Here is a 72,089-nt window from a genome sequence, read left to right on the forward strand (position 1 = left end):
TGTCAAACAACAGAACACCCCCAAAACAAAATATTTCTGTTCAGAAAAGCCACTGTGGAACTTCATGGGAGTTGTGGTTTGGCTGCCTCATAGCCCCCTATGGGCTGGATTGTTCCAGGATGCACCACAGCCAAGGACTCCCACAATGCACTGTAGCAACTCAGCGAGATCTGAGACCATGGTGCATCATGGGAGATGTAGTCTGACCAGGAAGCCCAACCCAGGGAGGAGTAGGGGACATAAGGTAACTAGACTATAAGTCCCATAGTTTACCTATGGCAGAATTCAATTTTTATTTTTTATAATTGTGATGGATGATATCTATGTTTTATTTTTAAGCATTTTTAAGATTTTTATCCATTTTAATTTTCACAGGTGTGGGTAATTATTTAGGGAGCAGACAACGGGTGGCAGAAAATAATTATTTAATGACAGTAGACAAGATTCAAACATTTAAAGGGTTATCACCATTAAAACACAAATTATCAACATCACATCAAACGTTACAAAGTCGATATCCTTAAATCAAACTCTAAGTTCTCAGAGAGCATTTTTCTTACTTTGCCTGTCTGTAAATTTCTGTTATCGTTGATGAAAATATTTTTCCGACGATTTGTGTGTGTTTGGTGAAATTGACGTTTATCGACATTTACCAATAAAAATCTAATCCTTCCAAGCCTAGCCATGAGGCAATGCGACAGCATTGCTGAATTGAACTTTTGCTTTACAGCTGAAAAATCTTCCATTGAATATTTTCAGTTTTCAACCTTTTGCTGAAAAATCAACATTTTCTGTGGATTTTTTTTCTGACCAGCTGTAATTAGATACAGTGGAGCTTCACCATGTGTATTCCCCTCATTCTGTCATACAACCCAGCCCACCCCCAGCATGTCCCCTTCTCACCCTTACAGGGTGCAAGGAGAAATTAGCAGATGAGAGAATCTGCCTCTGAGATTCTGAGTGCTCTTTGTAAACATTAAAGATCCCATGGGACTTTAGATAAAGGCAGGAATTGACCCCGCTCTTCTGGCCCTCCCACCACTATGTGCTGTGCTCTAGTTAGCCACCTGACTGCCATCCTCCACCCCAGAAGTGGCTGCATGTCACTGGTGGTTGAAGTGATATCTGTAAAATATATATGTAAGGCCAAATCCATCACTTCTGATAGTTTTCCTGAGTAAGGATGGCAGGATTTGGCTCACTGTTTGTCTGACCTTTGCAAAATTACTTCATAGGCTCTCTGCAGTTTATCCACATATAAAACAGGGATAATGATACCTATCTACTTTTCAGAGTAGCAGCCGTGTTAGTCTGTATCCGCAAAAAGAAAAGGAGTACTTATGGCACCTTAAAGACTAACAAATTTATTTGAGCATAAGCAAGTGAGCTGTAGCTCACGAAGGCTTATGCTCAAATACATTTGTTAGTCTCTAAGGTGCCACAAGTACTCCTTTTCTTTTTGCTATCTACTTTTGTGAGGTGCTATGAAATGCTTGCTATATGGGAGTTAGGTTTAATTATAACTCCTATGATTTTGTTTATTTTTGGGGGATATTTTATGTATATCTTAAAGCCCCGGCTCTTGGAGTCATGTGAAAATATGAGATGCTCAGCTTTCATGTTTAAAATATCACAAATTTCTAGCCCTCATGAATGCAGAGAAAAGCTTAAAATGTGGCCCAAATGAGATGTAAAGGTTCAGAAGCTAAGAGGATAATGAAACCAAAATGGGTTATTTTTAGAAATACTTAAGGTTTCGGGGTTGATTCATTATTTTTGAAGGCTTGGTGTTGCAATACTTGTGTTGTCATTATTAGTTATTATTATCCACAGCTTATGAGCTTGCAGATGTATGTCTGACTAAGCACTGCTGCTGTTATGGATGTTAACACACTTCACCTTTTTATACAGAATCCAGACAGTTTCCAATCTCTTCCTGAAATCTTCTTGATACTTTATTTCTGGATGAAAACTGTTACAACCCTGGGGGTGAAATAATGCTATCGCTGTTCACCATGCAGAAAGGGACACCATCACTGTCAAGGGATCATAAGGAAGTAGATGCCATCAGTGTCATGGGATCATAGGGAAGAGCCATCCCTGTCTCACACAAAAGGAGGCTACATTGCTGAAGGGAATGGAAATTAGCACATCAGATGAGCCAGTATTGGAGGACTGAAGCTGCAAACCCATATGTCACACACCTCCCCCTGCAGAAGGGGCCATGGGTCCAGTCTGCCTCTGTTATAATGTCTCTTCCTTCCTGGGGAAAGAAATCTGCATATCCATTTATACTTGGTCCTGCAGTGGGCTGGACTTGATGACTTATCCAGTTCCCTGCCAGCCCAACATTTCTATGATGCTGTGACCCGGCCGGCCGGTGTCTGAATTTATAGGGCTGTAGTGCCAGATACCACCTTGTGGTCCTCATTGCCTGCATCTGCTGTAGGAGGGCATGGTCTGTTACCAGACAGAGCAGGTCTCCTCAGCGATAACATAGTGCCATTATGGCCCTTCTTATAGCCAGAAATTGTTTTTCTCTGGTGAAATTCTTGGTCTCCTCTTGTTGGTATTTCCAGCTCAAATAAACTATGGGATGCTCCACCTCTTGGAAGTTTTGGGCCAATCATAGCTCCTGATGCATCGGTTTGCATGTAACAGTAGTGTAGTCTCCAGGTCCTAGAGCACTGGTTGCTGATGTACTGGGTAAGGTGCTGAGACAATATTATATGTGATTACTTCCATTTTCCTGCAGTTCAGCCTTTTCTTCTGCTCAAGGACATGTCAAAGCTCACAGGACAGAGATTTAACATTATACAGTGTTACACTTCTGAGAGAGAAGTAATTAAAAACAGTCAATAAGTAGAAACAATCTACAATCAATACTCGAACTAGTTGTGAATATTTCTCATAAACCATTATTATGTGAGAGACCTTTGGCATTTCTTGCCCAGACTTTCACACTTGCTGCTATTAAACTACTGAGAAAGTGGACACCTTACACCTACACGTTTTCCTCCAGCAGTCTCATGTGCTGAGTTCTCAGCCCTTCTTCCAATGTGTGCATCACCTGAAGGCTGAGCCACCTGGTTCTCAGTGAGGAGGAGGTTATAAACAGGGGACGTTGGAGATGGCCTGGGAGAATTGAACATATCCCTTGAGTTTCTGACAGCTAGAGACGGTGGAAGATCCAGAGCCTCCTCCTAACACTTCTATATCTCTTCAGATAACAGTCAAACTCTCACAATCAGTGGTACCTTCTAGACTCTCTCTGGCTCCTAATGAGATAGCGAGTACACTATCTGAATCCAAATGGATTGGCACAGACACAGACCTCAGAGCAGACACCACCTATCTCCTCATGCTTGCGCTGCTGAGTTCCCTCAAGCTGTCTCCAACTTCCCCTATTTATAACCTCCCCCTCACTGAGTTCAAGTTGTCTCAACCCTCAAATGATGACTATGGGTGTGTCCTGTCAGGCAATTTCCCCACAATGCAGCTTCCTCTATAGCTTCAAAATGGCCACTGAGCTCGTTTAGTGAGTGCCACAGTCCCGATTCTGGATGTTTCTGGGTCCTTCAGTGGACTCACCCCACTCAGCTCTGACAAGTCTGTAGGGGCAGAGATCCAGATATTTCAAAGTATTTAGGCATTGCTACACTCAGCGCTGTAAAACCTAACTGATTTAGGAGCCAAAGTCTTATTTAAAAATGAGATTTAGACACTGGGGAGCCAAAACCTCATTGAGAGTCAGCAACACTAAGTGCAGCAATGCATAAATCCCTTAAAAAATTTAACCCAAAACCAAGGAGTTATGTATTCTCCCCCCCTGTTTCTTCCCTTATTTACACCATGTGCTACAATGCTACAATGGGGGTTATAGTGGATACAAAATGTCCTTTTCTTATCAAAGGCTTCCTCACATTCCTTGGTGCACTATCCCACCCACGGTGTTGATGCTTTTTTAGGGTCTGTCAAAAGATGCAGCCGGGGTTACAAAGTGGACTACAAAGCAATGGAAGTATCTTGCTAATCCTAGAAAAGCCCATCCTTGCTTATGGGTCTTGGGGACTGTTTTTACATGCCTCTGTCTTGTCCTGCCATGGTTGGATTCAGCCATTTCTCTATTCTTGTGCATGCCAAACTTGCACTTCATTAGGTTTGCTGTGAGCCTAGCCGACGGAAGCCAGGTGGACTAAGTGTCACTGCCAGTCTGTGCTGAGAATAACCACCTTGTTGAGAGATACTGCTGCTGCTGGTGCACCATAAGGGTCACGAGCCACTGGAAGGTGGATGGGACCCCCTGCAAACTGAAGGGCATGGTGGTGATTGAGAAAGTCCTAATAGGATGGCAAATGCTGTTTTTCCCCTTGTGTCAGGCATCAGGGTTATTTTCCAGCAGCCTTTCTTCAAGTTTAAGGTTGTGCTATACTTCATCAGATGGTCCAAGAGCTCAGCTACCAGAGCATTGGGTAGGCATCAGGCTGGGGCACAGCATTGAGCTATAGAAAACCGGACAGTGCCATCTGACTCAGGTACTAACACAACAGGACTGCGCCAGTGGCTCGCCGGGCTGCTAGGGCGCCTGGTCTTCCAGGGTCCATGAGCCCAAAGCAGGCAGCCATGCCAGGGTTCCCATGGAGCCTGAAAGCCATCGGAGCCCTGGTTCCAATCAGGGCTCAGCTCCCAGCTTCACAGCAGGGAGCCTGGAAGCCCTGAGAACCCTAGATCAAGCCGGGCTCTCAGGCCTTCTAAGCTCCCTGCCATGGAGCCGTACACCCATCACACCTTGTTAAAGAGGGCCCACATAAGTTTTGTAAGAGTAATAAGACCAAACACTCCAAAATACTAAATTCTCTCTAAAGATGAAGATATGTGCCTAAGCCCAAATTATTTATGGTGTGTGTATGTACTGGTATCTATCCACTGCTAAGCTGTATATACAGAGCCAAGCAAAGGGAACTACTTTTTGTGGCACAGTCAACCTGTGGAATTCACTGCTGCAGGTTTTCATTGAGACAAATGCCATGGCTGGGTGTTTGAAAGGTCTGAATAAGATTTTTGATCATTCTTATTACTAGTATCTATTCATGCTGAAATCATCTGGTTAATGAAATCTTTTTGCTTTAAATCAGAAGCTGACTACCTGCTGAGGACAGGGAGGGATTGATCACTGCACAGGTTTCCAGCTATTTGTGCAGCAGGAGGTTTCCTCCTTCTGAAGCACCAGCTTCAGGGAAGCCGCATAATGAACCAGGTGGTAGCAATGGGTGAACATGGAGCTGTTCAGACCTGGGGTTGTATCCAAAACTGGATGGTTGGTTTAAATTTGCCTGAAGTGTAGGCGCTCTCATGTATCAGAGTAGCAGCCGTGTTAGTCTGTATTCGCAAAAAGAAAAGGAGTACTTGTGGCACCTTAGAGACTAACAAATTTATTAGAGCATAAGCTTTCGTGAGCTACACCTCACTTCATCGGATGCATTTGGTGGAAATTTTTTTTCCACCAAATGCATCCGATTAAGTGAGCTGTAGCTCACGAAAGCTTATGCTCTAATAAATTTGTTAGTCTCTAAGGTGCCACAAGTACTCCTTTTCTTTTTGCGCTCTCATGTAGATACTGAAGTTTCCTGCTTCAGGTCAGGCCAAAAATACTGCATAAGCACAGCTTCACTTGCTGTTTTGGTGGATGTGTTGGTCCTGATCCAAAGCCCATTGGGTGAGATTTTGAAAGTAACCTAAAATAGCTGAACGTGCAAATCCTTTGAAAGTTGATGGGTGCCCAACTCCCTTGGGCTCCACTGAAAATCCACGCATTGAAGTCAACTCCCATTGATTACAAATAGGCTCCTACTCTTGTCTGGAACAGGGAACTGTAGAGATGGGTTTGTTCCATGTGCAGAGGGTAGCGTTGAGGAAGGTATATGTGTGGGAGTGGAAGGAGGAGACAAAGATGATGGCGCGGCTGGCTTTGTTGGGAGTACAGGGTAAGAAACCACATCCATAGGTTCAGTGACATTGCTGTGCAGGGCTTCAAGCTGAGGATAAGAATCCTGCATAAATTGTAAGCTGTCTGGGGGTAGACACCTATCTTCCTAAGGTATGCAAAGGGCACAGCTAGTTGAAGACCCATATGACAACAGAAATGGTCTGATTGATGGGCAAAGAACACAGACCAAATTTTCAAAAGTGACTAGTGACTAAGGGATGTGCTTTAGATTTTTGATGCCCAACTTGCGAAGCCTTAAAGAGCGTTGAGCATCCCCTCTAAGGCCACATCTACACTATTAACTAGGGCTGTGATTCCCAGCTTTCATAGACAGATTTGTGTTAGCTCTTATCTGAGCTAGCACACTAAAAATAGCAGTGTAGTCCTGGTAACACGGGCAGTAGCAAGCGGTGGGAGGGACTGGCAGCCCCGAATACAAACCAACCTGAATCTCATGGGTATGTCATTGGGGCTGCTAGCACAAGTATGTCTACACGAGCTGGGAATCACACCCCTAACTTGTAGCATAGACATAGCCTCTCTGACATGTCTCTTGAAGGCACCTCATAAATTGGACATACCCAAATTGGAGGCATCCCAAAACCATTAGTCACTTTTGAAACTCTTGGCCATAATTTAGCAGCTGATTTTAGATGGCTTTAGTTGTAATGTGAAGAAAACCAAAAGAGGCGAGACGTAGGCTTGTGCTTCTAGAGATAAGCTTATTGACACAAAAATCACAAAAAGGCAAAACTTGTATAAAAAAAGAACATGATGTAAAGAGGGTGAAAGTGGCATGCTTCGCTATTTCAATCAGTCTGTTTGACACCTACTCATTTTGAAATAATGCATCACAACTGAAATATGAGGCAGAATAGTATGGCTGTGAAAAATCTGGTAAAATACATTCCATTGTGCGGTTCAATGATTTTTACAAGCCTAAATATTATAAAAATATCAAATATACATATATCCTTATTCCTGGGCGCATGGAGATAATTCTCAGCTTCCAGCTGGAACTTAAGGGTGAACAAGGCAAAATCAAGATATTTTTTAGTACTCTTCTGATAAAAATAGGAATCTGAGTTTTGCTCTGGCATTTTTTGGCATGGAATGGAGATGTCTGCAAGAGCTGGGAAAGCTTCTGGGGCTTCTGATTGTTGCTGGATCTAAGAACTACATGACTGTTGTTTAATATTTGTATTTCAGTCGGGTTTAGATGCTGTCAGTCAGGTTCAGGCTCCATTGAGCTATGCCCCTGCACAAGCATGTATGAAACCATAGGCCCCACCCTGGAGAGCTAAGAAGTTATTTCTGTACTTACAGAAATAAGGCACAGACAGTAAACTCAGCTGCACTAGTATCAAGACACAGAGCTGTTGCTCTATGATTCAACTAGGTGCAACTCCTCATAACAGCTTTTAGACCAGTGATATTCACACTGTGACCTGCGAGCCTCAAGTGGCTTTTTAATGCATCTCCTGCATCTGTTTGTAGCACATGATATTAAAACGCTGTGTGATTTAATTATTAACCCATCTAAGTTATTAACCAGTCAGGATGCTTTTACTATGAAACAATTAATTCACACTTCTGTGGCTCTTTTGGGTAATGCTGACCGCTAATTGGGCTCCTGAACCACTGAGGTCTGAGTATCACGGTTGTAGACCATCTAACTAGCTGGAGGGTGAAAGACTCATTAAGGCCCTGGTCCAGCACTTTTGGACATACTTAAGTCAGAGGTTTGCTGGATCAGAGTCCAATGGCAGGTGTAGTTTAAGCTGGAAAAAAAGCAACCTGTTATAGCTTCTTATCAAACCCAAATCACGCTTTCTCTCTCCTGCTGTGAAAGGGTGCCTATATGATGTGTCTTGGTTTGGCTTTAACTAATGATAGGCAAATCCATTTATCTCTAGTTAAAGCCACCTTTGCCTCCTCCCCCTCTTCCCACCCCCATTCCCAAGGCTGCACCTTTTGTGCTGTGTGGAAGCACAAGATGATGAACATTTGACAAGACGATAAAACATAATTGGACGTGATTTTTATTTTCCTTCTTCTCATGTCAGGCATGTAAAAATGAAAGCAGATAAAATGAAACAACAGGTTCCAGTTGCCCTAATTCAAATAATGGCTAAGTGCTTAGCCTGTGAAGACCGGTCAGGAAGAAAACAAATCTAACTGCTTGTAAATATTAAATCTAGGCAAATAATTTGTAACAAAAAATCTATTTGACAGATTTTACCCTTTTTCTGTGTCACAACAGACTGTGCTTTCTCTTGAATTTATTTATTGTTCACAATTATTTGCCAAAACATTGTAGATTGTTGAAGAGCAATTTGTCTCAAGTATTCAATATTCAAAATTTGAAATTGGAGCTGTTTCCATTGGGTACATACATCTCATGGTATTTTTGCTGTTCCCTGAGTGAATTGGCATATGGTAACATTGCGAATCAGGTTTCTGGTGTGAATACTCAGAATTATGAATTAAAACTTCACTTTCCACAAATGTCATTCAGTATCAGCTTTCAAAGTCACTGGTTCTGTGAACGTGCCATCCAGGTAACTCAGTGGCAGAAAGCAAACACAAAAGTGGCATGGATGCATTCAGAGTGAATTTCTTGCAAAATATGAGTGTTGAGATTTTTTGGCTGATGAATTGTCAAAGATTGCTACGTGCAGAAAGCAAGATGATGTATCACAGGCCAGGTTTTTCACTTCCATGTGAAAATGTTTAGATGAAAAGCAGTAGGCCACAGTAGAAGACCTAGGTCAGTATTTTAGGTAGAGCCCTGTAGTTTGCTTGTGTGTGCCAGGGCACCGTTGAAGGTCTCCATCCAATCTGGGCTGTGGTTACTGAGCCGTTCAGTGTAGTCCTGCTGCACACATGTCCAGGAATTAAAGGCAGTTTTGAAAGTCTTCTGCTTCAGCTAGCAGGGCTGGTCGATGAAGGAATGCTGCGTTGGAGCCTCTGGACCAAATCTGGGAGCAGCTATTCCACGTGGATCTTTCCTCTTTTACTCTCTCAACATCTGAGTGGCACATAGGGTTGGAAGGCAGGTGAAATTATTTTACTTAGGGAAATAGTCAATCTTCAGAGGGGGGTAGTAGCCAGCTGCCCCAGGGGCAAGTTCCCCCTCTGGCAGCTCTTACTCAGCCTGTCCTCATAGGGCAGTGAGTTCCCATTACTATTGCTGTGTGATACATGTTCTGAATCATGTCCCTTTGCACATCTTGTCTCTGCTCTGCAATGGGACTGTTTGCCCAGGTCCCGTCTTTCCAGACGAAGCCATGCTTTGTGCAATCCTGCCACGTGGACATAGCCATGTTTTCTTGTCGATCATGCACACTTTAGCCTTATCTGAGCCTATTTGACCACACCTGTTAGTCTCTCCCTGGGGTATATCAGCAGTCAGGACTCAGGCAGAACAATTGTGGCTTGCAGAAACGTGCAGTTTTATTTTTTCCCCTACATGTGCCCCTTCCGAGCCACAATCTGGCCTTCATAATTCTGTTGTGACGTCACCGGTCCTTGCTGTCAAAAAGATTAGGATGGCCCATGGAGAATATCAGAGCTTCAGGTGGGGAATAAATAGCAGATGCAGGTGAAATCTTGAGACAGCAGGATCTCTGACAGAAGATGAGTGAAATTAAACCAACACGAAAATAGAAGAACCATAGAAGCATGACTGTTTTCAAACAGAATGTTTATTAAAAGTTTTCTCTGAGTCATCAGCTGCCACTAAAGCAGCACTGCTCAGCGTTCCCATCTCAACCACAGTAACTCCCATTGTTGAGGCAGCTAGCCCGTCCATGGAGAATGGTAAATGATGTTTACAGATAGATAATTCAATAGTTAATAACGTTGAAACAAGAGCTCTGCATAGTTGTTGTGATTGATGTGCAATAATTTACCAGCTGCATCTCTCAAAACAACTCAGTGTTGCACATAGTCGCCAGCAACTTGTGGGAAAGTGCCACGATTATTCTTTTGTTTTATGTAACAATGGAAAACTACTAATATATACGCTTGGTCGATAGCCAGTGATTTAAATAATAAAAATATCGAGAAGCAAAGTGCTGATTGTTGTGAACAGAAAAATGGAATGGATTTTCCGGTCAGTTGCTATCAGAGGACTATTTTAAAACCATTCTCAGTATAGCAACATAAAAGAAAGGGAGATTTTATTTTTTCCAAATACCTCCTTTGCATTGCATGGCATAGGAGTTCAGGACAATGGCACTCTTATGCATTGAGGAATTGACTGTTTTGCTAAGTGAATAGCTCTTTCAGAAGCATATAGCCCTCTTTTCTCAGTGGAATATACTATTGAGGGAACTGAGGCTGGTGTGCTAAATGACAGGTTTCAGAGTAGCAGCCGTGTTAGTCTGTATTCGCAAAAAGAAAAGGAGTACTTGTGGCACCTTAGAGACTAACAAATTTATTAGAGCATAAGCTTTCGTGAGCTACGTCCGATGCATCCGATGAAGTGAGCTGTAGCTCACGAAAGCTTATGCTCTAATAAATTTATTAGTCTCTAAGGTGCCACAAGTACTCCTTTTCTTTTTGGTGTGCTAAAGGTAGAGATGGCTTGGGGCTGGCAGTAGTGAGTTATTATCCACAGCTTCTTAGCTTGCAAGTATATAACTCGGTGAGAAGTACAGCTGCTGTCCACACCAACAGACTTCACTCTTTTACTCAGAATGTGGCCAGTTTCCAATCCCTTTCTGAAATCTTCCTGGTGCTTTATTTCTATGTTTTCCGGATGAAAACGGTTACAGTTATGGATTGAAATAATGCAATCAGAGCTCACACCAGTGTCCATGCTGAAACAGACTCCTTCGGTTCCTTTTCTCAGACCATAGGGAAGAATTGTAAAGGAACGAAAAAATGAAAGAATACAACTGACTTCCTCTTTAGTTGCTATTAGAAAAATATTTTTAAATTAATTCTTAATGTAGAAGCATAAAAGAAATTTTCTCCAGCGACTTCCCTTGGGTTGCATTCGGTGTCTGTGACAAATATGATGTGCCTTGTAACAATTTAATGCTGTATGTTGGCCTGGTTATTAGGATGGTGTTTTCTGTATGAATATTGTGGTTCAAACTGCCTCCCCATGGGCCATCAGGAATGAACAGGCAGGAAGGAGAAGATGGTTCCAGTCGGTCCCCTGATCAGTTTCTACTTGAGAGTGGTTAAGGGACGATGCCAGAACCATTCGCTCTGATGACATTGGCCTACAGAACTAGTTCGGCCAGGCGGGGCCCAAGCCTGCCAAGATTGGGAGAAGCCTCCTGGAGAGCAAAGAATACTGGGAATACTTCTAACATTTCTAACCACAGAAATAGTTCGGTTCAAGCTTAGGGTGAAGGTCCAGCTCAGTATTTCTTTTTCCCTGAACAGATTTACCAAGACCTTAATATGAACCCATCTATTTTGTATCTAAAATCTACCCCTATTTCTTCTCTTCTTTTTTTATACTAGTCTTTTGTCTAGCTGCATCCTGTGCAAAAACTCCTTTTCCGTTGATTCTGTTTTGCTGATCTTGAAAGACTCTTTTTTAAAGACCTTTTAATTTATTTAATCCAAGCCATTATCAAATGGTTCAGAATTTTTCATTTATCAGGTTTTCAGACAATGAAAAATGTCAAACAGTTTCAATAAAATTTTGCATTAAATGTTGAAAATGGATCTGTGCCAAACCCTGTGAAACAGAAATAGCTTTGAAATTTTCTTTGAAGTTAAAAAAATGTTGGCTGACTCGAGTAATTATGAATAGTGAATATTTTAAAAGATAGTCACAGCAATAGCATGCAGACAATCCAGACGCTGAAGTTGATTTGCATAAAACATACTCTAGTTGAGAAAGCAAAGGATGAAAATCAAAGGTGTAAGGTCAAATAGGCTGACAATGCTGTTAAACAAAAGCAGTACTCCTAGTAATCTTTTCCCCATAATAAACCATATTGTGTTGTGTTTTTTCCTAGTAAGCTGTAAAATCTCTGTTTTCAGTGCACTGAATGTTCTGATCTGCTGAGCCTAATGTATTGAAGAAGAAAAAGGTTATAAGAACATAAGAACGGCCATATTGGATCAGACCAAAGGTCCATCTAGCCCAGTATCCTGTCTTCTGACAGTGACCAATGCCAGGTAATCATCAAGTGATCCATCCCCATTGCCCATTCCCAGCTTCTGGCAAACAGAGGCTAGGGACACCATCCCTGCCCATCCTGGCTAATAGCCATTGAATGACCTATCCTCTGTGAATTTATCTAGTTCTTTTTTGAAGCCTGTTAATAGTCTTGGCCTGCACAACATCCTCCAGCAAAGACTTGACTGTGTGTTGTGTGAAGAAATACTTACTTTTGTTTGTTTTAAACCTGCTGCCTATGGATTTCATTTGGTGACCTCCAGTTCTTGTGTTATGAGGAGTAAATTACATGTCCTTATTTACTTTCTCCGCACCCGCCATGATTTTATAGACCTCTGTCATCTCCCTCCTTAGTTGTCTCTTTTCCAAGCTGAAAAGTCCCAGCCTTATTAATCTCTCCTCATACAGAAGCTGTTCCATACCCCTCATCATTTTTGTTGCCCTTTTCTGACCCTTTTCCAACTCGAATATATCTTTTTTTGAGATGGGGTGACTAAATCTGCACACAGTATTCACAATGTGGGTGTATAATGGATTTATATAGAGGCAGCAGGATATTTTCTGTCTTATTATCTATCCCTTTCTTAATGGTAACCAACATTCTGTTCGCTTTTCTGATTGCCGCTGAGTGGATGTTTTCAGAGAACTCTCCACAATGAATCCAAGATCTCTCTCTTGAGTGGTAACAGTTAATTTAGACCCCATCATTTTATAGCGTTTCCAACAGCTCAATAAGTCTCCTTTGAATGTGGTTATTAAGGTCTAAAGTGAAAATAACACATTTCCTGGAATGTGAGTTAAAGATGGAAAGTGCCAGGCCTCTAGTGACCCTGGAGAGGGCCACACTAATACCCTGACTTCACTGAATACTATCTTTAAGAAAAGGAGTACTTGTGGCACCTTAGAGACTAACAAATTTATCTGAGCATAAGCTTTCATGAGCTACAGCTCACTTCATCGGATGCATCCAATGAAGTGAGCTGTAGCTCACGAAAGCTTATGCTCAAATAAATTTGTTGGTCTCTAAGGTGCCACTAGTACTCTTTTCTTTTTGCGAATACAGACTAACACGGCTGCTACTCTGAAACCTATCTTTAAGAACTAGCACCTCAAAGGTATTGATTTCAATGGGAGTTAGTCTCCTAAATACCTTTGAGTCCCTGGTCCTTCCTTACCAAGTAGCCCCATCCCCAGGAGGAAGGGCAAGCAGGAAGGGAATTGTGACTTTCCTCTGTTATTGTCTTTAAATACCTAATTCCATTGAATTCCCCTGGACATTCTCACACAGTGCTATCACAAAGCAAAGAGACACTATTTGCATTGAATGACTCTGTATATTTATTTGTGTGATTTCTAATATGGACCATAAGTCCAGGCAATTTTTGAACACCCAGCACTTGAAAGACCTTGTAGAGGCTTTTTTCTCTCCATGTGACGGTTGAATTATACAATAAAAGAAAGATCATAAAATTATAATCTTCCATTTCACATTTAGCTCTTTTCTATTTCCATCACCCATGCCTGCACTGTTAAAAGCCCAGGGCTAGGAGAATTGGTTTCATGCTGTCATTATGTTTTTTGTTACAAACCTTCTTTCAAGTTGTAACTTTAAACTACCTGTGGCGAAGTTGCCTCCCCAACGTGGCTTCTCCTGGCCAGCTTCTTTCGGTCTACTCCCCCTGTAGGAGTGTCCTGACCCTCTGACCAGACCCCTTTACAGCATTCTGCCCTTTCCAGGGCCATAGTATCCTTTATCAAAGGATCCCGAAGATGTACACAAGTCAAACCCAGCTCCTCTCGGCTCAGCCGACCGTCCCCTTGATACAAACATCAGTCTGCTGCTGCTGCTCCCCCAGAGGCTGGCACACTTCTCCCCTCACTCAGGGTTTCCGGCAGGCTCCAGTTCATTCAGGGCCTGGTCTTAATCAAGCTTCCAGCTGAAGCCTGGAGAAGCCTATCTGGCCTCTTCCCCTTTCTCCCTTCTTTTCAGGCTGCCTCCCAGAAAGAAGTCACTTCCCACCTCCACTCCTCTGGGACTTCTTCCCTCTTGAAAAAAGAAAAGGAGTGGTTGTCGCACCTTAGAGACTAACAAATTTATTTGAGCATAAGCTTTCGTAGGCTACAGCTCACTTCGAAAGCTTATGCTCAGATAAATTTGTTAGTCTCTAAGGTGCGACGACCACTCCTTTTCTTTTTGCAGATACAGACTAACACAGCTGCTACTCTGAAACCTTCCCTCTTGAGTTCTCTTAACTTCTTTATAAGGCCCAGGTACCTAATGATCCTTATCTCACTCCATGCCCCAGGCCAGGAGGAATCAATCCATCACAAGTGCACTCATTGGCTTTTCACTTCTTGTCTAACAGGTGATAGGCGTAAGCCCCATCCATCCTCAAACTTTACTACAGTTTCATTGTCATTTTTATATGTTAGGCTCTCATAAGAGGAAGGTAATTAATACAAGCCCTGAGCTAAGTTACTCTCATCTTCCTGGCAAGGTGGCATGGCGTACTCTCGTGGCGAGATATTTTGGTGATATGACAACTCAAGATGCCTGGTTATGAATACCTTAACTGGCAGCATAGCCTAGAGGTACAAGCAGAGGCCCTAGATTCAGAAGCCTCAGGAGTCACTGATGTCTGTGGACAAGTCACAGGACCTCCCTTCTTTAGTCTCCCCATCTATAAGATGAGGCTAATATAATAGGGTGAAGTTCATTCCCAAAGTAGAAGATCTTTGTGAGGCTTATCCACCACTTAAATGGTGCTCTAGAGGACACATAGCTGGCCCAGGATCAGGGAAAGGCAAAGGTCTCTTGTAGTCACAGCTGTGTACGGTTCCACCTGAGTTGCACTCTGTGTGCCGTTGCTGCAGCTAAGGCTTTAGGCCATAAAGTTTATAAGAGTTAAGGACGATCATCATTCATCTGGGGCTAGTAATGGGTGAACATCCACAGATTCAGATAATCAGACTATCTTTGGGGTGAGCGCTTGCGATATTGCATCGCATTCCCAATATTTGCAATGCTTCATAGTCTTTGGCATGCTTGGAAATACCAGTGTCTGGCATAAGAACCATCGTTCTTTGTGGCTCTTCCATCTTTACATTTCTGAATGAAGCCAGAAAACACGGAGATGCCCATAAAAACTGTAAGAGAACAAACAGCGAAAGTGAATTGAACTTTTTTGAAGCTCCAAAAGCATTCAGCTTTGTGTCTCCTTGATTTGTGTATGTATGTTTGTGTCAGTTCTAGTGTCATCTGAACACGTTCACCCATCCATAACTGAAATATCACCAGCTTCCTCCACAATGATTCACCAGATGAGGTCAATTTAATAATTACAGCTTTTATGCACATTCTGCTTGCCAATTTCAACTAACAAAATCGGAATTTCTTTGCTGTAAAACTCCACTGATTATACCTGACATTCAGCAGCCAGGGTACAGTTGCAATTCTATGGGCTATGACAAAGCCAAAGCGATGGTTTCTAAAGAGTTTCTAGTCAGTGTATCGTATGTGTCAGAAAAATGTCATTCAGGCACATTGTTCCAAGCAGATATCATAGGCATGAACCCCACTAGAGGAAAAGAACAAACCACTTGAACTAACTAATAATTCTACACCAGTGCATCACAGAGGGGCTGTGAACTCCAATGTTAGCTATTGTTAGAAGCAAATTTACATCAGTGTGATCATGAGTAACAGAAAAGGGGTGAAAGCAAATGTTTCATATAAAACTTTTAGTTCATCTCAGTGTGATACTCAGTGGTATGAAAGCATAACAATAATCAGAGCTGGCAACACACTCCGAAAAACATACTTGTATGAGCTTTGATTACACTGTCAGCTGGAATGTAAATATAGGTTGTTTGGTAGCAGGAGACTTTTCTTTCTTTAAAACTATTCTTTACTTTTAGGATAAAAACTGTGGCATATATTTACTTTTCAATACACCCTCAGCTTGCGCAGTGACATAAACAGATCATTAAGAGATCTTTGTGTCTATAATCATATAAGCATTAAAGTTTATGCTTCCAAACGATTTCCCCCATGTTTGTTAAAAAGGGATTTCCTGTTTGGAAAATGGGTATATTGCCAGCTAAGGCTGAGCAAAGTTTTTGTAGTGGAGCAAACCCATCCTTTGGTTCACTCAAGTCATGCTTTTTGTGAACTTTTTGACCAATCTGGTCCAAGTTTCGACTAGACATGAACAGTGTTTCGAGTGAATTTGGAATGATGTTTTGGCTTTGGTTAGAAAACAGGGGGAAAATTGGTGGTTTTGCCAAGCCCAAATTAGGCAAATTTGGAGGGTTCAGAAGTTAAGGGAAGCGAGCTCATAGGGTTACATAATCAATGAAAGGTTAGTATGAATCCATGTGAATGAAAGGTGGCAAAGTTTGCACACCCTGTTACAAAAATATTTCTATTTTTAATATCTTCCTGACTGTCTTTTATTTGCACTATTTCATCTGATGCATACATCCCATCGTTCTGGTCACCCATGCACAGGACTGGTTGATCTACTGACTCTCTAAAAGCAATACTTGGAAAACAGGCATCATCTAAACTTTTCCTTTCTTCTCCAAGCACACTGTGTGAAAACTGAGCATGCAGATATTTTTCATGACTTTTAGTTGAAGTGGAAGCCTTATAAGCAGGTCTTTGAAATTGGTCCATGTGGCTATAAAAAGCACAATGTTCCACAGGTCATAAATGCTCCTTGCGCTCCCCTAATTGCTTTCCTTGCCTCAGAAAAAAATATTGACGAAGAGGTGATCACAGCCATGTAGGTGTAGCTATTGCAGCGCAGCTGAGCGATGACCCCAAAAGCAGGTCTCCTGCTTGAACTCACTGTGTGGACTGCTGGGAAGCGTGGCAGAGGGGAGCAGATTCACCTCCTAAAAGGAGAAGGGGCCTCATGTTACATTCGCAGTGATCTCCCCTAAAGGATCATCAGGTGATTTTGCTGGACATGCAAAATAACCTACAATAAAATATACACCAACCAACCAAAAGTTACCCAAAGTATTTCAGAGGTTCCATTTACGTTTTGAGCTAAGGGCTGGTCCCAGTTCTTATTTTATTACAACCAGTTGGCCTATCCCCAGTGCTCCCAACAATTGGAACAGGAGGGGAGGCCGCAAACTACAGTTCAAACAGCATGTATGCCAAAGATGCCCGTAGCTGTGCCTTGGTATCACTGGGAAGAGGCCCAGGACTAGAATACTTGCCAGCAGCCTTCAGTTCTGGTCACTCCATCTTACAGAGGATGTAGTATAACTAGAAGGGGTCAAGAGATGGGTGACAGAGTGATTAGAGACCTGAAGAGACGTCTGTACATGAAATGGCACAGAGTGACACTGGCCCTTTAAGAGGAAGCTGGACCAGTGCACCTGTGACTCATTCGCTGCCTCCCAAATGGCCATAAAAGAAGGCGCCTGAGAAGATACCCAATGATGCAGGGTTGTCTTAGAGCACAGATTGAGTCAGTTAGGGAGAGGGCAGGTGAGAGCTGCCAGAGACCAGAGGGACTGGGAAAAGGCTGAAGGCAGAGGAGCAGCAACAGCAGGAGTTTGCAGGCTGACTTCCCCTAATCCAGAGAGCCCGGCCTGGAGAGGACTGATGACTGGAGGAGCAGCAGAAGGAGTTTCCTGCCAATGTCGAAGCCAGAGCCAAGGGCTGGAGAGGACGGTAGGCAGGGGAGCAGCTGAAGACCTAAACCCCTGACACCTCCACACCGGAGACCTGGACTCAGGGGAATAGGGAGAGGGCCAGGGGGAGTGAGGGATGCTCCCCGAGTGAGGCTGATCTTCCAACAGGAGAGATGGACCATATCTGGGACTCTCTGTTGGGGATTAATTGAGCTATATTTTGGTAATAAACCAGCCCCAAGGAGGGGCAGCATTAAGACAAGAGAGCTGCTGTGGAGTTACTGCGGAAACTGAGGCTGGCAGGCATACCCATTCTGTGGCAGGAAGCCACTCCAGGAGAGGCTGCCCTATCCCAGAAAGATTGAAAAGATTGGGAGGATATTGTGTAGAGAGGAGACGAATGGGAGGTGACACGATAAAGGTATGTCAATTCAGAAATGGCTTAGAGGAGGTCAGTTGGGCACTCCTGTTTCCTAGAGCTGCTTGGAAAATGGGTTTTCTTCTGCTGAAAATGTCAATGGAAATGGGACCAACACAACTACAGCAACAATGCATCCAAAAAGAATGTGTCAGTTTTCCATAGAGAAGTTAACTTTTACCAAAAACATTTTTTTAAATTCAGAAATAGTGCTGTGATGCCTCCTGGGAGCTGTAATTTTGGTGCTTCTTGCTCTTTCTCCTCTATAGGTTGGGGTTCCTGGTTGGATACATCCCCGTGGGCTCGGCAGTACTAAAAACAATGACTAAATATTTATGACCCTGACTCAGGAAAGTGCTTAAGTCTGAGTGACTTCAATGGGACTTCAGCACATGCTTAAAATTGATCATATGCTGAAAAGCTCTCCTGAATTGGCATGACTTTGAATTGGGGTCCATATGAATAACAAAGAACATCCATACTTACATTAACTAGAACAAACATTTTAAAGGGGATATAAATCCTCATGCTTCAGGGCATAAACCAAGCTCTAATTGACAGGGATCAGGAAGAAATGTCTCCTATGGGCAACAATAGCTGCACATGGAGGGGTTACTAGAAGTTTCTTCTGAAGCAGCTGGGAATAGCTACTTTTGGATACTGGACTGGATGGATCACTGGTCTGAGCCACCTGGGGAATACCTATGTTCCTAATGACAGTGGGGGTGCCCAAACAGTCAAGCTGATTCCAAGAGTGGAATTGCAAGTGGTGCTACAGATCCGGAATGAGATACATTGTCAAAGATCTGTGGGAACTCAAAACTGGTCTGGAATAATAGAGTCAGGGGTATCACTGGTTAGGACCATGGTGCTCTGTTTGTGGAAGCTGCCAGAGTACCTGCGTGGACTGGTCCTCACTCCAGCTAGTGCTATATTTTGCACTGCAAAAATATCAGATTCACTCCCTTTTTAAACCAGGAGACATCTTGGGGCAGTTTTACACCACAAGCTCCAGAGACACAGAGCCCTCTTTCAAAAATCAGACCTGGCTGTAAAGCAAACTAAGCCTAGAATCGCAACAAATATTGCTGCAGGAGCCAAAGCAGCTGAGTATGGAGCAGCAGCCTCAGGAGAAAAACGAGACCTAATGTCTGTCAGAATAGGTTGCTAGAGAAGGTATTGCCATGCATTCCTCTCTGTTTTAGAGCGATCGCTCTCACGAATAGGTAAGTGATTATCTGAAATTAATCAACTCCCTCCCTGCCTCTTTAGACCTTCCCTTTTCAACCTTTCAACCATATTGTCCTTATGATTTATAATTAGGGAAGCTGACAAGGACAGTGTTTGTGGTGATGGTGATATATGCATGTGCATTAGTGGAGTATTCCTTGAAGGGAACTTTAATATTTTAACATCACTCCCTGTCACTGATCTTTCCTCTGGGAAGCCAACCTCCAAGGCCACAGGCATTGGCCACCCCTCAGCAGAGGGGCATCAGTCAGTGGCATCCGAACAGGATGCTGATGCCAGGAGAAGGGGCAACAAAAAACTCTTTACTGAAGTTGTACACTGGACTAATGATGCCTGCTCTGTTCAGTGAGCTTCACTAGAGCTTTCTTGTCAACAGGAAGAGATACACTTGACTTAAGGCAGTCAGTTCTTAAAGGCCCAATACAGGTAATGGTTACCGTAGCATATTACAGGGCGAGTTCCAAAAATCAGCTGTATGTCTCTTACAGTTGTCAGGGTGGATGTTGGCAGTCTGGGTCAATGGTGAGAACCAGACTGAGGGGGTCAGGAACTGAACAGGGGGCCAAGGGTCAGAGCTCGAGTCAGGAACCAGAGCCAAGGGTCAGAGCTAGCAAAGGGGACCGGAGCCAGGGGTCAGAGATGGAGCCAGGATAAGGGAACACAGGGCTGAAACAGGACAGGAACAAGGCCAGGCCTGGAGCAGAGCTGGAGCCGGACAGGACCAAGGCAGGGGAAAGACTGGAGAAGGACAGGAGCAAGGAATAAGGAAGAGCAATTGCAGCTGCCTACAGAAGCATTGAGCTGCTGGTGAGCAGCTACTGCTGCTATGCTGAAAAGCAGGTCTGCTGGCTCCCTTCAGCCAATCTGGCAGACCTACCAGTCAGGTGATCCCACCACAGCCCAGTTGAGCTCATTAATCAGCCTGGAGATTGTTCAGGTTCCTCTCTAGGTGCTCAGTCCTGAAAACAGGCCGAACAGGCCTTTATAGCCAACCATTTAAACATAAAGCAGACAAATAGAGCAAAGTCACCAGTGCTTTCCATCCAAGGGCAGCAAAGAACAGCCTTCCCTGCCTTCAGGTACAGAAGTGTCATTGCCACTTAACTAATGGGCAAACTGAGGCAGACACTTGTCCGGGGTCACACAGTCAATCAGTGGCACAGTCAAGTGAGAACCTACTGTTGATAGATGTTTGGCGGCGTGTGGGTGTTCTCTGTGTGCTGTCCTAGATCTGTGCAGAAAGTTGGCACAGCAAACCTCATCCGAACTGCCCAATGACCACAAGATCCGATAAGGTATGAAGGCCCCAGCCAGGTTTATTGTCGAAGAAGCATGGTAATGGCACCTGGAAGACTCTACGAGGATACTAAGACATGTATGCCCCTGACAATGGACACAGCTCAGTCAGTGGTGTGACTTTCCACTGCCCCCTAGGCTGGCCAGAGACATTCCCTCTGTGACGCCATTTTATACATCAATATGAACAAGTTACATATTGCCCCTCTGATGTAGTTAGTTGATACCCTCTGACGTAGCTGGTTACCACCCATCACCTTGTACATCTCTATCCATTACACTGTTATCCTGACCTTATCTTTAGGAGGGGTCAGTGTGTTCCTGTTATCTTTGGGGAATGTGTTTGTACCATTCTTGGTATGGGATGTTCTAGTACCACCCTTCTGAAATGTGTTTGCATGTGTGTTTTGTGCCTAGCACTTTTTAGGAATGTGTGTTTCGGCACTATCAGCCCTGTTCTTGCCAGATTCTGTGAGCGAGGCTGGCCTCTTGCTAACTTTGCTTTATATCAGCAAAACTTTGACCACTACTTTAGGCCAGGCCTCAGGCCTCATACCAGGCCTCTGATACAAGGGCTTATGTCTCAGGCTCTCTTCCTACTACACCTACTATGTTATCTACTAGACAACTCTGCCTCTTTGGAAGCAGAGTGGCAGTTTGCCCTCTGGTTCCCAGACAAAAGTTTTAAAGATGACACAGGAGTTCTGCAATCATTCAGGCAGGATCAGAGGCTGACAAATCAAAAGGCCCAATAAATCCCTGGTAGAAGTTCATTGTCTTCTGCAAAAGTACACCAGGGATGAATTTGGCCTAATGTGTGCAGTGCACTGAGCCGTACAATTTAGGCTTCTTTTTGATCATCAGAGTCTGGCTAGAAAAAAAAAAGAAGCAGTGACCCACTAAATGAGAGCTTTTAGGCCTCTTTTCAAGGCGAGTGCCATGATTAGTGGTGGTGGGAAAACCCCTAGGAAAGAGCCTTGGTTACCATAGACATTAATAACACAATCAGTGTGTTATGAGCTATCATTTCCCAGCTCACAAGAAACACCTTATTTCCTTCTTCATTGGTCCTTGAACACTGATTGTATGCAGTTTGTCCTCTCCCTTCTTCAGCTGTTAGAAAACAGAAAGAAAAGAAAAAACCCACCAGTAGCATTTTTCTCAGTTCCCCTAAGATTACATGATGTATGAAAAATAACGCCTGACTCAAAGGCTGTACGTGCAACAGAGGATCTCATCATTCCTATTTTTGCTTCTCACTCTTGTGATTAGTTCAAAATCCTGAATATAAGTAGGTGATAATTACTAAATAAGAATGCCCAAGCTGATGTAATGCAGAGATTACACATGAGCCCAGCGAATAGAGCGCAACGCTGGGCATCAGAAAGCCAAAGGTGCTGTCCCTGACTCTGACTCGATCTCAGTTTGGGCAAGTCAATGCCTCATGTCCCATCCATAAAATGGGGACAGTGTGATTGCAAAGCTCTTTGGCCCAGATCCTCAAAAGTGTAAGGTAACTAACTCCCATTAAAATAAATGCCTGATGACCTAGGAAGTCTGGGGCTTTGCGCTTATATGTGTTTAAACGCAGAGTATTGCATGTTATTCCTTTTTGTAAAGCATTGACCACTGGGGTTGTCACAGAGTGTGCTGGCCCTTTAAGAGGGGTTGGGCTGAGCTGCACCTGTGCCAGGCTTTGTCCACCTCCCCAGGGGATGGGAATGAGACCTGGGATCACCCAAAGGAAGTATGTGACTCAGAACCGAGCCTGCTGGGAGTTGTAACGGTAACAGGCAGTATGTGTTCAGGGAGCAGGCATTTGAGGAGGGAAGCTGCTGGGAGGAAAGGCAGGGCGAGCAACTTGCAAGGACCAGGAGCCTGTTGAGGGATAAGCCTCAGCTGAGGTCCCTGCAACGAGTAGGAAGAGAGCTGGAAAGGACTGCGCAACTGGAGAGAAGGCTGTAAGACAGGGGAAGGCCTAATTAAAGGATTGCAAAGACTTTTGAGCTGGAGGGAAACTGAGGCAGTGGCGGGCCCCAAAGCCAGACTGGGTATGCTCTGCTACAATGGTGCTCAATGCTGCCTGTACCCATAATAGAGTAACACTCAGTCTCTCCCTATAGGAGTTGACTGCAGCACCCTTTCTGCTGTTACACATGCAGTGGGTGAGGATTTCAAAAGTGTCTGAGAGTCCAAATCCCACTGACTTCAAAGGGGGCAGGGGGTACAAACTGCTTTGGGAGCATTTGAAAATCCCACTCCGTCACTTTAATTAGTGGAAGGAAGATGAGAATGTGTGTTCTGGAAATGGTGTGGGTGGGTTTTCCTATATACTTGTCATTAGCAGACATGGGCCTGGAATGCGCCTTGTACACACGTATCAGAGGTTTCAGGTGTCTTTTGATGTGGCCCTTGGGTGCAAGCTCCTCTCTAAGTCCGTGTGAAAGGAAGGTCATCACGGGTTAACGACTCTCCATTGTTAGCTCTTTGCTGGGTGTGAGGATGTCTCCTGATGCCCACTGTGTGTTTCAGAGCATTGTGGATGCTACAGAGCCAAGGTGAAGGCACAGGACAGTTTTACAATCAAAGTAGCCTTCTCAGAAGAAAATGGAGATTGCAGATTGTACAGAAACATGCAGACATCTGCTAAAGCACCACGACTGTGATCGTTTGTGGGATGTGTGTGTGAGATGGAATTATCCAGAGACGTCTGTGAATTTCAATGTATTCAATGTACAATCCTGCTATTCAGTTAGCCAGGTCACAGAGCAGGCAATGCTTTCCCATGTCAATGTGCTAGAACAGGTAACTCTGTGCACCGCTTTGCATAATAGAACTGTGAAGGCTATTGCACCACGCTCTGACGGGAAGTTAAATACTCCCATTCAAGCAATATTTTGCTGATGACCACCACAAAAACATCCTCCTAGGGGGTTGGGTCAGGGCCCAAGCCCTGCTGTGACTCAAGTCCAAGCCCTGTCATTTTGAGGTATGGAAACAGGGCAAGCCACAGATCTGAGTCAGTTTAGTCTCTAAGGTGCCACAAGAACTCCTTGTTGTTTTAGATCTGCATAGTGCAGTATGGACGTGTTAGCATGACTGTGAGACTTGGGTCCAGCAGTTAGAAACCCAGGTTTACAATGCAGTGTGGACACTCAAGCATAGGCTTGAAAATACCGAGTCCTACAGACCCAGACTTATTGTGCACTACAGACATACTGGTTTATATCGCTATTTTACAACACCTAACACGTCATTTCGGAGAGTAAGTGGGTATAAAAGCATTTGTGTGTAAGACCATTTGGTCAACTCTCAGTGGTAGCTGTTAGTTTCCATTGTGGAACAAGCTGGGAATTCACACCCAAAATCAGTGGATTCCGGCGAATTCGTAAAGCTTGTGCACTTCTAGCTCTTCTGGCATATTGACCATATTCCTCATGGGGGAACCACACTACCGTAGTTTGAATTCCTGATCACCTGTTATCACTAGAACCACCCCAGCGGTCAGAAACAGACCTGCTGAATTTCAGTCATCGGAGCCTAGGAATTGCCACACTGGATCAGACCCATGGTCCATATTGTCCAGTATCCTGTCTCTGATGGAAGCCAGCACCAAATTCCTCAAAGGAAGGTGCAAGAAAGCAGTAGCAGATGTAGGGTAACCTGCTGCCCGTGAAAGTTTCATCCTAATCCCTGACAGAGATTCTTTTAAATCCTGAGGCATGGAAATGCAAAGGACAATATGGCTTTTCATGTTTGTCAAGTGCTTTGTGGAGGAAAAACACTGCAGGAGAAGGGCTGTGTAGTGACACAATTAAAGGTTTGCACACAACGCTGTGTACTAAAAACACTTAAACAGTTTGCCAGAACCTTTCTACCTTAGAGTTAAAAAAGACCATGATCTTGACAGACAAGAGACTGCTGTGTTTGTAATTCCCTGCTCAAATTATCCAGGCAAATAGGTTTTCAAAAGCTGCTACTTAAAGGGAAAATACAAACATTCTCATCTGAAGAAAATATCATGGAGAGTACAGACGATTGTATTCAGGTATCAGCATCTGCTGCAGTTCGGGACTGCAAATATAGCTTGAAAACATATGGTAGACAATGACCTCATTGTGACAAGTCAAACCTAGTTATTGAAGCACAGAGTGTAAGTTGACTCAACTGCACAATATATGATAAAAAACCATCAGGCAAGAGCCCAGGGCATCTTCCTAAATCTGAGAGGTTCAATACGCATGTCTTTGATCCCAAACTCTATGGGGTAGAAGCTGTGTCTTCCAGTACATGTGGACAATGCCTAGCGCATTGAGAGAGCTACTGGAATATTACTAATAATCAATATTATTTATTAATATATGTTTCCTGCAAGCTCTTAGAGCCTTTGCTTTTGTAAGAGGAAAGTGCTGATCTCCAGTGGTTGGTTTATTTGATTTCTTGACCTTTGTCCTCCATACCAGTATCAGTCCCGCCACGTGGCAGGTCCAGATTAGCTTGCCATCCTGGAATATGCTTTAGCTGACCCAACATCTGGAACTACATTTGTCAGGCTTGCCATTAGGCAGTCTAGATTGTGGGACTATTCCAAGGTATTTCTGCAGAGATCACTTTTTAAAATAGTGATTTTCAAATAATTAGCCAGATCGAGACTTAAATTTTCCTGAAACTCAGAAGAAAAATATGAAGTTCATTAAAGCCACAAGCATAAAAGGCTCTGCAGCGAGCAAGATTTTAATCCCCCCAATCCAATTAACTGGGTATATCATTGATCTATGATGGGAATATTTCTATTATTGAATGTGCATGACTACTGGACAATATTATTCTGTTTCTCTTCATTGTTGGTATATTTATATATGCATTCTGAGGCCTCGATGAAATAATAATGTAAAAAAAGCAATAGAAAAGTTGCAATTTTTGTTAAATTTTGTTAATTTTTCTCCACCAGGGTGAGGATGCTCTGTTTCCTGTATCTTCAAGGAGTTAGCTCAGAAAAAGGCAGACGATGCTGTCTGGGGGACAGGATGAGAGAACAAACAACATGTGGCAGATGTTAGTCACATTGCTCAGCGCACTACAGGAAGGCGCTCAGGCACTCGGGTGAAGTTTAAGAACCTATATTGAATAGACTACAGACAAGAGAACAATAATGATATTAGGAGGCCAAGCAACAAACACTCTGCAATTAGCCCCGTACATATTTTTGGTATCAGCTACATCTCATGGATGAGCCTCATCCTCCTTCTCAAGGAGAAATGTGCAATTAATAAGCATTTTATACAGTGATAAATATTGTTTTAATCCATATTACTCTTGAGACAGACATTTGAGATGTAATTTTACTTAAAAAGACCAGCAGAACCAAGAAACTACCCAGCAATTATGTAGCAAAATATCACATAAATACTTTCCCTCTTTGTGGAGGCTACTTGGTAATTACACTGCAAATCACCTGGAATGCAACCACAAAGATTAAGTGAAATATCTTCCAGCCTTCAGATCTCATCTTTAATGCTCTAGTTTAAAACATGGTTGGAACCACATATTGTAATCTTGGATACTCATGGTGTAGGCAGGATCAGGGATTACTAATTACAATGGGCCCAATTTTAAAAGGTATTTAAGCACCTAACGGTGCAGATAGACACCTCGTTGTATTTTAAAAAAACACTTAGAATGGATAGAAGACCATACCTTAGGAGACCCATCCACATTTAAAAATCTGGCCCAGTCCTGTTGTTACGGATTTATTTGTGACCTGTGAAAAGTTGCGAAGCTGAAATTTTTTATGTGGTGGTTCTAAGCTTTACCTATGGATAACAATAATTATTGGTGTTATAACTACTCTGGTAATATGTTCCCTGCCTTACTTCATTAATTTATGCAAACTTTTTTGTTTGTTTTTTGGATTGCATAGGAATGCTGGGGAAAATGTAAAACTGCATTTACATTCCTGGAACAATGGATCCGATTAGTATGTAAAAAGAGAATCAGTAATTAGGGAAACTGAAGCTATTGTATACGTGGTTCATGCTGCTAGCACTTGCATGTATTCAACCATTAGCATGTGAATAAGACAGTTATGAGACTGTTGGCCATGTGTTCCATTTACTGGAATAAGTTTATCTTGCTGAGTTTGAAGTAAAAGTTGAATAATTGGGTCACAAAGGTAAATTAAACTATTAGACTTTAGCAAGTAAAACCTCCATCTACATTTACCATGGGAATAAAGATACTTATATTCCACATTCTGTTTCAGAAAACTATATATTTCATTTGTATTCCCATTTAATGAAAAAACAGTAGCAATGAAATGTTAAGTCTGTGCTTTCAGACCCAAATAGGACAATTTAAAACTCATGCATTGTATATTATTTTAAAAATCCTTATACTGTTATGACCCTGCTGCAACCTCTATATACACGCTGGCCCAGTCTGCATTAATTTAGTGTCCTACTGCATCATTAACTCCAGCTTTAAACCTGCCTATACTTAGGCTTGATAGTAATAGGGCCTAGTAAAATTTGAGTGAAGGGAAGCAATTCAGAGGCAAGTTAGAGATGACCTGAGATTATGTTCTAACTCATGTTGTAAACACGTTTTTGGTTTTAACATGTTTTTTAGACAAAATGTGAGTATTTTGACAGAATGCTATCTGTATGGATAGTTATTAGAATGATATTCACACAGCTTTATTTTAGATTATGTTTATTATTAAACAGCCAATGAGCTATTAAAAATATTTAAGTATGGTAGCAGAAATATAGATATGGTAAAAGGTAGGCTTAATGCTAATTAATTACGGGGTGTTATTACAACTGATTATGGTAACAGGTTAATTTTAGATTAGCACTGCTCATCTACCATCAAGGTACCATTAGAGAGAGGATTATATATCCATTCTTCTCATCTAGCGACTGATCACTCTGGGATGCACCATTTCATCTTGGAATGTCAATATAAATTGAGCACATGGTTATATTATAATGCCTGCTGGCTTTAACTAATTATTTGATTTTAAACAGAATATTAATTCTATCACTCATGTCATTCACAGTCCTCCATTAAATTAAATGATCTATAACTGCCCCCGAGACTCAGACCTTCTAGAGATTCTATTCCTTATATTTAAAGTATTAATTGGCAACACACAAATCTAGATCACACGGAGGTTGTGTGGGTCCTTTGGGATGAAAGGTGATATAAAGTCCTATTCTGGAATTTTAATGTTGCATCAGCCTTTATCCAGCTTCAAAACCTCTCTTCGGTCTCCAAGTGGAGGAGAGGACTCAGAACCTGATGAATAAGAAGGGGACAACACATGAGCTTACCATCAAAGTGCTTCTTTTTTTAGTATATTGCTTTAGCTGCCTGTGTTTAGAGACACGAGATAGACAAACTTTCCCTATTTTGCTCTATACCACCTACTTCTAATGATTGTGATTCAGGCTATAAAAATATCACTGCAAGGACAATGTTTTTATTAAAAAAAATTGTGACTACAAAACAACTGGAGAAATAGAAGCCATGGGCAGAATATGCTTTACTGATGTTGTTCTTTTCAGAGAAACAGTGGTAGACTTTTATTTCAGGATGGTAACAGACCAAAGCTGATATGCACCTCCTGTGTCAACGTAATAGATGGATGAACAAATAACTGTCTGAGAGTAAAACAGTTACATGAATGTACTCTCATACTTAGGAAAATAAGGCAGTGACCATACAGAGTTAAGGAGTTTCTAAACTATCTTTTAAAAATAAAAAATATGTAATGTAGGAGACAATGAATTTGTCTTAATGAACATCTATTTCATTTAACCCCTTTTATCCTGTATATCACAAATCCAGCAAACTGGCACCCGTGACCTGAGATGAATGATGATATCTGTTACAGGGTTCAATTGATGCAGATGGAATTGATGTCTTTTGGCTGCCCAACATGGGTTACATTTCACTATCTATCCACATACACTACTTCCACTGATGCCAGTGAAAACAGCATGAAAAGATCGAAGGTAGATTCTGACAGTGGTAAAAGCAGTGAGAAAAAGGAGCATTCCCTGTTCACTAACTGTTTAGCTTCTCTTTAAAAGTAAACTGAATTGGTTTTGATTGTTTAAAATCATTTCATTCAATGCCAGATTATACATCCAGGTATCATGGGTTTGCTATGTGTAGTTAGTATTCAAACTGTCACATGACTGTGAAAACTACAATTTTACTTTCATAACCCTTGGGCAGCTTGAAACTAAAATCTATTTAATCTGTTTCCTTACTGAAGTGCGTGTTCTTCTATTTCCCAAGCACACTTATTTGTTCACTGTAAAGTTGCTTGAAAACAATGGAGCTAGAAAAGCCTTTCTTTGTTCCAAAACCCGCACGTTCATTTATTTGATCTGAAGAGAAAAGCCCTGAAACATCACATACTGTATGAACTACACAAGCATAAAGAAAACAGAGATCAAATTTTAGGTGGAATGCAAATGCAAGAACCACAGCCGTGATGTTATGCTTATGCATTTTTATTTAAATAAAGGAAATTAACAGCAAATTATGTTTCTTATTGACTATAATATTACACACTTATTATAAAATTAAATATCTTCGGTTAAGATTTTCTACCAATCTTCACATCATTAATACAGAGAGTATTGCTACTGGTAACCTGCTAGTTTAAGGACAACAGGGTATCGCGTGCGATGGGCCATGCACTTCTGCCTATCAATAAAAATGCTGTTTGATTTCACAGCTATCTCCTTCTCTAGACTCATTCGCGTGTCTTCCAGGTTCCTCAGAGACTGGTCAGCCTCCAGTAGTTTCTGCTTCAGAGACTCAATGGACTCTGTCAGTTCTTCAACTTCACTGATCAACCTGAATAGAATTAAATAAGTAATCAAAATTAGAGGAAGGCTCCAAAGGCATGTGAGCTGTTATAGTTCTCTGGTTAGCCATCTTTGTTCTTCTGAAACTCAACTGCCCAGTAATTGGGTGTTAGTCTGTACAACGGCTAGCTGGGCCTGGTGGGTGCTATAGACTTTGGGTAAAGGATTATGAAATGAAGCTGCTCTCCGAGCTGTGAATGAAGTCTCTTCCAATAAACATTAAGCTCGGACTAATTTCAAAACGACTGTAATCATAAAGGTCTCCTAAAATTTACATTGTAAAAAATATGCTCAACAAACTCCAAGATAACCTTTCCCCATTTGGAATAGTCATGAAAGAATGATATGTTGTCCTAGATACTATTCCATTCTGCAAGCATACTATGTTAACAACTGAAGGGCTAAATATGGTTTAGATTTTTGACTGTCTGAACGTTCATGTAAGCCCAAATTTTTACCTCTGTTCACTGGTGTACAACTGGAGGAACTACTGAAGCCCATAGTGTTACTCCAGATGTACATTGATGAAAGTGAGATCACAACACATTTCTTAGGTTCTTTTTAGAATGAATCGTAGAGAAGATTTTCAAAGCCATAAAAGGCAGTTAGGTGCATGACTCTCATTGAAAGTTCCCCCCAAATGTTTATTTCACGGGAAAAGGGGATGCTATATAAGGGGTATGTATTGGGGGGAGAGTAAAGTGAAACAATATAAGGCCCCATTTCAGAAAAACAATTAAACACATCCCTATTCAGCAAAGCACTTAAGCATGCCCTTATATCCTATTAGAAGCAAGGCACATGTTTAAGAGCTTTGAATAGGGATGCAAAAAGAAAAGGAGTACTTGTGGCACCTTAGAGACTAACAAATTTATTTGAGCATAAGCTTTTGTGAGCTACAGCTCACTTCATCGGATGCATCCGATGAAGTGAGCTATAGCTCACAAAAGATTATGCTCAAATAAATTTGTTAGTCTCTAAGGTGCCACAAGTACTCCTTTTCTTTTTGCAAATACAGACTAACACGGCTGCTACTCTGAAACTTGAATAGAGATGGTTTGCTGAATCAGGGCCTAAATGAATATGCCTGAGATAACATAAAGCATTTGAATTACGTAAAATGGTCGAATCACTATACAGAGGAGAGAAGCAGCATATTGGCTTTGAATGGTATATATTTTTGCTATAACCACCTGGGAAAGCTGATCACAAATTTTCCTAAGGGCAGGGGAAAAAGAATACATGTGGAAGAATTAATTACAAACACAATAATGAGATCAAGAGTAACAAATTACATTCTGACCTTTAATTTGAAAGGATTTATTGCCCTCCAGTTTTTAAATGGATTATTACTGAAAATCGAATGCCATCAGCTAGTTCTTTGGAGGAGCTGATGAGTTTTCTCAGCTTCTAGAAATGCACAGCCCATTTACATTCGCAGTGCTTCAAGCGTAATTGATTCACCGCATAATCCACCTCCCAATGAACCTCTGCCAAGAGCGTACCGTCTGCAAATTATCTACAACCTGTCAGGTTATTTTGGATCAGTTGGTTAAGTAAAGAACCCCACTGTTCAAAGAAGAAAGCGGACAGATATGTTTATGGATTCTCTATTTATAAACATGTTGGACCTGATTCAGATCTTCATGCTGATTTCAATGGCATATCTCCCAGTTCACGTCAGTGAAAGGTATTGGAATCAAGCCCAGTAATTAAGAACTGAAGGTCACATGCTACAAAACTAAATGTCAACATATTTCATACAACAGTGGCAGTGACATTGTTAAACTTGGGGATTAGATAATTGATATTTCAGAACTGGCATCAATGGGTAAAACTCCATTGAATCTATGTCAACCCATTGAAGTCAATGATACACCCATTCACAATAACACCTTATTGTGAATGGGCAAACCATTTATTTCTTTTCCACTGTATGTCTCTGCCAGGCAGAAGTTCTCTAAAAATGTCTTTGATATAATCAGGGTCTTTAAGGACTCTCTCTTTAATGTGTATACCTGAATTGTGCTGGATCTCTGCACAGCTCAACGTTGGGCCTAAAAGATCTGTCATACAGCCTTGTCTGAGCCACTTTCAGCGGAGCTTCTTTGTCCTTAATAGCTTGTTTGAGAGCAGCAATGTTGTTTTCTTGATCTCCAATCTCTTTAAGAGTCTGTTTGAAGAGAATATCCATGAAAAAAGACAAGTTTAAGACAATAAATTTAACTTATATGGTATTATTAGTGTGTATAGCACTTTACAGACATTAAATGATGGGGCCTCTTCATGCTCCCAAGGAATCAACAGTAGTTTTGCTCCTGCTAGGTAGCCCGTTGATGCCAGAATATGGGAGGTGCAAAGGCCCTATAAAGCTCTTTTGTCTCCTTATCTCTATTCCTACACTGAGCAGAGTGAAAAGTCTGATGTCCATTTTAAAGAGAAGCTGAAGAATTTTTGCAGCTGATTAAATACTACAGTCTATTTGTATTCTCAACAGAACCTGTTCATAGCACAATCCATCTCAGTGAATCATTTCTGGCACTGCAATTAATGTAAATTACTCAAAAAGTGACAGGCTATTTTAAATTAGATCAGAAAGATTACCTATGCTTATGTTCACAGATTTTGGCATTAGTGAAGCTGAAATCACTATGAAAAGAATCAGTATTTCTCACTTTATCTACTTTAAAACCAGTGAACTCCACTGACTTTGATGGAGTTACTCCAGAATTAAATCAGTGAAAATGAGTAGAATCAAGGCCCATGAATCTGTATTTCTTATTTTTTTTTTACAAGGTATTACACATTTTCACAGAATCATTCAGTCATGAGTTGCTGAACATCAGTTTGTTGCACCTTTGGACTTTACGGAGAAAAAACAAAATGGAAATTGACATTAATGCCCATAGAACTTCAGTAGTATTACAGTGGATGCCCTTAAAAAACAAGTACCATACCAATGGTATTGTCCTTACACACAGTAGGTTATACATTTAGAATGCATAGTGTACCATGCTAAATGCTCGCTTTTTAAGAGTATAATAATAAAAATAATCTTGGGAAGCAACTAGTGCAGTGATTCCCAAACTTGTTCTGCCGTTTGTGCAGGGAAAGCCCCTGGCGGGCTGGGCCAGTTTGTTTACCTGCTGCGTCCGCAGGTTCGGCCGATCGCGGCTCCCACTGGCTGCGGTTCGCTGTTTCAGGCCAATGGGAGCTGCTGGAAGCAACGCGGGCTGAGGGACGTACTGGCCGCTGCTTCCAGCAACTCCCATTGGACTGGAGCAGCGAACCGTGGCCACTGGGAGCTGCAATTGGCCGAATCTGCAGACGCGGCAGGTAAACAAACCGGCCCGGCCCGCCAGTGGCTTTCTCTGCACAAGCGGCAGAACAAGTTTGGAAACCACTGAACTAGTGGTTACTGGCAGTGATGTATATGATACTGACTACTATAATCTTCCCTTGAAGAGGTACAGTCACAGTAAAAATGCTCTGACTAGTTTATTAGATAAGTTATGGAAAAGGCATCATAACGCACACTACTGTGGATGCTTCTGTTTAGGAGTGACGTGTTCATAAAAATGTTACCATTTCTCTATCCCTGCCCCCACCTGTCTTCTGCTAGCTCAGAGCTGCCCTTCAATGGGATCCAAAGCTTTTTACTTTATCTCCAACAACATCTTGAAACATCTCACCCTATTAATAGCTTTTAAATAGGAGTCTATGTTGTATGTGTATATGTCTTGCATGTACAGCAAGATACACAATGTGTACTCTTCACACATGGATACAGTGGGAAAAATTCAACCCGGGTTAATTCCACTGACTTCAGTGGGGCTACACCTGAGATGAATATTGACCTGGTACTTTACAGATAGACAGGTGGGAAACACCTATTAGATCATAAAGTTCATCTCCTTGCCAGGGCAGGAGTTAGGCCCTGATTCAGCAAAGCACTTAAGCATGTGCTTAACTTTGAGCATGCATTTTAAGTCCACCGTGATTTAGTGATGCAGTGACAATAAGGGAACTTAAGCACACTTAAATATAAGCACGTGCTTAGATGTTCTGCTGAATCGGGGTCACAACTGGAAACCCTATCAGATACTAAACTGACACAAAATACCATTCTATACTCTAAATGGACTAAGCAACTCTTCTTTCTTAATCATTCTACTGTGATGATCTCAATATGTGTGAAAACTAGTGGAAGCAGCTTAGCCAATAAACTCAGGGGCACCCTTACTTTTTTCAAATGATGTTCCAGTTTGTGTTTTGCATCTTCCATCTCTTCGCAGCATTTAGCAAAAGCCTCATCGACGGCAGCGCACTGCAAATGCAGATCCTCAGCTGTGTCATGAAGGATATTGTCAATCAATAAACGGAGGTTGATGGAAGCCAGTCGCTCTCGCTCTGCCCTATAGATGTTGTCATGGCTGAATTTTGCCCAGGTTTCAGGCGTTGAGGCACTGTAAGGGATAGGGCAGGAATCACTCTCATGAAGAACTTTGTTCAAGTTGCAATGGAAAAGAAAAGTCAAAGCAGAACTGTTCCATTTCCTTGGGTTTTATCATCCCATAAACTTTCCTGCTATGGCATGCACTCTTTAGTATTATTATAAATAAAACATGGGGGAACAGCAGGTGGGAGTACTCTCACCTATCCTCTTACTTCTGAAGCAGGGAGAGATACACTAAATAGAACCATCAGAAGTTCTATCACCTTTAGCAAATAGAATAAAGGCAAAACAAAAAATAAGAATCACTCATACATCTTAACTATACTGAGAGTGGCAAACATTGTTAAGACAGCGGTACATAAGCCCTAGGATTTCTAGCCAATTAAGCTTTACAACCCATGTCTACTTTATCTACAAAGCAGATTGAAATATGATTCTGTGGTAATACCTTGCCATCTGTTGAGCATCAGAAGGAACTATATAACATTCTGTAAACTACATTGCAGGAATAGTGATTGGAGGGAAAAAAGTGACATTTATAATAGTTAAGCAATAAAATTCTGTTCTATATAACTTTTCTTTCAACAACTAACCCAGGGCCTTCTGTAATTCAATCTAATCGTGCCTTTGCATTGACTTCAATGGGTTTTGAATGACACCCCGCCCAAATGTTTATAACAAATTATTGCTAAGAATTGATATTTTTTGCAAACATAATATGTATTTGTTTGGTATAAAATAAACTTATATACAGAAATGGTGTGGTTTTAGCTGATACAGAGAATCCTTTACATCTCAATGGCTTTCCTTGTATAGGTTAATAACAAGTAGTCCTCACCTTTCCTCAAACTTTGACGAGCTGGGATGGAACTGGATGTTGGTGCTCTGATTATTGTATCTTCCACATTTGTCATCAATGTTATACGTTTCCACCTTATCAGACCAATCCATTTCACAAATCTGCTTGTGATCTCGATTTAATCTAAAAAGGTGAAGTTTACCACAAATCAGTGCTGGAAAAATAATACGACCTTGCAAAAATATCATGAAAATGTATGAGTCCAGAGGACAGAGCCTAGGACTTTCAAAGAAAGCTGGGTAGCTAACCCTCCTCAGATCCTTTGAAAATTCCAGCCCAAAATCTATTTCCCCAACTTTGCACAGCAGCACCCTACTACTCACTTCCACCCTTCCGCCCCAACTCTCCTCTGTACTAACTGCAACAGCTGGAGGTCTGATGGTGAGGTGCGGAGCTGGACCGGGGGTTTCACAGAGTAATCCTGGTAGAAAGGGGGCCCATATGAGAACTCCATAATGTGACCTACGTGGTTCTCTTAGTCCTCTTTCCCACTCACCCCAAGTTTTTATCAAGGAGACAGCATGATTTGATCCTCAGAAAACACAGTATAATGGCATTAAAAATTAAAGCTGTTGCTTTATTCTAAATTAAATCTCTCCTGCCTACCACAATTTAAAGATCTTTAGCAACAGTTAGTTATAAAATGTACCATTTTTCTCTCGCCTGTTACCACCAGATGTCAGTATGAACTAAGGAATCAAAAAGTCTACAAATGTTAACCTATGTAATACTACACCAAGATGATCTTAAAACAATTACTAATACAAAGTAAAGTCTGAACTCAATAGATCCTGTATTGTGCTTTGACGGAGGTTGCGACGCAACAGCCCATATTCTTCATAGAAATATTGTTATAATATGATTATAGCGTAACTATAATATGTTTTGTGCAAGATAAGGCATGTGAGATATCACTGGAAAGGTTATGATTTACTGAATATGATTATCCTATTTGCATGCATGTATCATTTTTGTATCTAAATTTAGGAATATTGACTATACATCTTAACTACAAAAGTGTTTGCCCCTGGGGAATGCCCACCAGACAAAATGCAATCAGCCTGGCTGGTTAGCTGGGGACAAGTCAGTGAACCATTAGGGAGAACAATAGGTCTTTGAAAATGCTAATCTCCCACCTTCCGGAGAAGCTTCCTGGGATGCTACAAATAACCTTTGCCTCATGGCTGCTTTGACACTGCAGGGTCATGTGGTCATGTCACCTGGTACTGGACTCCAACATAGAATACCAATATTTTTCCAGGTTTCAGAGTAGCAGCCGTGTTAGTCTGTATTCGCAAAAAGAAAAGGAGTACTTGTGGCACCTTAGAGACCAACAAATTTACTAGAGCATAAGCTTTCGTGAGCTACAGCTCACTTCATCGGATGCATTTGGTAGAAAAAACAGAGGAGAGATTTATATACACACACACAGAGAACATGAAACAGTGGGTTTATCATACACACTGTAAGGAGAGTGATCACTTAAGATAAGCCATCACTAGCAGCAGGGGGGGGAACAGTTTGTGGAATTCATAACAGGGCTGGGGGGGGAGCTATGCATATCTTCCGCCACATTGAGGGAGGAGGCGAATTTCAATAAGCTTACACTGTATAGTTCTCTGTGCATAAAAGACAAAACAATTTTGGGTTTGCACCCCAGCGGGGGTATGCACTTGAGTGCTGGGCAATTCCCTAGTTGAGTCTTCCCATGCAGAGCTGATTTCAGTGTCCATGTCATTCTGCAGCTGGGTGTGTCCCTACCTGTGTGTGTGTTGGAGGAGGCTTGAGGGCCTGGCTCAGCAGGCCAGAGTAAGGGAGCCCAGGCTGACGGAATAGGAGGGCTCAGTGGTATCCCAGTACATCAGGTGGCACCCCAGAGTGTGGGGTAACCCATCACAGAGGTAATTAAACTATTTGCAATTGTTGTGTGATTCCACTTTTTATAAGCGTTCTTTATTAAAATAATATTCTGCTTTATATCTAAGAAAATAAGACAAATGCTGGCTGATAAGAATAAAAGATTTTGAAATGTAATGTGTACTATTAATTGCCTCACCTTGAAATACCTTAGAATTTAGTAAACATCTTATCTTCAGACACGTATATTGTAACATAAATGTAAACACTACTTTTCAAGAGCAAACAGACTTCCATATTAGCAAAGATACTGTCAGGTTTTTTCACTTCCTTAATTCATACTGACATCTGATGGCAACAGGGGGCACAAGGGTACTTTTTTCTAACAAATTGTTTAAAAAGAGATTTTAAAATAGCTGTACTAGTCCCAGTGCAATAGAGCAGTGACTTCAACAGAATAAAATGTTTTTACTGAACTTCTACTTAAATGCAATTTTGAGCCATCACAGAACTAGACAGATATATTTGAAAGCAAGATGAAAAATCTGACCTAATGTTATAGAATAATGGAAACTATTGTTACAAAAAGACATGGCACTTCTCTTACATCACCTGGCTTGCTTACAATGCTGCCTTTCCATATACATAATTGTATCTATTTTGAGGGCTTAAATAGAATGGTAGGTAGTGCATAGGCCTTGTGAATTTCACCTACTGACTGTTGTGTCCATAGAGGCCAGGAATGAATTTGGTCCTATAAATCATTAAGTACTTGGGAACAGTAAAAAGCATCTTACTGCATCTGGTTAACAGCTTGCATCAAAGTTCTCTTCAGAAGTTCTTGTACATTTCTGATAAGTTCAACTTCCTAGATAAAAATATAAAAATTTTGATATTCAGTACATCCCATTTTCAGAGACCTTTGCTTTCAAACACTACTGGTGCATTGTTAAATTGTCCACTAATTATCCATTCTCTTTGTGACACTATTTTTCATTATTGTAAAGACTTTGTCAAGATCTTCCGAGGAGTTAGATATGATTCAAATATAAGGTAGATCAATCAACATTGAATTCACTCAATAAATTACAGGTTTGTAACTAATGCTTAAAGTATTTCCGTTCTTTAGAATTTGTTGTTTTAATACTGCATGTATATTAAGAGGAAGGAATATGTTTTATCATATTTAAGACAAGATTTGCAATGGTATAGGTTGATATATAGATGTTGGTGCTAGACCTTTTACAAAATTATTGTATGTTTAAATGGTTTTAAGACACCCACTGAAAAATAGTCTATTGAATTTCAAAGCTTTGTCATATCGGATCAGACCAACTTAGTCCAGAATCCTGCATCTGGTAATGGACAACACCAAGGAATATGGAAAAATCTCATAATGCATCTAGTCAGTTCAACAATGTTGTAGATGGAGAAACAACTGTCTCCTAAAGCCAGCAGGTGATTAGTTTATGTCCCAAAGAGTTGACCCACCTCCTTGATAATGGGACAGATGTCTAAAGCCCCAGGTTGAACTGATGTATCATGCTAATTTCATCATTAAATTTATTTGGATAGGGAAAGTAAAAGTCTGTATTTTAAAATATCCTTTACTGAACAAGGAAGCATCTTAGATTGTAAGAAGTTTGCTTTGTTCCTGAACTACCAATTCTTAATGAAATGACCTTTCTGACCTGGAAGCTTGTGCACTGTTATTAGTTAGCTGGTCCAATAAAGGACACCACATTTCCAACCTTATTTCCTCCACTTATTATTTGTGGCCTAGACATTAAAAAGAGCTACAGAGCATAAAAAAACTCCTCATTAATGTTGCTATTTTACTCCAATGACAGTCATCTGGCCAGCAGAGAGAGAACATATTTACTATCAAACACTATTCTTAGAACTGTGCTTGCACCAGTTGATTATATTACAATGTTGTAGACAAATAAGGATGTATACAAGCCACTGACACATCTGCTTATTCTCCATAAGAAACAAAGGAGGAAAATAATAAAGAACAATTTATTTTAAACAGAAAAAGGACAAGTCTGATCAGGGTGAAAATGGCATTTTTAAGATTCTGAGATGCACAGTTAAAATGAAACCTAGTAAAAAAAGTTGACAGTGTCTCTTTAATAAACTGCCCTTGCAATCAGGAATACCAAGGAAGGAAATGTTACGAGGGTTGAATTGTTAGACAGCCCCATTTTGTTACAAATATTTTAAAATATTTAGCAAGATCCGATATTTGAAATGCCATTAAAGATAATTGATTTCATGTTGTATGGTGTATCCTCAGTTTAAATAAAGAGGCAATAGTATTACCTATGATCAATGTGCAATTTAATTGCACAGCTTTGAATATGAAAAGCCTTCCATTACCAATTAATAGGTCTCTTACATGGCAAAAGAGATGCGGTACTAAAATAAAGGAGACTCTTGTTGAATGACCTACAATAAAAGTAACTGCATTTCTGCAGGAGGAAATGTACACTTAAATAGAATACTTAAGAAATGCAGAAGCAATAGCCATAATCAATGGCAGCCATAATGCTAGTGGGAAGTAGATAAACCTAATGTGCTCCAGACACACACGTTTAAATAACAACCACTTCTGCATGCTGAACTGCCATATGATTTTTCATGACATTTAAAATAAACTCCATGCTAATTCTTAAGCTGCATAAACTGGCAGAGCAACCTTATGAAACATACAGCCAGAAACCACTTCAGTAACCATGCCTTTTAGCTCTTTGGGAAGGTTTAGGATTCCTGATTTAACTCCAAACCTTAACGTAGATGAGCTTCCCTCTTACCCTGAAACAGTGTGTGCAAATAAACGTCAAGTATGTTCAAACTAGCAAAAGACACCTACAGGTCCCCAAATTTCTACATTATTCTACATTATTACTCAGGCAAAGTTCAGTGGGAGTTTTGCCTAAAGTTGCGCACTTGTGTAAATCTTCACAGGCTCAGAACTGAAGACATCTTACCACATAAGAGACAGAGGGATGAGTATGATTGAGCTATGTATGATTCATGCTCACCAATACAAAATGCTCCCCTTCATATATGTATAGGAAATGGAGCTGGTGTGGTGCTTAGAGTGACCAGGTGTCCAGTTAGGATTAGGGATAGGGTTAGGGAGCCCGCATCCCCGGGAGCCCGCACCCCCAGTTAGAGCCCTCACCCCTTCCCACACCCCAACCTCCTGCCCCAGCCCAGTGAAAATGAGTGAGGGTGGGGGAGAGCGAGCCACCGAGGGAGGGGGAATATAGTGAGAAGGGGCAGGGTCTCAGGGAAGGGGTGGGGCTACAGGTGTTCGGTTTTGTGTGATTCGAAAGTTGGCAACCCTAGTTGTGCTTAAAAAAAGGGGAAGTTTTGCCTCTGCAGCATGGCCCTCTTTCCCCAACCCCAAACCTGCAGAAGTGCCTCCATGTGGCTCCACAGAGTTCAAGGCTGCAGATTTGGAGGGGGCTAGCTGGGACAGGGCAGAGGAGTTGGCTCCCCAGGCCTGCAGGGGAATACAGTCTGATGCTGTTTGAAATTTCACTGCTTCCATGGGCATCCATGATAAAGGGAGTCAGAGTCTGGAAGCACAGCTAATTAGGACCAAATCCTGCCATCACTCTGTGACTCCCCATGGGGAGAGGTTTGTGGTTTAACAAGTGATAGAATATATTTATAGAATTTATATGAGGAAGGAAAAATCAAATGCACAGCTACAAAACTGGCTAGGTGGTCATACTGCTGGAAAGGATCCTGGGGTTACAGAGGATTACAAATTGAATATGAGTCAACAGTATGATGCAGTTATGAAAAAGGCTAATATCTTTGGGGATGTATTAACAGGAGTGTCATACGTAAGACCCAGGAGGTAATTGTCCCACTCTACTTGACACTGGTGAGGCGTCACCTGGAGTACTGTGCCCAATTATAGGCACCACAATTTAGGAAAGACGTGGACAAATTGGAGATAGTCCAGAGGAGAGCAACAAAAATGAAACGTGATTTAGCAAACCTGATCTATGAGCACAGATTAAAAAAAACTGGACATGTTTAGTCTGGCGAAAAGTAGATTGAGGGAGGACTTGATAACAAATATGTTAAGGGTTGTTATAACTATAAGGGTAGTTAAGCTGTGGAATAGGCTTTCAAGGTTGTGGAATCTCATCATTGTCCAACCGGTTCTTAAAAATCTCCAAACGCATGTCAGGGATGGTCTAGGTTTACTTGGTCCAGCCTGAGCAGAGGGGGCTGGAATTGATGTCCTCTCAAGAACCCTTCCAGCCTGACATCCCTATGAGTCTATATTACCTTTATTTAGAGTGTGTATATATTGTGAGAGGAAGGGAATATTAAAGGATTTTAGTCACTAGCAACACTTTTGTAGTTCAGAGGATGACATTAATGTAGATTTGTATTTCTCAGAGTTGTAAGTATCGGACTTGATGGATGATATATTCTCATTCCAGTCTTTTATGTTCTCATGTATATCTGGTCATCTCATCTATTAAAATGAAATGTCATGGAATCTAAAGGGATCTCATTTAATTTTCAGTTTTCTTTTCCATAGTTAAGAATAATAATCTTCATGGCCATCATAAAATGATTGTCAATTTAAACCAAAATGAACATTTTACAGTTTAAAATTTAGTAGGTAATTTATTTTATTACAGGTTTTAGTTTTATGGTGCTATAGATGGTGCTTTCCTAAGTAGAATGAATCTAGTGATAAATCCATCACAATGCATAATTTTGGGCATCTCATTCATATCACTTGGAGAAAATAACGGGAATTTTAAAAGCAAATGTTTGTGAGTTTCTTAAGCCAGGGTGGTATAAGGAGAGTTTTCTGTTTAAACCAGGGTGGTATTTGGCCCTAAATTAATCAATCTGGAGACTGCATGTGTAGAAATACCATTTGACATGCAAAATATACATAGCTGACACATGATTTATACCACCATATGACAAGCCCATGCTAATGCTTATAATAACATATTAGATGCAGGCACACAAAGTTATTAATCTGGCATTACAATGACGCAGAGTAGATGATGAGATGTGTTATGATAGTCAAATATATCATTCAGAGTTAGATGCATGTTTATCTTTTCTTGAGTTCAGATATTTCACGTGCAGAAGTCTGATGTTGAAAGAAAGAAAAATGATGTAACTTACATGGATTTATCATCTTTATTCATCATGAAAGACCATTCTGCTCCTTCCTCCAACCTTCCTTTCCTAACCGGAACTGCCCTTAAAATACCTCACTTCAATACGTCATCTAAGCTGATTCACTCTTTTCTAAGTAAAAGTCACCTAAGTACTACACATCTGATTTATATTACTCACCTGAAGAGCTTTCACTGAAACATATTCATCCCTCATTATGGTAGTAGTGAAACAGGCAGTATTACATATCACCCTATGTGTTCTCAATATGACTCCTCCCTCTAATACCTCTAGGAGAGAGAGGCTGAAACCCTCTATATGACAAAAAGTAGCAGTAAATCTTCCCTCTAGCTACCCTTGGTTTCTTACTGTGGTCATCTGCTAAAGTGACTTCTGCTGGAAGGAAAAGGAAATTACCCTTCCATGCAAAGGGTTTCCTCAGCTTGCGTGTCTGTTGGTGCTGTCTTTATAAACACCATTGCCCAGATCATCAAAGGTATTTAGGCTCCTAACTTCCATGTGTCCAAGCGCTGCTGAGAAGGTGCCTATCTTTCAGGAACTCTCATGATACAGGATCTGACCTTCAAGAACTGAGAAATGCTTTCCACTGCAGAGCAGAGGAGAGCAAAGGATCCCACATATTAGTGAAAAGGCCCCAAAATGACAGGAAAGGGGAGCAGTAACCTGCTCTGCCTGTTTCCACCTCCCCAACATAGCTACAGCTGTGTGGATTTGGGGGGCCAGGGAGTAACCACTCTACTTGATACACCCATCCCCACAAATAACAGATTTCCCAGGGGGAATGAATGGGGCTCCTTGCCAAGGTAGGAGAAGAAGTAATCTCTCTTGGTAGGAGAAGAAGTAATCAGCTTAGTTTGCAACAAGGGAGATTTAGTTAGATATTAGGAAAACCTTTTTAACTCTAAGGATTTAAGCACTGGAACAGGTTAGACAAACACCTGTTGAAGCGGACTAAACAGACCTTCCTGCCTCAGCATGGCCTCATGTGGTCCCTTCCAACCGAACAATTCTATGATTCTATGGAGATTAGTGCACTGCCACATTGGGGGTATTGTACCAACGGAAATAAGGTTGGAGTGTGCCAAGTCTACTAGTAGGGACGGGGGCATGAAATCAGTAAAAAGGGACTGAATTGATTGCACAGACACCCTGGAATTCAATTTTCCCATGTGATCAAAAAACCTCTGCCCAAGGGAAGGTATGTCAGACTCTCCACATACAGCTAACCAGGTAGTGTCTTTGGAACGTTGTTTCCCTACCTTTGAGTTTTCACTTGGGAGAGGAACATATGGCCCATTGTCCCCTTCCCAGTTCCAAAGGAGGAAAAGACAAACCTAGAATGAGCAGCTCTGATCCTCCATTACTTGAGGGAGGGGTTAGTGTAGAAGGCGGTTGGACAGGTGAACAGAATTTGGAACAAATTTTTAATAAAACTGCGTAACTCCTCCAAATCAATATGCAAATGGAAATAAACCCACCAGCAAATCAAACCATTAACTTTGAAATCTGAGCAATGAGCAGTCAGAATTCATGGCCGAGTGACAAGTATTACTATTCTACGATTGGAAAGAGCAAGACATACTACAGATTGATTTCCTGGAATGAGAGTGGGGCATTTAGCATAACCAGGTCTTAAAGAGCTGGCAAAGTCACAAAGAATTCACTTCAAATCATTCTATTTGCAAACATCTCTGCAGCAAAATTCATGTATTTCAGTTAACTCTTGCACTGTTGTTGTTGTTCTCATATTATTCATTCCTTTCCCTTATTCCTCATTGCAAAGGTCATTGGCATGGTAACAGAATCTTAGCTTCTCAAGAGTTCATCTGCTTCTGGTGGTTATGCCTCATCTGAAATCACATCATTCTTTCTTTATGACATCTCCAGTTGGCTGTTGATGCTTTGTTGTCAGAAACAGAATTACGATTTAAAGTGAAGAACTAGCAGCAGAAGCAGATGGGCTCCTTAGAAATGATCTAAGTATCCTTCATAACAGTGAGTAACTGGTGAGAAATACAGGAAATAAGCTATGCCAGATGAATATTTTTGTAAATGTATGTTTGACAAAGTTCTCCATAAAGCGTCAAGAGCCTGTTAAGAGAATTTCTGCTTGATAATCTGGGTATAATCATGTTAATGTTTATGCAACAGAAGGACAGGTCACTACATTATCCTTTATGCTATCTAATAGTAATCTCATATTTTTCCTATCAACTAGAATATTCCCATGAACACTGGTTACAACATCTGCATGATCCCAATGAAAGAATTCCTATAATATCCTAATTGCTTCCCATCCACTATGAAGTCCGGCTCTGTTTTTTTCTAAGTACTAATATTAACATTTAATCTGATCAATAACTCATCCTGAATCAATTTTGGAACCTTCAAAATATATTGGAGATTACAAACAAGTAGGTATTAACTGATTTCTTAGATGCAAGAATAAGGAGCATTCCAGAATGCAAAATGGGTCCAGAATCTGTCCTCAGTTATACCTGTGCAACCATAATTACATTCATGGAATTGTACAGCTATGAGAGCAGAGTTTGACCCAGCGCATTTTGAACACAATATCGCATTGAAAATCCCAGCATCTCCAAAGTAGATGCTAAAGTTTCTGCTGGAGGCAGGAGGCTCTCTTCGGGGAACTTGTTCCGAAACAGTTTATTTCATGTTTCAGAGTAGCAGCCGTGTTAGTCTGTATTCGCAAAAAGAAAAGGAGTACTTGTGGCACCTTAGAGACTAACAAATTTATTAGAGCATAAGCTTTCGTGAGCTACAGCTCACTCTATTTATTTATTTCATGTTTCATAGAATCATAGAATCATAGAATCATAGAATATCAGGGTTGGAAGGGACCCCAGAAGGTCATCTAGTCCAACCCCCTGCTCAAAGCAGGACCAAGTCCCAGTTAAATCATCCCAGCTAGGGCTTTGTCAAGCCTGACCTTAAAAACCTCTAAGGAAGGAGATTCTACCACCTCCCTAGGTAACGCATTCCAGTGTTTCACCACCCTCTTAGTGAAAAAGTTTTTCCTAATATCCAATCTAAACCTCCCCCATTGCAACTTGAGACCATTACTCCTCGTTCTGTCATCTGCTACCATTGAGAACAGTCTAGAGCCATCCTCTTTGAAACCCCCTTTCAGGTAGTTGAAAGCAGCTATCAAATCCCCCCTCATTCTTCTCTTCTCCAGACTAAACAATCCCAGTTCCCTCAGCCTCTCCTCATAAGTCATGTGCTCTAGACCCCTAATCATTTTCGTTGCCCTTCGTTGTACTCTTTCCAATTTATCCACATCCTTCCTGTAGTGTGGGGCCCAAAACTGGACACAGTACTCCAGATGAGGCCTCACCAGTGTCGAATAGAGGGGAACGATCACGTCCCTCGATCTGCTCGCTATGCCCCTACTTATACATCCCAAAATGCCATTGGCCTTCTTGGCAACAAGGGCACACTGCTGACTCATATCCAGCTTCTCGTCCACTGTCACCCCTAGGTCCTTTTCCGCAGAACTGCTGCCGAGCCATTCGGTCCCTAGTCTGTAGCGGTGCATTGGGTTCTTCCATCCTAAGTGCAGGACCCTGCATTTATCCTTATTGAACCTCATTAGATTTCTTTTGGCCCAATCCTCCAATTTGTCTAGGTCCTTCTGTATCCTATCCCTCCCCTCCAGCGTATCTACCACTCTTCCCAGTTTAGTATCAGTATTAGTCTGTGTCCGCAAAAAGAAAAGGAGTACTTGTGGCACCTTAGAGACTAACTAATTTATTCATCGGATGAAGTGAGCTGTAGCTCACGAAAGCTTATGCTCAAATAAATATGTTAGTTTATTTCATGTTTGCTAAACTAAGTTTGTCAGAAAAGTATCATCTGTATATGCCCTCTGCCTGCTTACGCTGTCACCCCACACAGTTGTCACCCATCTACCTTGTAATCTCAACATTGTATCAATCTTGCAGTATGATAAAGATCCTGCTTTGTGTTGAAACACCACCTCTCCCTTTCTTTCCCTCAGCAGGACAAAAACAATCCCATGTCCAGGAAGACAGTTATGAGAAGGATGGCTGGACTTTGCCCACCCAAGGGCTGCAACTGGCAAGTAGACAAGAATCTAGGGTGACACTTAACTGGCACCTTATATTTTATATGGAGGTGCAGCCCATGGATGTCTTGTGCCAGCATGTGATGTTCCATGTCGATCTCAGAGGCCTCCATTCTGATCTTGCTTGTGTCACCCTGCTGCCAGGTGGAGCTGGCAGCAACAAGGGCCAGATGCAATATCAAGGCCAGGACCAAGGGGGAGAGGCAGCAGGCAAGGACCTTTAGTCTCCCCTGGTCCTGCCCAAGCAGTGAGAACCAAACCATTCGGAACACAACCGGCCACAAGGCCAGGAAGCAGAGCCAGGCCTATGTTCTGCTGGGACAGGTCTCCATGGGCGGTGACCTCCACAGCCTGTCTCTCTTAGGGTATTGCAGCGCTGCCCATCATTGCTGCCCCTGGGCATTGTAGAGATGAGGGGGGCCGTGGCAGGGCCTCAGGACAGGCCCCAGCCCCACTCACCTTCAGCAGCTCCGTCTCCACCTGGTCCCGAACCAGGTCCGCCGGCTGCCTCCTCTCGCGGCACTGCAGGTTGTCGGTGGCGATGGTGTAGGGCACCTCGGTGGCGTCCAGCGCCCGCTCCAGCCGCACTTTCTGGGCCGCCAGCAGGTCGGTCTCGGGGGTCAGGTCCCCGATCTCCCTCTGGAGCTCGGCCTTCCAGAAGTGCGTGTCCTGGAGGCGCTGGCCCAGCTTGGCGGTGGAGTCCTCCTGGGTGCGCTGGGCCAGGGCGGCGGCGTAGGCGGCCAGGCTCTGGGACGCGTGGCGGCAGCGCTCGGAGCCGTCGCGGTCGGCGAAGGCCTGGTGGTACCGGGCGTAGTTGTGCTGGTGCCACTCCTCGGCCAGGTACTTGGCGGTGCGGAAGCCGGCCGTGGCCAGGCCGCACGAGGAGTCCGGCCCCGGCTTCGGCGCCGCCTCGTACACCTGCCTGGGCAGCTCGGACACCGGCACCGCCTGCGGCGCCGGCTCCCTGGTCAGCAGCACCCCGCTCCGAGCCATGCTCGCTTCCCGCCGCTCCGCGGCCCGGCGCCGGGCACCGCGATCAGGAAAGGCCGCGGCTCGCTGCGGGGCCTTCGAACGGCGCCGCGCTCAGCGTCCTCCCGTTGCCCCGGCGACGGCGGCCAGCCAATGAGGGAGCGGGTGAACCTCCGGCAGGGAAACCCGAGACAGGGACGTTGCCCGGGCGACGGTGGCAGCCAATGGGAGAGCAGATGCGCCTGGGCAACGTTCTACGCTGTAGGGAAGCTCGAGCCGGGCGTCGGTGAGCGTCCCCGACCCGCCGTTGCCTGGAGTGACGGTGCCAACCAATGGCGTTGCCGCGCCTGAGGGAACGTTCCATGAGAGTGGGAGGGGGACTGTACTCCTACTCTTAAAGGGCCAGAGTACCTGGTTTAGGGGGAGCAGAGTGTGCCCTTGCTTTGTGTGGAAGGGCTGGCAAGGGGGCGCAGGAGCCTTTGGAAGGGGCTCTCTCCCCCTCCCCAGAGTCACACAGGGCCTGGGCCCTGTAGCATTTACTCTGTGACCTCACCTGAGGTCATCCATGCCCTCACCGTGGGCGACAAGACGTTGTCCAGCTGCAGCATTGGCTGCCCCCTGGTTACTAAATGCATCCGATGAAGTGAGCTGTAGCTCACGAAAGCTTATGCTCTAATAAATTTGTTAGTCTCTAAGGTGCCACAAGTACTCCTTTTCTTTTTGCGAATACAGACTAACACGGCTGCTACTCTGAAACCTGTCCCATCAACCGCGGCCATCTCTTTGTTTGGTTCCTGGAAGCAGATGCATCCCGCAGAGCTTTCGGAGACCCGCTGCGACGCTGCGTTTCATGGTTGACCCTGTACTGAAACGCTTGGAACTTCTTGGTGAAAGAACAGACTACTGCCGTGAGCTGCGGGCAGTGCAAAGCCCGGGAGACATAGGCCGTGTCCACGCTAGAAACACTACTGCTGTGCCACTCTAGTGTAGACGCCTACTACAGTGACAGAAGTAAATCGCTCTAGTAAATCCACCTCTCCAAGAGGCAGTAGCTAGGTCAACAGAATAATTCTTCCATCAGCCTGTGTCTCTCAGAGGTGTGAATTTAGGTCGATGTAACTTTCTAGTGTAGACCAGCCCAGAGTGGAGCAGTTTTGATTCCATCCAGTAGAATGCAGCAGTGTAGAAACACACTACCCAGCTCGTTACACGCTTATGCTTACATGAACATAGCTATGGTATAATGTTGGATAACCTTCTACAAAGCCCAAGGTTTGATTTCTCACTGATCTGCTTTAAAAATAAAAAGACCATCCCCAGAACCCAACACCCTTTACCAATCAAGCGCTTGTGAATTATGTCTACTGCTGTAGCACCTGTTTAATTTTCATTTTGAGAATTATAGTAGCATAAAACTTAAAATTAAATTTTAATATCTGGGTATTACCAGGCACATAAATTAAATACACATCTTCACAAACTTAAAAGAAATGACCAGAAGGTGATGAATATTTCATATTCTGTTTGTCATTTTGGAAAGAAAGTCAATGAGATCAGCCTAAAACATAAGGGGATAATTCATCTGGCAATAGAGGGTGCTGTTGCCCCTGCATTGCAACTAAACAAGACTCCCTTGATCTTCAATATCATTGTGATGTTTAAAAACCATATGCTCCTCATTCCTCCTGGTGTCATTCAGTGTAATCAGCTCTTCGAATGACATGTGGAGAGATGCTCAAAATATCCAGAAAAGTTATCCACTCTCAAATACATGTAAATAGATAGATGGATGGATGTTCACTGTAAATGAATGTGTGGCTGGTGAAAGGTGTCTGACAGCCCGAAGAGCCAATTCGCAGATCAGGGGCAACACCAGCCACGGCAATGCAAGGCTCCCCCATATACCTGCTGATGTGCCTCGGCCCTGCAATTGAAGGAACCTATAGAGCTGAGAAAGTGGCATGGTCCCAATCAACTATCCAGCCTTTGCTAATACAGGTGCCCATCAGTGCCCAATGCGGGTGGTGGTTTCTTGTAATGCCTGACAGTCACTCCACTTGGAGCTGGACTGAGATCCAGAAAACCCATATTTCACATAGGCCCCTGAATCATAGAAATGTAGGGTTGGAAGGGATCTTGAGAGGTCATCTAGTCCAAGCCCCCATGCAGATGTAGGATTAAGTATACCTAGACTATCCCTGACAGGCATTTGTCTAACCTGTTCTTAAAAACCTCAAGTGGTAAGGATTCCACAGCTTTGCTAGGTAACCTGTTCCAGAACTTAACTAGCCTTTGAGCTAGAACGTTTTTCCTAATAGTTCACCTAAATCTCCCTAGCTGCATACTAAGCCAATTGCTTCTTGTCCTACCCTCAGTGTACATGGAGAAGAATTGATCACCATTTTCTCTAACAGGCTTTTACATATTTGAAGATTGTTATGTCCCCTCCACGGCCTTCAGAAAGTGACTTCTGGTCACTCCCGTGTATCTCTGGCACATAACCCTTTTCTGTTTGCCCACATGGCAGTATTTTAGAAAAGCATGTTCTGACTGGAATAGGTTCGGTATATGTCTGCACTGATGGAGACAATTACACTTGATGCTTTGCTCACTGCTGGATTGCTACATGAGCTACAGTGTATACTCATCATAGAAAGTTTTCTGTTGGCTCTGATTCTATCCAGAACAGTACATGTGGCTTGGGTGTGGGCATCTGATTTCAGTGGAAGTCTGCAGCCCAAATAGCTAATCCAGTATTTCCAGAGCTGATCTGGCAGGAGCTATAGTGTCTCCTGATCACCTTGTAATTTATTGTGTAATTTGCAGGGTGATGGTTTCTGGGGAGTGGGAGAGGTAATAAAGCCTTTGTAGGTGATCCTGAGTTATCTTCCCCCAAGATTTTATTTTCCCCCAAATTCTGGCCATTTGGTACAAGCTGGTACAAAAATTCTTCCTTTTTATGGGAGTTGATCCAATTTTCATTAAAGTCAATGGGAGTTTTTGTAATGGGAGTTGGACCCTATGATTCAGGGCTGAAAGTCATCCTTGGAAAGGATGGTTCAGCAGCAAGAAAGAATGATACATGCCACTGGAAGTAAGGAATCTCCCCTCTTTTTCACATATTTAACTGTAACATTGATTTTTTGAATTTCCATGAAACAACATCAATTCCTATAGACCGGCTCCAACACCCTTTGAAGTCAATGGGAAGACTCCCTTCTCTTCTCTTTCCTTCATGCAATTTTTTCTTTGTCTGTTGCAGCCACCATTTTGATGTATGCATGTCTCTGTCTGTTCCATCTTTCCGTTTTTCCTGCATTGTATCCTCTCTTCTGACCCCTCTCTCCGCCCCTCCATTTTTTTCTCTTTCATCTTCTCATTGTCCTCTGTGTGGTGCAATATGCAGGTCTCACATTTTAAACATACAGGGGGTGGACAGATCATCAAGCAGAATGAGCACCCAGTTAGCTATTCTGTGTCAAATTCTTTTACACCCCGGCATGTTGCATTTCAGAATAGGGCCTTTAGAATATTTTGCTCTCTCTGAATAAAATAATAATAATAATAATAATAATAATGGTTTGCTGTTAAATAGCAGCTTAAAAATATAGGAACATAAATACAGCTATACTGGGTCAAACCAATGGCCTATCAAGTCCAATATCCTGTCTTCCAGAAGTGGCCAGTGCCACATGCTTCAGAGGGAATGAGCAGAACCAGGCAAATTTGAGTGATCCACCTTGTGTCATCCAGTCCCAGCTTCTCGCAGTCAGAGATTTACCCAGAGCATGGGGTTGCATCCCTGACCAGCTTGGCTAGTAGTCATTGATGGCCCTATCCTCTGTGAACTTATCTAATTCTTTTTTGAATCCACTTATACTATTGACCTTCACAACATCCCCTGGCAATGAGTTCCACAGACTGACTGTACACTGTGTGAAGAAGTGCTTCTGTATGTTTGTTTTAAATCTGCTGCCTATTAATTTAATTGTGTGATCCATGATTATTGTGTTATGTGAAGGGGTAAATAAACCTCCCTAGTCACTTTATATTAGAGAATCCTCATGACAAACTAGTCTAGGAAACATACTGTCATTGCTATTTTATAGGAGGGTAAATTGAGGCATGAGGCAGTGATGCGACTTGCCCACAGCTACACAGTGAGCCTGGAATGAGAATCCCAGGAGTCCTCAGTCAGTCTCTTCCCCATCAGGGAAAAATTCCACCGAGAACTATGCAAATCCTTACTGCCCCAGTGTAAACATTCCTTCAAATGACATTTTTATGGCTATTATCCCGAATAGATACTATTTCCCAGGATCAGCCAATCAGACAGAGTTTGGAAAGTCTATTGATCGGACCACTATTGCCAATCCAGGTCTCATTTCAAATGTTTACAGCCGCAGCATGTCCTGATGGCCAGCACTTGTGTGTGCAGTTTCTGGAGTTGCTGTCATTTTTCAACGCAGGCACTGAGACTGTTTTAATGCCATTCCAAATTGCTGCCATTTCATATGCCACTGTGATGTGTAAATTATTAACAGCTATTTGAGACTTTCCCTGAGCACAACAAGACAGAATAGACTGGAGGAAAAGACCAAAAAGAGTTTCCAGGTCAAATCTTTTGACATGCAATAGATGTAGGTCTTCTCTGGCTGGAATCCTTTCCTACCGGAAACTTGTTTCCTCTTCGTACAGCAAAATGCTACACTTTTTGAATGTCTTGTGTTGTTCTTTACGTTTAGTTTGAAGGACACTGTGTAACAATTAGAGTTTACTATCAATGGTATTTGCAATAGTCTAAGGGCCACCCATGGGTGCTCGGTTCTGTCTGCGTATGTGCCCCCTAAGGATGGATTCAGAACTGCTCAATGTAGGCCCTATGGTGCTGAAAACTAAAGGGTTCTCCATTAGTTCAAGAAGTAGAGATCTGTTGTTTTTAGCAGTGAGGTGCAGTTTCTAGTCCCATGACGGTGCTAGATTGGAGTTTAAACTCCTGTCATTCTTGAAGAAGGGTTTGTCTAATTAAGTGAGTTTGCAATGAACTGGCTAGCGTGTGTGTGAACCAGTGCACTGTACTGGATGGAATTTGAACTACTCAACTCTGTGTCCAATTTCCTGTGCTTCTAAGAGCTAGGAGAGCTCTTCCTTTAGCCCAAGTGGTAGGGGCCTGGGCTTTGGGAAGATCTGAGTTCCTCCTGCAGATTTCGGAGTGGCTCTCTTGTGATGTCAGCGCTCATGATTTTATCCCAATTCGCACAATAATTGGTGTTCTTCTGAAGCCCCAGTTCCTGTAGCTATGTGAACGTGAGAAGCTCAACTTTCATTTAAAGTAGGTTTCTTGCTCTCGGGGCTGCAGAGAAAATTTTAAAAAACATGCCCCAAGTGAACTCTAAGGGCCTAAAAAAGTAAAGAAAAAATCCCAAATGTACATTAAAAACTCCCTATCTTTAACCCAATCATTATTTTGGGGGCATCTGCCTATTTTGGGGGGGTCTGAGGTTGGCAAATCTGATCTTGTGCAACACAGCGACTGCCGTCCAGGCGAATGTATCGTTAGGAATTTGGGGGTTAGCAGAGGGGTAGAATGTGGCTGTAACCAGGAGATGGGTTAAGCAAGCGGTCAGCGGTTTGCCAGAGCAGGACTTCCCTAGCAGCCCAGTCTGTTTCTGAGTGTCTGTTTTGTTTGTTAAAAAATTAAGTGCCGAGCCCTTGGAAGAATACCTGTCATTCTCATGAAATCCAGCATGAGCCTGGGAAAGGATTCCAGTGAGATTGGAGACGCTCAGACATAACATTTAGAGAGAGCACAAGAATTGCCTAAGGGAGGTACTAATTTCTTAATCCCCTCTCTCCACCAGGAGACACCACTCTCTTCCCCCTTCGCATCATTCTCCCACCACTCTCATGCCATCCATATTCATCCTGTTTATAAAAGAAAAACTTGCTTTATTACAGCTGCTCTCTGCTTCGGCCACTTGGGGCATGGCGGGGTCCACATGCAGCCCTATTATTTGCACACCCATAGGGTCAGCTCTGATGGGAATAAATAGAATTGAAATGTAAAGGATAATACAGCAAAAGAGGAGAATAAATCAGTGTCCAGCTAAACCATCTCATAAAAAACACAGCCGAGATTCTAAATGGCTGTATACACTGTGGTTTTGTCCTCAGATCTGCTCTTGTTTCACAGACAGGCAAATTGCTCCGTGGTTTTAAATGTTAATCAGTTTCAGGGGGTAAGGTGGGGGTTGAAAATATAGGAAATACTTTAAACTGGGGGTGCAAATCCATTGACTCACCAAATATTTTCAGGAGGAAACCACCATGAGAGATGCTGGGGCTTTGCAGAGATTTTATTCTGATTAAAAACATGTTGTGGCTTTGAACCTTTCTCTTTGTCTGTCTGCATGGGTTTTTTTAGGGAGGGGAAGAAGGGAGGGGCTGCTCCATAAGTTTCACAGAGGCTCTATAACCAAGGTGTCTAAGTGATGCCTCCGGTTGGGGCATGACTCGTCCAGCTGAGAGTCTTTGATGGTTGGCTGACCCATCTCTCTGGTTCAGGGTAGTAGTAGCTCAGTCGCTGCCCTTCCAGGATTTTAAAGTCCAAGAAAACAAAGGCAAACTGTAAACTCAAGATTGTGGCCAGGGGTTTGTGTGGCCAGTCTTCTTTGACTGTCTCCTGGATTCAGTTGTCCTCTCTACCAAGAGGCTCTTCTAGGTAGCAGGTTGTCCCAAGCTTCAGGCTTGAACTAGGCTTCCCTCCTTGAGAGCAAGGTGGAAATCTGAAGTCCGCCCTGATCAGCCCTGAACTGGGCTAGACCTCCTCCTTTTACCTCCACTCTCCACACCTGACACTGGCTGCATTTGTAGCATGGCAGGATTAACTGTGTCCACAGGCTTTTTCCTTCTCCCTCTTGTCCACAGTGTGGCACTCACCTGCCTCATTAACCCTAGCGCTGCCAGCGTGGGGTCTGTCAGCCCCATCATAGGGTCTCTTATTCCCTTATCTTAATAACACTCTTCTCCTTCAGTTCTGGTGCATTTATGTAAATGTTCTCAGCTAAATGGAATCTCAGTGCAGAGACACATTCACAGCTTCACATTAACAAGCACAAATACAAATTAAACACAGTCACATGAAGGGACAGATGGATCAGAAGCAACAGAGAGAGAGAGAAAAAGAAAAAGAACATAACTTCCTGCCATCTATTTTCTTGGAAAACTGCACTAGATTGTCACATTTAATGTAGGGAAACCTAACTAGGAATGGATTGTATGTCAAAAACCTTCTTTGGTTGGGCCGATGTAAAAAGATCTACTGCAGACAATGCTCTAGCTTGATTATTCTACATAAATAGAATTCACTGGATGATGTCAAGCCAAAACTGGGCAAGCAGGCAGCAAAATTGTGTGTGTCCTGCCTGTACACATAAAATAACTCCAGGGGGATATAACATCCTGTACCTGAGCTGTTGGATGGAAAACAAATCAACCAACAACTCTGCTCTTGGGCCCCAATTCAGGAAAACATCCCTGTTCAGGGAGGTAATTATGCATGCATTTAATTTTAAGCATATGTTCAATTCCCAGTAAAGTCAATGGGACTTAAGCATATGCTGATTTTCTTCCAGAATCGGGACCTTACAGAACTTCTGCAAAAGACCAAAAGAATCTGTTGATCAGTGTGGCCCATATTTCCATTAGGTCTCTAAAAATATATTCCCAAGAAGAAGGGGCACATCTGTCATGTATACAAACCAAGAAGCGAGGCATGAAGGGCCTGGATTTTGGCCAACAGGATGTAACTGTGCAAAGAGATGGGCCTATAATTTTTGAGGATATATTAAAGGAATCTGTTTGAAACTATATCCCTGAATAGATAGAACGGGCCACTCTATATTCAACTGATGATTTCTGTTTTTCTGCAGCTGAATTGTTGTTCTAACAGCTAGTTTGTAAACTAGCATATTCTGAGTCCTCTACAAAAAAGGCAGCCCCAGGTACTTTCTGTGCTTCTCATATGAAGCTCCGAAAAGATTCCTGCCTCTCAGCTAATCAAATGGGTTTGCAAAGAGTGTAGCTTCTTTGTTGAACTGCAAAAAGGGCGGTTAAGCTTTGAAGCACCTTCCCCCAACAAATAGCCGGTCATGCGCAAAACCAAGCAATTGGTCACACAATCAGAAAATATCATCTGCCATTTAACTGTAACTCAGCGCTTTGTGATGGAAAAATCCTAGGTGAAATTGAGTAAGAGTACATTCAAAGCTTAAAATGTGCAATATAGGAACAACTAACTTGAACTGGCCTACCTGTTTCATTTCACGTTTGCTTAAAACTTCGATCTCCCTCTTTTATTAACAATAAGCATTTTTATTTTATTATGTATAGTTTGTGAGGACAAGCTGCATGCTCAGAGCACATGGGAGATATGAGCCCAGCTCTCACCGCATTGTCAACATAAGGCCCTGATCCTGCAATCACATGCACACTTCCATAGCATAGCAATACGCACAAATGGACAGATTCTCAGCTAGTAAAAAAGAACAGGAGGACTTGTGACACCTTAGAGACTAACAAATTTATTTGAGCATAAGCTTTTGTGAGCTACAGTTCGCTTCATCGGATGCTGGTAAAGGCTTAGCTCCACTGAAGCTTTTTGAACTATGCAAATTTCTACCAGCTGAGGATCTGGACCAGCGAGCCGGAGTCTCCTTTTTCACCAATTGAAATAGGCTTTGAAGGATTCGATTTTGTACTGGTAAATGTTGATTTCAATGTACACACACAAACTGACAACAAATATTTCCATCTACAATAATTGAAATGTACAGCTACACAAAATAAGAAAAACGCTGCTTAAGAACTATTATGAGCCACGCAATATCTGCTGCCTTTCTTAATGTCCAGCTCCTAGAGTCATGTTATTACAGGAGAACCTTCGCTTTTCATGTTATAACAAAGCAAAATTCGAACCCATATCATGGCTGAGGAGAAAAAACTCAAAAAACAGAAGACAAAAAGAAGATCCTCACATTTAATTATTTTAAGTCAATCTCATGATACTCTGGGAGCCTGACTCATAATTTTGAATGTCTTGGGTTAGCAATACTGGTATTTTACAGATGTAGAAACCCTGAGGACAATTTGATGTCACTGCTGCTAGTAAAGATACTTATGAAAGGTCCTGTGCTTAAACATGGAGGGCGAAATTCTTGTCTCGCCAACCCTCTCAGTGCAATTTGTTGCAGTTTTACTGTGAGTGGAGCATTGATTTTTTTTATTTAATTTAATTTCATTATATTTTTATGTACTATCTGCATACTATGATGACAAGCACCTTAGAAATGTGATAGATTGACAACATAGTGCATTCATTTAGATGATAGATAGGGAGAAAATGCAGTGTGTTTGTTTAGAAGAAAGAAAATAGAGTTGCTTATTTTACATAAGGCAGCATATGACAAACACGGTCCCTGCCTGCAAACAACAAAACACATGAATAAAAAGATTAAAGAGTTTAAAAGAGAAATTTTACTTCCCATAACAGCATATTGGCAAAATGTTACATTTTACTTTAAATTAAAAACGTGCACTAGCCCCAAAAGCACTGGTTTTAAGAAATATACTGAGCCCAAAGGTTATACAAGAATATAGACTTTATTTTTATATTGGCACAACTCAACAGAAATTTGAAAAGACTTTACTGTTTTGGGGCATGTAGTCCCCTAGCTGGTTTAGATTTCACTTAAATAATCATTATGATGATGATGATGATGATTAGCATAGTTTTTTTTAAAAGCGGTTGCTCCACAAACAAACGAAAGCACAAATCGTGCCATTCCAGTATGGATGAAAACACCATTTAAAGTTTCGTTCCATCAGCCTCCCATCTCTGAGGCCAAATGTGTTTGATTAGATAGTTCCGGGAGGTGATATCAGCCTGAGTGACAGCCATCTATTCCGGATTCACACTATGTTGATTTTGAACTTCCATCAGCACTAGGAATTCTCACTCTCTCTTTTAAGAGATTCAATTTAATGGGGGCGCATTAGACAAATCATTTGAATTACAGTGTTTGGGCCGGTGGCTTGTAAGGAGTTCAGGGACTTTATCTCCACACATTTTATCAAAACCAGATGTGGCGACAGGCAAAAGTTAAACCGAACAAGCACAAGGATGGGCTGATGAGGAAAAGAAGAGGACCAGAAAATACAGCTTGCCTTACCAGTGTGACTCATTTGACTCTAGTATGATCATGTATATAGTGAGCCAAGATTTCATACCACGTGACAATGGTAAGCAAGTACATTGCTGCTCACATAACACTGGGAACGTCAAACTGACAATTCATTTTGGGGGGAAGCTTAGAGGTTGATGATAATTAGCAAAAATCACTGCATTCTCCTCTCCAGTCAGAGTCAAAGCTGTTGCTTCCTCTGCAGCATTAGATAGATGATGTGCAATAACTGAGGGGTCCAAGATTCACTTTACACTAGCCCGTTCCAGGAGAAAATTGAACTGCAACTTCAGTCCAAAGCCTCTGATTTGGCATCTCCTGTGCTGGCAAAGAAGTTCTCTCAATTTTATGCCATGTAGAGGAACTTAAAAGTGATAGCTGGCAAGTTCTTCTTCCAGAATCTGGTCTGGTAGACATGGCAGAGGGTTGCTAATATGTAACTGATACACTCTTTCAAGGGAAGAATATATTATTATGCCATTTCCTTGCTATTTGGCTTCAAATCTTGAATCAGAGGAAGGGATTGGGGTAGGTATTATTTTACTTAAAATGGGAAGATAGGCAGGCTAGCGATTATGAGCCAGCTCCTCAGCCACTGAAAATCAGCCCCATTAAAGATTTACACCAGCTGAAGATATGACCCTATATTTATAGCAAGAATCTACATGAAAAGATACTGTCTCTTTAAAGCTTTCTCAGCTTTTGACTTTCAAATTCCATTTGGCTATTTTCTTTTGATATCATTTTATTTTACTAGATTCCCTTGTGATCTTCCAGGCATCATCTTGATGTCTATTTTTAACACATGCCTTCCTTCTAAGAAATCAAACACCGCACACCTGGGAGTAGATCCCATTGGTAAGTGCGTGGGTAGGGGAGGAAAGTAGTGAATCTTTATGAAGTCTTTGAGTTTATGCTGAGTCTCCTTACATGACTTGTCTTCCAGCATTAAAAAGATGGTGATATGTCACCTAGACCTAAAGGAATAATGAGTCAGACAGAATTATTTTTGCTTTCCAACAATTGCTATCAATCAGGGAAGAGGTAGGAGTGTGTCCTGTGCTTTTGCAGATCCTGGCATTGGGTTTATACTTGAAATGCTTACACTATTCTGTTGAGCTCTTCTATAGAAAGCAAGCCCCATGCCGTTTCTTTGATTCTTCTTAAAGATGCCGCTTGCAGATAATCAGACAATTTATGGCCAGCCTTACAGAGCTTAGCAGCTGGCTGCTTAAAATGGAGGGGCTCTAAGAATCTTGCAACTATCTTTTTATTGTTCTCCAGCTTCAGCCTGTGGACAAGGGGCCCTGGGCAAGGGCAGCCGTTTACAGTGCTGGCAAACTCCAAAGCTAACAGGAAAACAATCAATTTATCACCCAGGGCAGTTGGTTTCTTCACACAGAACTGAGAGTTTACTATGGTCTGGAACCACAGAAATCAATTTTAGTCAGTTTTATGTTACTAGCTTTTTCCAACTTTGTAGCTGAAAATAAAGTCTGCTCAGTAATTTAGGCCTGTTTCTGCAGCAGAAATTATACTTCTGTAACTGAAGGGAAAGGCAAGGATATTGTCTAGACAAATGGAAACCTATTTAGGATTTCGTCAGAAACAAAATAGGGCCTTGATCCTGCATTGTGAACCACACGAACAGACCCCCTTGAATGGTATAGAGCCCCCTGAAACCAGCATGAGCACAAAGGATGCAGGATCGGGATGTAGATTTGGAAACTTGAAAATGATCAATAGCTGCCCAGATAGCTTGTGTGTCCTGTTACTGACCATTTCAAAATCTGCACGTATTTTTGTAAATGATTCATGATCTTAAGCACTTCTTAATTCTCCTTTAAGTCCTTTTTATGTTTTTGGTTTTTTCAGAACATTCTTGGAGATGAGCATGGCTAGTTAGAAATATGCAGTCTGAGTGATCCCCAGTCAGCTGTATGGCAGCACAATGACTGCTCTCTTTATTGATCTACCAGGGATTGAACCGGGAACCTCCAGAGCTAAACGCAGGAAATGCTGCATCTAAATAGCCAATCTTCTGTAATAATTATATGCTCTAAAGACTGGCATAGAGGGGGAACTATAAAGCACATTGATTGGAGAAAGAAAAGGAGTACTTGTGGCACCTTAGAGACTAACAAATTTATTTGAGCATAAGTTTTCGTGAGCTACAGCTTACTTCATCGGATGCATTCGATGAAGTGAGCTGTAGCTCACGAAAGCTTATGTTCAAATAAATTTGTTAGTCTCTAATGAGCCACAAGTACTCCTATTCTTTTTGCGAATACAGACTAACATGGCTGCTACTCTGAAACCTGTCATTGATTGGAGAGTTACAGCAGCAAGCTCATTAACACTAAAACAAGGGCAGGTAAAATGTGTGATGACTTGAGATAAAAGTTTTGTGGTTGTTTTTTTTTAACCCATTTATAGTTCGTAAATAGTTAAGAAATGTCCAGGCTTAATACTTCCGCGCCATTCCTTCGCTGAATCACAAGCAGAGGTGCTAGGCCTTGCCACCTAGTGCATGCATATTTCAGAAGGCAAAGTGCTTTATTTTTGCATGATGTAAAATATGACCAAGTCCAGACCTGGCGATCTTTGCAAATGCAAGAGACAAATGATGATAAAAAAACACACACACACCCCCACACCGCAGAGGTGAGCTTGAACTCTGAGCAGCTAAACCCCGCAGGAGGCCGCGACAGAGCTTCCAAACGCGCAGGCATCATGGACTCCAAAAGCAATGGAGATCCTCCAAAGCTGACTACGGGTGTGATTTCTTTTCAAAAGCCCTCAGCACTGACCTAACTCTGCTCCCACTGAAGTCAATGGGTGCTTTACCACTGACTTCAATGGGAAAAGAGTTCAGCTGACGAAGAGCACTTCTGAAAATTCCATCCTAGATTTCCCTTGGGGAGAACGCCCTTTGAACAGCCCCATGTCCTAACTCTAGACCCTCTTCTGAACACAGTTCAACAGCAGAGCATGGTAGAGAGAGGTGGTTCCTCAGATACGGGCCTTGAAAACTGGCATTAAATTCTACTTTATTTAGGTCACAATGCCATTTGTAGACATTTCCCTTCATTCCCAATGAACAATGACCTGCATCACCAATCTGTGACAGGAGATAGGTATCTGAAGGGCATAAACTGCAGCTCAGTAGAGAAATAATTTAGTAGGGCTGAAGGAGCTCTAACTAGGAGGGAGGGGATGAAAGGAAGCAATGGAAGACTTTGGTTGTGGACGAGGGTAGATCTGCTGGTGAGACCAACTAGATTGTTCAACAGTTTCTCAAGGAAAGTTGTGGAAGCCTCATTACTCTACTTCAGTTGCTTGAAACTGGACTGGATAAAGTCTGGGAGAAGGTACTGAAAGGAGTGATCTTGCTACCCCAGGAGGATCTATAAGGCATATTCTGTTTGCCCTGCTCCTATAAGTAGTCCCATCGACAATGGGTCAGTGGAGTGAGTGGATGAGTAAGGAAAGCAGGATTTGACCCTAGATGATGAACAGGTCTTTCCCATCCCTAATTTCTATGGTTCAGTGTCCCTGTTCTCTCCCGTAGGTCTTGGACATAAAGCAGTTTTTGATAATTCGGGCAGCACTAGTCGAAAGCATAATAATGTTTGCAAATTTGAGTTTCATACTGGGGAATGATTCAGAATGGGAAAAAGCCGATAATCTGTATCACACAAGCTTTCACCTGCTTAAACACCATTTGATGAGTCACTTGGAAATTACTTTTGCTCAGATGCCACCCTTTGCAGAGATGTTGTTTGCGATTGGAAATATACTGAGCACAAGCCCTGAGCGAACTGGCAGAAAACAAGTATGAGGCTGTGGGTAGAGTAAATTGATTTGGGTGTTAGCAAACTAAAATCTAGGGCCACACACTGGCATGACTCACATGGCTATGAGGGAGGCATAGGAAGGGGGAAGAACCTGCAGGAGAACAGAGCACGATGTAACCTTAATGTTCCTTTGCATGGTAGGTGAGGAGCCCAGTGAACAAACTTTGGGATTCATCGATTATAAGGACAGAAGTAGGGTGACCAGACAGCAAGTGTGAAAAATTGGGACAGTGGGTGGGGAGTAATAGGAGCCTATATAAGAAAAAGACCCAAAAATCGGGACTGTCCCAATAAAATTGGGACATCTGGTCACCCTGGTCAGAAGTGACCACTGTGGTCCCCTAGTCTGACCTGAACAACCCAAAGGGAAAAGTCCCAAGGGGAATGAGACATGCCTTATACTCTAAAACCAGGACACAGAGCACTTTACCAAACAACTTAGAAACATTGCCACATTGTAATACACTCATAATGAGTCGAACCAGAACTACAGGTACAAATCACCTCAAACCTAGAGTGTTGGATGAAAGTTCATTCAGCTTAAGACCATCTAAAATAATAAACCTTATCAAGCACTACTCATGATACATACACTACCCAAGCACTGTACATATATGATAAGTATTTTATCTCAAATTAATTATATTACATATTAAGAAAGACTGTCTAGGAAGTATTTGTGATCTGACTATAAGCAGGAGTTGATTATAGGAAGTAGGATATGTTATTGCAGGGGTCACCAGATGGCACTGTTACACATAGACGTGCACGTTCTTTTTCTTAGTCTGCGAGCAAGTTTTTAGTCTTTGAGACGCTGCAGAATTATGATTAATTTTATTAGTTTGCCCTCTGCCCTATTTTCTATATTTGGAAGCTACTACTGGGACAGAGATTCCTGGAAATTTGGGACTAGTGTGTGAGCTGAGATTTCTGAGTGAGGGGATTGGCTGTATGGTGTTTGTTACTGTCTCTGTTCCAGGACTGGTGTATGTGTGTAAAGAAAGCAAGTTATACTTAGAATATACTCAGGATATATTCCTCCACTGGGAAGCCAACCTACAAGACCCCAGACATCAGCAAAAAGTGAGACTGGTGTCAGAAATAGAACGTTGGTGACACTGCAAGAAGGCATGGCACCCACTCCTCACATGACTTCCAGCCTAGCTTTGTGCATGTGAATTTCAGAACAACTTTGGTGTAACTTCCAGAATTCAAGGTGCCCATCTGAACTGTACCACCAAACCTTCTGAAGGTGAGTTGTTACTAGCTGTGAACTTTCATCCTACTTTACAGAGATGGAGCAGAGCCCCGCAAGAGCTCTCAGCATGGAGAATGAAGTTGTAGTGCTTTGGTAGAAAAAAGAGATACAAGCAGAGAGCTGACTAGTGGGGAGTGAATAATTAAAAGGCAGAATGTAAAAATAAACAGAAATAAGAAAAGAGAATTTCTGAAATAAAATATAAATCCACAAACCAGATTTTTTTTTCTGGAAAAGCAAAGGGCTCTGACCTATGCTATCTCAGTGGATATTTCACTCTCCAGCCAACGCTTTGCATGAAAATTCAATGGGAAAGGGTGGAAAGTCCTTCTTTTCAGAGACACTGAGTGAAAGAGCATTGGGGGAAATAAAAACTTTAGCACTAATCAGTCAAAAACCTGACATAAATGTGAATGCATTTTGTGAGTGATTGGTGTCTTCTGTTCCGGTAAATTCCTCCTTCATCAGAGTGCTTAACGGGCAGTCTTCGATGAAGTGAGCTGTAGCTCACGAAAGCTTATGCTCAAATAAATTTGTTAGTCTCTGAGGTGCCACAAGTCCTCCTTTTCTTTTTGTGAATACAGACTAACACGGCTGCTACTCTGAAATCTGTTTTAATAGGTGAGCCTAGGGTAATATTGCAACATTGGGTCAAAGTTTTAAAGGACTCCCCACCTGTCCTCCATTCATATCCAGGCAAATCTACACAAACAGACACCTCCATGCTTCCTATTTAAGCACTTGTGCATTCAAATGATAGACTCCAACAGCAAAGAGAATTATTCATGTAATTTTTTTCATCTGAGCACAGTTGATAATGTCTGAAGAGCGAGTGGGTAGTATGTGTGTGTATATAAATGAAGGCCGCTCTTTGAAACAATTTTACATAATGTTCCCACGGTGTCTTGAGTGCCTTCTAGTGGTAGTCCTAATTACACTGCTTAGCTCAGTCAAATGATGAGGATAATCATATTTAACAATAATACTTAACAATAATATATCTTTGAAGGTTGGATCAGAGTTCAATCAATAAATTAATCCTCATCACACCTTTGTGAGGTAGATGGTTAAGTACTATCCACATTTTAAAGCGCAACAGATCAGAGCTAGTTGCTCTGAGTGATAGTGAATAGGTTTATCCTTTTACGGTAAAACTTTCATTAATAGACCTTTTTCTGCAAATCTAGTCATTATTACTACATATTTACTGAATAGCTTCACCAAATAGTTTTCAGCTCGTTTCTTCCGCACGGACTGAATAGTTGTTCATTATTCACATTGCATGATTGGGCAACTGAGTTGCCTCGCATTGTTTCCGTTCTCTGAGTTTATGACAAATGTTTTAAACAGATAAGCCTCTGGTACATATTTTTGGATGACAAAATATTACTTCTAAAAGTCTGGAAACTTGATGGGGTTTGTGAATATTTTCAGTGCCCTTCCAATAGTTGTGAAGAAAAAGTAATGTGGCCCCATGAAATGGCAAAGCAAATGGGGTGCATTTGCAAATCAATTAATGATCAAGCAGCTCTAAAAAGGAGGCAAAGAGAGGTTAAGTTACTGACCAAATGCCTGTTTGACCACATCACCCAGAATTCTTAGGGGAAAGCTGGGTGTGTCTGTGTTGGGAGAATGAAAAATTAAAGCGTAGTTCATTGTTAGCAGCAAACTTCAAGATCTCTGTCTTAAAAAAATACATGTACAGCATAACTCAGAACTGGTTGCTACTTGTCCAGAAAGTAGCATCCACTGGAAGAGAAGGGTATTACAGCTAATTGAAGTCAATCAGCATTGTCTGAGGTTATGTCATCAATTTTGAAAGTTGCTTCAGAGGTGGCATTTCTAGGAATGGTGCTGTTCCAGATTTCCAGCTGACTTTTGCAGACTCATGCGGCTCCAAGAGTTCAGAGAAGGTCTGGATAAGCTTCCAAACATTTGGAGGCTTACCAGGACACTTTTGGAGGCTCACCCATCACTAATCATGACCATTTAAGACAATCGGGTGGAGATGCTTTCAAAGAGCTCCGTTCACACTGTCAGCAATGTATTGTCACACCAGGAATAGAATTTAGGAATGTGTGAAGAGTTCAGACAACCAGGAACCCTCATGAAATTAGGATGGGTTCCTGATCTAACTTCTATTGTCTTCAGAATGGTCCTCAGCTGACATTCCTGAATGGCATACAAACCTAGACTGATGTTTTCTATCTTTTCCCGACACTTCTTCCAAACAACTTTCCATCAGCTAAACAGTTTTAGCTGTAGAGAGAAAATCCTCTGAGTTGATTGAAAAGGGTTTTCTTGGAGGTTCAGTTTAATGAAGAATCCAAACTGAGATGCAGTGTATGCTTCCCTGGCAGCCCATAAGAATAGGCCATGGAGAGGACTCAGGTGGGGAAGGCACCGGTTCTGAAACCTACAGAGCTATACAGTGTCCTTTCAATGGATTGCAGGCAGATTGTTCATTGAAGTAAAAAAAAATACTGGAGGCAGAGCAGCGGGTCATAGGAGGACACAGGCTGAAGAATATTGCTCTGGAAACATAACAACCTTGTAATGCTTTTAATGGATTTCATTTTCCATGACATGGGTGCAGTGAAGTGATGTCCGCATCTGAATAAGAGCAAGCGAAGATCCCGTTCTGGATGAGTGCATTCAGCTGTGGGATGAGCCTGCTGACTAATCCTCACAGAGATTCTCTCTGTCCATGCAGGGGTAACATTGTCGAAGTGGAGTCTGAGGTTGTGGCTTTGTGCTTGTCTAACTTTCCTTATCAATATCTCTTTCTTTCTTGTTGTAGTGAAAGGATTTCATTGGCAGTGCTGTTAGCTCAAGTGGTAGCAGCCTTGGTGTGTGGAGCAGGATGATCAGAGCTCTGTACTTGCTGCCACTGCATTCCATGGAGCTGTGCAGCTTAGCGACAATGGTGAGGTCACAAGCAACCACAGAATTATCCATTCCAATCCTTCTAGCTGCCTATGCAACAGGATGAAGGCTGCCAATTCAGGCCATGGGGAGGAATCATGGATATAGCCTAATGCTGTTTTGGTTCAGTGGATGCATACAGTCTTTACTGACCTGCTAGCCATGCCTCTGATCTGTAACCAATCCCACCTATGTGGGGAAGGGACGGAGACCCATCAAGGAGAGCTTCTCCAAGGTGGATAGACACATGTTGAGTCCTCTTGCATGAGGTCTTTTCTGCTGCCCCCATTGGATAGCTAACCTACAGCTTTTATGCTGCTGCTGGGTCTTCTGCTAGGGCTTAGGTCATTGTAGGACTTACCACTTTGTGACATTGAGAATGTTTGTAATAGACGTGATTACAGTATCCCGTACAGAATGTCTGGTGGAAGGTGAGCAGCAGGAGCAGATGAGCTCCGAGGAAACACAGATGATCTTTACATATAAATGGCCTTATTAATCAAGAATGAGGGATTCAGAATGCAGCAAATGTGATAGACACAGGATGATTCTGAAGGAGAATGCTTCCATCCTAGATAACATGTTAGGTATACATTGCAGGGAGGTCCTTCTCTGGCCATCAACACTGTAGTATCTGGGGAATCAAGGCACAGAGAAATGAAGTGACATGCCAAGGTCACACAGGATGTGTGTGGCTGAAAGGGAATTCAAACCAGATCTCTGCCAGGATTAAATTAGGGAAATTATCCCCTTTCTCTTCTGCTTCATTGGTCAGGAAGGTGAGCCCCATCGCAACATACTCCAGGGGGAGATACAGTGGAGACCTGCAAAGCCATCTAGGCTATTTGGAGGCCCTATCCCCAACCGGGAGGGGAATGGAATGTCTAGATGCTTTACGAAAGGAAGTACTTGTGGCACCTTAGAGACTAACAAATTTATCTGAACATAAGCTTTCGTGAGCTACAGCTCACTTCATCGGATGCATGCAGTGGAAAATACAGTGGGGAGATTTTATATACATTTGTCGGATGCTTGCAGTGGAAAATACGGTGGGGAGATTTTATGCACACAGAGAACATGAAACAATGGTTTTTACCACACGCTGTAACACCCATTGTTTCATGTTCTCTGTGTATATAAAATCTCCCCACTGTATTTTCCACTGCATGCATCCAGTGAAGTGGGCTGTAGCCCATGAAAGCTTATGCTCAAATAAATTTGTTAGTCTCTAAGGTGCCACAAGTATTCCTGTTCTTTTTGTAGATACAGACTAATACGGTTGCTACTCTGAAACCTGTCATAGATGCTTTAGGTGATTCTGAAAATCTCAGCGTACAGCTTTCTGAAGCACAGTTTTGGTCAATATTCGGGCTTGGAAGTACCAGGGGAGTTCTGAGAGCTGCCATCCTATTCCACGCATTAGACTGGAAGGCCATGCTGAGGGCCATTGAATTGCTGCAGGGGTTGAGGAATTGGGCATGATGCCTAGCTCTGACCTTTTAGATCGCAGAGTAGGAGCTATGACGCTAGGAGGCAACTTCATCCTTATTGGTGAGTGGTGAGACTGCTCTAGTTTCAAGCCTGCTTATGCAATTCACTGGCCTCACATATTCCCCAGACTCTGTCTTATTATCATACCTGGCTCATTTTCTAGGACTGAGTCCAAAAATGCATCTGCTCTTGACTGCTTAAGTATCAATTTAAATACAGAATGTTGTACTCCCTCCAAGAACAATCCTCAGTGGTTTTACCATGGTTAGCCCAATCAGTAACATGGTATTAAAAAGTCCTCCACTATCAGTGGTCTGGCTTTTAGAAAGCCCTCTACATAAACAAGCCCTTGTTTGATTTCTGATTGTACGCTGGAGAATGATCTACAATAGCTTTCATGTTGTCTTCAAGAGAGGAATCTGTCTAGTGGTTAGCACAGGGGCCTGGGAGTCACAACTTGGGTTCTATTCCCAGCCTTGGCTACTGACTTGCAATGTGGATTTGAGCTTACTATTCAGTTCACTCAGCTGTATAATGGGTATTTTAATTAGAGCTGGCTGAGAAATGTTTTTTTGTTGCTACAGAAAATTTCATGAAAACAAAAAAAAGTGTCATTTTCACTTACATTTTCTGTTGGAATTTTTGGATTTTGTTTGTTGAAAAAGTGAAGATAAATCTGATTTTTTTCAGCAATCAAAACCAGATGAAAAAAAAAATTTTTCCAGAAAGCAAACAGTTTCTGTGACTTGTTTGCCTCTTGCAAAAACATAATTTCCCACTGAAACAAATTTGACAGAAATGTTTGACCATCCCTAATTACAATATTAACCCCCTGTGATGTGGAGCATGCCCTACACTGGGCTCTAAGGGGTTAATAGAGCTCTAGAGAAATTGCCCAGGAGGCAGCCAATCACAGAAGGGCTTATAGGAGCAGCCAATCAGAGCCAGGCAGGCCCATATAAGAAGGGCTGCAGAATAGAGCAGCCTCAGTCACTCCCTGGAGCTTGAGGAGGACTTGCAGGCTGAAGGTAGCTATCACCCCAGACAGAGCAGTGCTGCTGGCAGAGACCTGGGGAGCTAAAGGCAGCTCCTGGCAGGCTGAAGGGATCTGCAGGCTGAGGCCCTGAGGAAAGGGCAAAAGAGTCCTGGGGGCCACGGGGAAGTGGCCCACGGAAAGTTACTGAGAGGTTGGAGGAGCCACAGCATAAGGCTGCCATTTACAGGGTCCGTGGGCTGGGACCCGGAGTAGTGGGCGGGCCCGAGTTCCACCCCTCCTCCCCCCGCCTTGCCACTGAGTGGCCAAACAGTTGGCTGCAGAAGCCACTGAGGGAAGTGGCTGCACAGTGGATTGTGATACTGTCCCCCAGAAGGGGGAGCACAGAGTGCGGCACAGCAGAAGAGCTGTGTCACGAAGAGGACGCTGTGGTCCTGGGAATGATGTAGGTCCCTGGAGAAGAAGTAACGGTGGCGAGATACTACCAGAAGAGGGTGCAGAGCTGATCCCCATGACATCCAGCAGGGGGCCCCGCAGCGGTGAGTTGCACGCTGTCACACCCTCTATCATTAATAAGCGGGCAGTGAAGTATCCAGAAGCTAATCAATGTTAGTAAATCTTGTTTAGATCCTATATTTGATATTGAGGTGCAAACGACTATTACTTACCAGTTCTTCTTTGCTTAATTACCAAGGCCAATAGCAAATCTTTCTTTGAACCTCATCCATATTATACTGCTAGGTTAAATCTCCTCTCCTCTGCCTTGTCTAAATTATACAGCTCCTTCACTTCGTCTTTCTGGTTTGTGGCAGCTTTCTAGACTCATTCACTTTTCTATAGAAGATGACCCCCGTAAGCAATGAGCAGGACTGATAGCGGGGAATGCATTACAGGATTTTCTTCATTTGAATGGACATGTGCCAAACAGACACTTCTCCTGGGGCCGTGCACATTCATGGGGACACTTTTCACTGTAAGATGTTCTAGCAGTCCTAAAGCATCATTTTTTTTTCCTTGTTAACATGGGTGGTTAATTTACTGTTCCACATTTGGTGCCAGATTTGCTTGATCTTTATCCTCTTGCTCCTGTATTTACATTAATAATGGCCCAAAGTGACAATCCCACCCAGACAGGAGAGTAGATCACCTGAGACTTCATACACACAGATGTGCCTGCTGCATTTGGAAATATTTGCCTTCCCTGGCTATTACGCTACCAACCTATTTGAGAGTGGGACAAGTATCTTTGCTCCATCTGATTTTGCAATACGTGGGATTCCAGTGTCTTTTAAAGAAACATCAGTCATTTACAAAGTATGTTTGTTCATTTCCTAAAGAGAGAAAGTGACTTAAGAACTGAGCAATCGCCTGTATTAGCTCTTACCAAGATGTGATTTGAGAAACCTCTTTTCAAAAGGTTTGATAGTATGAAGAAAGTTTTTCTATCAGACGACTGTCCCTCTAGGGCAGAGCTTTGGAAAGTCTCCAATGCATCCAGCAGGATTATTATCTCCCCTGTCCCCCTAGGCACTTCTGCTTTTTCTTCTTTCTCTCCAACACCTTTCTCATTGTCTCATCTGTGGCAGGTCTCCATATGGCCGACCTCCCAACCTTTCAGCTGCTCTAAGGTAGGGGAGCAGTAGCAGAGAAATTTCATCTGTGCTGTGCAAGTGACAGCAGTCTGTGTGTTTTAAATTATTATCCTTCCTCTTCTTGCTGCTTTATATCACTCCACTGCTCATGGAATTAACTTAAAAGGCAAGAATTTCTTCTAAATCTACACAGAAGCCAACCTCCAAGTTCCTCTAATTTTCCCTCCTCAATTTTGAAGCTGGGAATTCTGCTGAACAGAGTTTCATTCAGTTGCTAATGATGGTTTGCTAAGACACTCCAGTCTCTAGACACAATTTCTCAAAAAGTCCACCCTGAAATTATAGGGATTAATAACTAATAGGCCCTGTGGGAGGTGGAATATGATGGAAAGAAGGATAATTACTTTGCTAAAGAAAAACGTCTGCACAAGACAGGTACATTATCTTACAGGCAATGGAAGGACAAGTTTTCCCCACATCACTTGTCCAATGTGCTTCAACCTTCAGTTGAGGGAATGCTAAATCTAGGGGGAAAGGCTAGGTCAGCTTCCATGCCACAGTCAATTCTTGGCCTCTGTCAAAGCTGCCAGAATGGGTACCTAGTGCCAATTAATGCCAAGTAGAGGGGCAATTTTTGTGTTGTGAACAGTTGCACACTGGGAGTACCAGTAGACTCCCCAATGATGATTGCAGGCAGGGTTAGTCTCTTTCCCATGTGGGACCAAGTGATCACTCAGACCACATTCGGTGACATCCTTGGGGAAGGCTCTGTATCCTCTTATCAAAATCTATCCACGATTCAAACCCCATTTTCAAAGCATTCACCCTGGGATGTGAACTCTGCAAAGCAAAGGATCTCTCCGCTTTGGTCTACACTGCAGGCGGGGGGATCAATCTAAGTTACACAACTTCAGCTACGTGAATAACGTAGCTAAAGTTGACATACTTAGACCTACTCATGATGGTGTCTTCACTACAGTGAGTAGACGGCTGCCGCTCCCCCGTTGACTCTGCCTGCACCTCTTGCGGTGCTGAAGTACAGGAGTTGACGGGAGAGTGCTAGACTAGACGTGATAAATCAACCCTCGCTGGATCGATCACTGCCCACCGATCCGACGGGTAGTGTAGACATACCCCCTTTGGGTACTAATAATTGCAGTTAGTCGTGGAGTCAAATTCTGTTCTCAGTGATGCCTATGTAAACCTGAAGGAACTTGAAAGTCATTGGAATTACTCCAGACTTAAGAAGGTCTTTGCTACCATTAAGAAGCCATCATCCAGGTAAGACTTCAACAACCACACCCACCCAAACACATTCCCACCCACGCAAGAAATCTTGGCATTATCATGGATCGTTCTCTGCAAACTTCTGCTCAATATGCATCAGCAGTCAAAAAAAGTGAACAGAATGTTAGGAACCGTTAGGAAAGGGATAGATAATAAAACAAAATATCATAATGCTACTTTATAAATCCATGGTATGCCCACAGCTTGAATCCTGTATGCGGTTCTGGTCATCCCATCTCAAAAAAGCTATTAGAATTGGAAAAGGTTCAGAGAAGGACAACAACAAATGATGAGGGGTATGGAACAGCTTTCATAGAAGGAGAGATTAAAAAGACTGGAACTGTTCAGTTTAGAAAAGAGATGATTAAGTGGGATATGATTGAGGTCTATAGAATTGTGAATGGTGTGGAGAATGTGAATAGGAAGTATTATTTACCTCTTCACGTAACACAAGAACTAGAGATCACCCAATGAAATTAACAGGCAGCCAGTTTAAAAATGAAATACTTCTTCACACAGTGCACAGTCAGCCTATGGGACTTGTTGCTGGGGAATGTTGTGAAGGCCAAAAGTACAACTGGGTTAATGAATGAATTTGATACGTTCATAGAGGGTAGGTCCTTTGATGGCTGTTAGTCAAGCTGGTCAGGGATGCAACCCCATGCTTTGAGTATCCCTGAACCTCCAACTTCCAGAAGCTGGAATGGAATGGGGATGACAAGGAAATGGGTCACTCAAAATTGCCCTGTTCTGTTTATTCTCTCTGAAGCATCTGCTCCTATCCACTGTTGGAATACTGAGCTAGATGGACCATTGATCTGATCCCATCTGGCTGTTCTTATGTGATACCCAATCTCCATAACCCTCATCCCCAACTCTACCTCTGGAAATGCAGTTCCTTGAAAATTACCAGTAATTGTTTTACTCCCTTTAGTCTATTATTCGACAAAAATCATGGACCATCATGCAGCAGAGGCTGTCCCTCTTAGCTAGGATCTTAGCAGCAGCAGTTACATTACCAAGTCTCTGGGGAAATTTCAATAAATGTGTTCAAATGGAGCACTATAAAACGGCCTATATTTGCTGTAAAAATGTTTTAACTATGTTTGTTCATTGGCTGCTTAGGGCACTTTTATTTATTATTTTTACGGGAATCATGATGGGACAAAGAGAAAACCCAGAGAAGATGCTTGCAACACGGTACCAAGCGATTCTCTGCAGCACTGAGAAGAGAGCAAAAGATTTCTGGATCCAAGAGGGTGTCTGTCATAAAAATTGAAGCTGAAATGGACTCAGGATCACTCAGGATCCACTTCCCATGCAATTGTAGAAATGAGAGGTGCTTGCACTGGGTCCT

At 42.3% G+C, this 72,089-nt stretch overlaps 1 protein-coding gene across 1 annotated transcript; it reads right to left on the reverse strand.

Moving 5' to 3' along the window:
• Positions 1–29,266: 29,266 nt before the first annotated feature.
• TEKT4 (tektin 4) lies at positions 29,267–47,280 on the reverse strand. Its single transcript, XM_038419748.2, has 6 exons — positions 46,578–47,280; positions 37,609–37,679; positions 34,934–35,077; positions 33,883–34,105; positions 31,658–31,812; positions 29,267–29,628 (listed from the first exon to the last, which is right to left on the reverse strand). The coding sequence occupies exons 1-6, from the start codon at positions 47,109–47,111 to the stop codon at positions 29,412–29,414; spliced, it is 1,344 nt and encodes a 447-aa protein (XP_038275676.1). The 5' UTR covers positions 47,112–47,280; the 3' UTR covers positions 29,267–29,411.
• Positions 47,281–72,089: the final 24,809 nt, after the last annotated feature.

The sequence above is a fragment of the Dermochelys coriacea genome, chromosome 10 (genome assembly GCF_009764565.3).
Source record: "Dermochelys coriacea isolate rDerCor1 chromosome 10, rDerCor1.pri.v4, whole genome shotgun sequence".
Taxonomy (NCBI): domain Eukaryota; kingdom Metazoa; phylum Chordata; order Testudines; family Dermochelyidae; genus Dermochelys; species Dermochelys coriacea.

Bases quoted from the DNA above. Each gene is read 5' to 3' on its own strand.
- TEKT4 (XM_038419748.2), bottom strand. From the start codon at position 47,111: ATGGCTCGGAGCGGGGTGCTGCTGACCAGGGAGCCGGCGCCGCAGGCG. The intron at 37,680-46,577 runs GTGAGTGGGGCT...ATTTTTATCTAG, and splicing joins TGGAGACGGAGCTGCTGAAG to GAAGTTGAACTTATCAGAAA. The intron at 29,629-31,657 runs GTATACACATTA...AATTCTATTCAG, and splicing joins AGAGATCCAGCACAATTCAG to GTTGATCAGTGAAGTTGAAG.